Source organism: Nicotiana tabacum, chromosome 23, assembly GCF_000715075.1.
Source record: "Nicotiana tabacum cultivar K326 chromosome 23, ASM71507v2, whole genome shotgun sequence".
Classification (NCBI taxonomy): Eukaryota; Viridiplantae; Streptophyta; class Magnoliopsida; order Solanales; family Solanaceae; genus Nicotiana; species Nicotiana tabacum.
Window position 1 is genome coordinate 97048289 of NC_134102.1, and position 72089 is coordinate 97120377.

Consider the following 72089-nt stretch of genomic DNA (forward strand, 5'->3'; position numbering starts at 1 on the left):
AAAAACCTTGGAGCCAAATTTCTAACATCCAGAATTCTTTTCAAGACCTGAATCTCGCATCTACACATTGTATTAGCCTGAACAAGACGTATCCTGCCATAACCATAATCCTAGATATAATCGCATAACATACTACACAACTCGCATACTCGTAGCACCATTTCTAATCACAATAACTACTCAAAACCAACCAAGTACTAGTATAGAACCCCACATTCAACAGAACCTCATTCCAAAACCTTCGTACACTACCAAAGATGAAAGAAACAATCAAAAACTCATAACCACTCATCAGATTAACTAGCCATGGAGCTCTCTCGCCCCAACCAAAACCACAATCCTCTCCTAAGCCGACTTTCAATATTATCCTCCTGAATATACCATAATCAAGCTTGATAGTACCCATTCTAGGTCTAATGACCTTATTTTATTAAACACAACTATCCCACAGACACACCACATCAATATAACTCAAGCCACAACTGCGCAATCCGTGTACCCAAATATGGGAGATGTCTCAAGGAAGAGAACCGTATTGCAAGTTCAACAAGCACCACCACAACCACAATGTTACAACCAACTCCTCAAATTTCGTGAAGAGGATAATCGTAGGTGCATGTGCACAATTGTAGAGGAAGGAAATTAATAGATCAGATAAATTTTTATAGAAATAGAATTACCACACTCGGCACGAACAACTCAGGTGCCAATAATATGAATCGCCCGACATGGTCACAGGCCTCCAGTCCCAGCATATCATACATGAGCAATTAAACAAGTACACTTGTATATGATAATGAAATAAGATTCTCATGCTCCTGGGCTGGTATAAATAGCACGCCATAGTGTAAGCATGTGTAAAGTCTTCTATCACACCTCAAATCGGTAATTTTTAACGCAGAATTAGTAAATACTCCGTTTATTTAGGGAATCATCTTCTTTGTAACCTCGAGTTTAACCCAGATAGTTCTCAACAAAGGTACGAATAATAAAAACATTATATCTTTACACTTAACAGTCAACTCTAGGCATATTATAGCCTAAGCATTCTTCCGAGTATGAATACTTGCTCTAATGCCCGCACATGGGCTCAAACCTCACATATATGCGCACTCATAGCGCATAACTATCACAAATAATTAACGCAACTAGTGCCTCCATCGAGTTTTAAATAAAATAGTCACCTCAAATAGGTCGCAACCCCGAAACAATATACTTCTGAGAACTCACAGTCTCCAAATTCATCAAACACATGAATCACCATAACTGATTCCAACTCCAACACTAGAATGACTAACACATTTTTCATGCACGATCATCCTACGAGGAATACTTTCATAATTCTTCTGTGCCACATAGCATTAATTTGAATGTCATCAGTCTATCAACCAGGTGAGTACCGTAATACTAACGAAACATTTGTAAGTCTAAACACAATGCGCCTTCTGAAATGCGCACCGTTCTCAGGAATTACCGAGTAGTTATAACATTCATCGAAATATCTGAAACTGACCATGTTGTCCAACATTCGTTACCTTCTCTTCAAGACTGAACTATCACCTTGTACATGTAAATCCTAATCCCGCATAACACATCACATTTATTATACCACCATGTGACAAGCACAAGAATCTCATTATCAACTCTGAGTCACCAGCAAATTACATACCCGGTTAGTTAGAAACCTTCCTCTTGCTTCCTTCCAGGAGGAAATCACAATACACAACACGTTTCCCACACCAGTAGAAAATATCCGGTTCAAACCATGGTAGAAACCATCAAGAACACTTTGAAATCCATCTGCACATAACCAAGCTATTAGAACTAAATTCCTCTAACTCGACCAAACCACGTAAGTCACCAAAACCCAAGAATATTGCCACCAAAACATCTGTAGAGTCTCACCACATCATAATTACCCCTATAAATACCACAACTGAAACACCCACTCTGAAAATACCTTATTTGAGTCTAAGGCTGTTTCATTCACCTTCTTGATACCAAAATATAAAATCCATAATGATATACAAAAATGCCATAACTCTCGACGCCATCCAAATTAAATCTCATATTTTAGCCATAAACAAATCCGCCAAAAATTCTCAATTGTTACATATTAATCTCGAATCCAATAGAACTTTCTCGAGAGTCACCCCCTTGTTCAAATCCATATTACACCGTCCAAATGGGCCAAAAGACACGTGCCCCATTAGCACAACAACACTCAAAGAAGTAACTCTACTTTAATACCACCTATCAAATTCATACTCCGTGCGCACTACATTATTCACAAATAACAACTCACTCATCCCACAATTTTCATATACTCATAAAGCGCAATATAACTCGTATCCAGAAATTTCCTTACTCGAGTCATTCTCGAACTCCACCTCTACAAGTCATCACTGATACTCAAGTATACTTCAGACCAAAACAAAATATTTGACACATAACCATGAATTGAATTGTCAATAGCAGGCTGCCCCACTTGGCTCAAAGCCATAGATTAAAATACTTCATAACTTACAAAACCCATACTTTATTACTGCCTTAATACCGGAGTCAGTTCAACGAAAATTCTTCTCAGGCTCAAGATGCACCAACCATAAAATACCTCAATCATCCGCTAATCTCGCATTCATTCTCTTAACACTCAAGTCAACTTTCTCAACCAGATTCAAATTCAACTCTCAACACATACGCCCCGCTGGCAGAAACGAAACTTTCTATTCACATCATAAGGAACACACCTACATAGATTACTCCGCAGGAGATAACCCACCTGCTTAGTCTCAAATTGGCATCTTGTTATACCCTTTTGCAGCCACAATTAATATGAAATCACTTAATCTTTATGAGTTTGAACTCATCAACACGACATGAAAATCTACTTCGCTCCACAATTAAACAACGTGGCAGATTCCTCAATGCACTTACAACTCAAGATTGTACGTAACATCAAAACATGTATCAAGTACCCAATAGCAGACTCTTGAGTCACAAGTAAACTTTATTCGTCTTATTCAACCCATCTGAACACATCATACTTAACATATAGCCATTCAACTGCTCATCAAGCCAAAAATTCCATTCATATGGACACTACCGGACATATGAGTCCAAATATACAAGTTCACATAACTGAAGCTACCGAGCTTAAGCTGCAGTCTAACCCTGACCTCAAGTCCTTCAGACTGGCCCATCACCAAAACACAGAATACATATCACGAATCTCGTTCATGGAATCACAAGCCGGTGATGCACAACTAATTCCGAGCGCTCACATCCGCACACAAATATGTGGAAGGAATTCAAAGAGTTATGTTTCAAGCTGAATCAATTCCGCATGATAGGATACAAGAAGGGAAATTTTCCTAAGGGTTCGGCAGCCTCTTGAAGACAAATACAGACGTCTCCGTACCGATCCGCAAGACTCTACTAAACTTGCTCATGACTTGTGAGACCTATGTCACCTAAAGCTCTGATACCAACTTGTCAAGACCCAAAATCTCACCCTTTGTGATGGCGCCTATCTCAATACTAGGCAAGTCGACAACCTCAATAAACCACATATCCTTTAAATTTGAAAATATAATGATTAAATTCAACGGAAGAAATCTCACAAGTACAAATATAAACACTCCAAAAATCTGGTGTCACTGAGAACATGAGCATCTAATATGAATGCAAGTCTAGAAAATACGGTCTATAATAGTATGAGACCAAATATAGTAAACAATGAGGTAGGATAGAAGAGACAAGGTCTGTGAAACACGACAGCTACCTCTGAATCTCCGGAAAAACCAACTGCACGAAAGAATCAACACATGCTATGTATGGGAATACCTGGATCTGCACACAAAGTGTATGGTGTAATATGAGTACAACCAATTCAGTAAGTAACAATAATAAATAAAGAACTGAAGATAGTGACGAGCTACACAATTATAGGTCACTTTTAGTAATTCCAACAAAGAATAAACACGCTTTCAAATCCAACAGTTTAAGTTAAATCAATTTTATACAGTTCAAGTTCATGTAATCCGAATATAAAAATTTTCAGAGAATTTCACAATAATGAGAGATAGCAACTAAGTGCAACAACAAATGAAAAGCATGTACAACCTCACAGGGCAACAATTACTCAACTCATCACAACAGCTCAACCACTCGGCTCTCAGCCCTCAACACTCACACTCAATGGGTACCTGCGCTCACTAGGGGTGTACAGACTTCGGAGAGGCTCCTACAGCCCACGCGCTATAATCAGCATGGACAACTCACGTGCTGCACGGACAACTCATGTGATATAATATCCCGCACAGACAACTCACGTGTTGCACGAACAACTCACGTGCTATAGTATCCATACCTCACCGACAGGCCCTCGGCCTCACTCAGTCATCAACCTTTCTAGTCTCTCGGGCTCTCAGAAATCACAAAGATCAGCCCAAACAAAGATAACATAATGTATCAACAAAAATCAAGAAAGATTGAGGTATGATACGCAAGTAAAATCATGACTGAGTACACGACAATAATTAGCAAATAATGCAACAAGTACACGACCTCTGCGGGTCCCAACAGTACTATCACATAGCCTAAGCATGATTTACAGTCAAATTTCTTCAACACATAGAGAGCATATAGCTAACAACAAGTTATTCAACTTTACAGTTTCACAGGACAAACCAAGTCACAATCTCCTCGGCACACACCCACACGCCCGTCACCTAGCATGTGCGTCACCTCCAAAATAATCACATGATATAAAATCCGGGGTTTCATACCCTCGGGACCAGATTTATAACTGTGACTTACCTCAAACCGTAAAATTCTTATTCCGCTAAGACTTTACCTCTTGAATTGGCCTCCAAACACCTCGAATCTAGCCACAAATAATTCGATTCAGTCAAAAAAAATTATTGGAATTAATTCCATAAGAAAATACTAATTTTTCATAAAAATCCAAAATTTAGCTCAAATATCGCTCGTGGGGCCCACGTATCGAAACCCGACAAAAGTTACAAAATTCGAATACCCATTATGATACGAGTTCAACCATACCAATTTTATCAAATTCCGATAACAACTCGACCTCCAAATCTTAAATTTTTGTTTTTGTAAGATTTTGCAAAAAATCTTGATTTCTTCAATTTAAATCCGAAATAAATGATGAATATAACCAAAGAATCAAGAAGTATAATCACTTTCGGATATAGAACATTACCCCAATCCATATGGTGAAACTCGCCTCAAAAATCGCTTCAATCTGAGTTACATAGCTCCAAATATGTTAAACATTGGTTGAAACCTCGAAATATAGCTACTACCCAGGTATTTACTCTTCGCGGTCGCGGAAAATGCTTCGCGATCGTGCAAAACAAGTGCCCAACTCTTCCAGACATCCTCTAGTATAATGGTCATAATGTTTTGTACAAAACTCCAAATTGCAAATGGTTTAACTTTCTGAAAACTAGACATAAAGGGATATAACTTTAATTTGTTACTCATCTCCTAATTCCTTATAGATTGCGAGACATAAGCTTCCAAAGTCAGCCCTGTGCAACAGAGATTTTCAAACTCTTCCCAGACAGCCTATAGTGTATACATATTCTATCATAACCTTTTGTACACAACTCCAAATGACAAATAGTTTATCTTTCTGAAAACTAGACACAAAGAGCTACAACTTCCATTGTTGGATCATCTCCAAATTCCTTATAGATTGCAAGATATAAGCTTCCAAAGTCGGGTCAGTGCAGTAGAGATTTTGTTCTACGCGATCGCGAAAGAGCTTCTGCGATCGCGATTCACAAGGCCCCAAACAATTGTTTGCTCTTCGCTAACGTGACCAAATATTCGCGATCGCGATGCACACCTCTGTAGACAAAAACCATCAATTAAAAATGGCCTAGAAATGGTCTGAAACCACCCCGAAACTCACCCGAGCCCCTCGCGACCTCAACCAAATATACCAACAAGTCCTAAAATATCATACGAACTTAGTCGACGCCTCAAATCACATCAAACAATACTAAAACCACAAATCATGCCCCAATTTGAGCTTAATGAAATAAAGAAATTCTAACTTATACATTCGATGCCGAAACCTACCGAATCAAGTCCGATTGACCTCATATTTTGCACACAAGTCATAATTGACATAGCGAAGCTATTCCAATTTCCATAATCGGAATCCGACCCCGATATCAAAAAGTCAACTCCCCGGCCAAACTTTCCAAAAATTCACCTTTCGCCATTTCAAGCCTAATTCCACTACCGACCTCCAAATAATTTTTTGGATACGTTCCTGAGTCCAAAATCACCATACGGGGCTATCGGAATCATCAAAATTCAGGTCCGAGGTTGTTTACACATAAGTCCACATCTGGTTAACTTTTCTAACTTAAAAGATTCAATTATGAGACTAAGTGTCTCATTTCACTCTGAATTCCCTCCGGACCTGAACCAACTAACCCGGTAAGTCTTAAAATAACTGTAAAGCATAAATTGAGTAGTAAATGAGGGAACAGGATTGTAATGCTCAAAACGATCGGTCGGGTCGTTACATTCACGAATCATGACACCTCTTTCATTGAAATAGCCAAGAGTTACTCATCGGGGAATGAGTCATTGATTTCAAGGCCATCATGCGGCCTCCCCTCCTCCTCCAAACGAGACAAGTGGTCCGCCACTTGGTTTTCACTCTCTTTGCTATCTTGGATGTCAATATCAAACTCTTGCAACAAAAGCACACATCTCATCAACCGAGCTTTGGAATCTTTGTTGCTCATAAGATAACGAAGTGCTGCATGATCTATGTGGACAATGACCTTTTCACCCATCAAGTACGGGCGGAGCTTCTCAATTGCAAACACAATATCAAAGAGCTCTTTCTCCGTAATGGTGTAGTTGACTTGGGCACTATTCATGGTCTTACTAGCATAGTAAACGGGGTGAAAAATCTTGTTGATATATTGCCCCAAAACATCCCCAACAGCTATGTCACTTGCATCACATATGAGTTCAAAAGGGACACTCCAATTTGGAGCGGTGATGATGGGAGTAGTTGTCAACTTGAACTTTAACAATTCAAAAGCTCTCATGCAATCATCATCGAAGTTGAACTTAGCATCCTTATCAATAAGTTTGCACAACGGGTTCACCACCTTAGAGAATTCTTTGATGAAATGCCGGTAAAACCCCATGTGGCCTAAGAAACTCCGCACACCCTTCACCGAAGATGGAGGTAGAAGTTTAGAAATCACCTCTATCTTTTCCTTGTCAACTTCAATTCCATTCTTTAACATTTTGTGGCCAAGGACATTGCCTTCCTAGACCATGAAATGATACTTCTCCCAATTGAGCACCAAACTATTTTCTTCACATCTTGGTAACACTTTATCTAAAAATTTAAGACAATCATCAAGGTTGAGGATGTTTCCCGGAAAGCTAAAGTCTAAATGGAGCGGTCCCTTTGAAATTATGGGTGTGACACTTTTTAGTGCATTGGACTTGAAAAACAAAAACAATAAAGTATTTCGAGTCAATGGTCACCGAGTGAAGCGCTATTTTGGAAAAGTTGGAGATAGCCAAGTCGTGGCGGTCATTCATTTCAATTGATGGTATTCTGCGTCGTGCCGCGACGTTAAGTCAGACGGTTCTTGGGAGGCAACCCATGTTTCTTTTCCTTTTTTGTTTTGTAGTTAGGTGTTATTTTTGTGCTAAATTGATTTGAAGTGTGTTACATAGATGAGTGTACCTTACAGGAATTGTGGACAAATATCATCCTAAGTGTTGCATCACTTGCGGACCGCAGTTGAATTGTGCAAATCGCACATTTATAGTTGATGCAGCAAAAGTGCTTTGTGGCCGCACAATTATCTTGCGGGCCGCACAAATGGAAGGTGGAAAATGCTAAATCTCTAAAGTTGGTCTGTCAGAAAAATGGTCAATCTGCAGTTGCAACAAGGAATCTGCGGACCGTAGACAAGACACCAACTTAAGCTCACCAGGTAACAGAGTGCGGACCGCAACTGAAATTGTGCGCCCGCACTCGCTCCTCCTTCTCTTAGAAAATCACTAGTATAAATAAAGGGCCATGGAAACTGTTACATTTTTCCCTCTATGAGCACAAAATCTTGCACTATATTGAATATTTTTGATGAATCATATGCCCGCATGCCCAACAATTGTGATCACTCATCCCTTGCACTCATTCACATCTGGCATGTTTAAATTCCTTGTTAGAATTTTTCATTTTTTAGTTTAATTTGTACATTATTTTTAGGCCATTTGTCAATAGAATTTAATTGTACATTCATGTGGGGGTAAATCTATAGTGGGTTAACTAAGACATGCTCATTGGGGACTGAGTCAACGTATTTTCATGCCTTTATGGTGTTACCATGTCAAAATTTGCACAAACAATTGCAAAACCTAGATTGAAAGACTGAACCATTCGTAGTGTTTTGAATTCTACGGCCACACCTGAAATTCTGCGGTCCGCAGAAGTTGATTCTGGGTCATCTTTAGTAAAGAATGGGTCTACGACCGCAAGAAAATTGTGCGGACCACAGAATTCCCACTGCGGTCGCAGAACAGCCCTTTCACTGTCATCGGAGAGTCTATATTTTATGACTCAAATGTGAGGCCACAAGTCTAATTGTGCGAACTGCATAAATCACGTTGCGACCGTATATCAGCCAATTCTCTGTCATCAGAGAGTTGGCAGATTTTGGGTTTTTGAGATACGGCCGCAAGTGAAATTGTGCAGACCGCAGATCCTTACCATGCAAACATACTGTGTCTGTGACCCTCACTGTGTTTTCTGGTGTATTCTTGCATATTTCCTATGTATGCCTGAACATTGAATTGCAACTAACAACTGCCTTTGCTTGATATAGACAATGGTTAGATCTAGAGGCAGAGGCGACACTTCCAAAGGGAGAAGTGAACCTTCTCGGTGACGAGGCAAGAGAGCTTTACCTCTTGCCCAACAGCAGGAAATCAGAAAAAAGACAACATCCGGGAGAGGGAGAGGTGCAAATCTCTCTGAGACAAGTTCATGCGCCCCATCTACGGACGTATCAGAGGGAACCTCAGCCTCTCTTTAGGAACAACAGCCAGTACAGTCCATGCCGCCAGGGAGACTTTAACTTAGGGACGGGCCGTCCTGATCCCACATCACTTTCGAAGGATCGGAAAGTGCTAGTCAGGCTTATGAGCCTTCAACAACACTAGTCCATAAGACACATGATACACTCATTCAGGACATACCCGATGATGGTAGAGGGGGAGATTCCACAACTACTGGGGTTGAAAGAACAAAGAAGAAAGAGGTTTGGGAGGACTGATTCGTCAGCCTAGCAACTTTCACTAGTTTTTTTACATGGTGGCCGGCGAGGTCGCTAACACTTGAGCGACAATTCTTACTGACAGATTTAGAGAGGTACAATCCGCCATGCTAAGGCAGTTTAGAAAACGCAAATGGTGGATGTCGTTTACCCAGAATATGGTGGATGCTAAAGAATACCTTATCCGGGAATTCTACGCCAATTTGGCGCATATCAAAAAAGGGACAAATGTGACAAAAGTGTGAAACCTCAAAGTGCGATTTGATCAGCACACACTGAACACACACTTGGGCGTTGATGATGTCGAGCCAAAAGAATACCTGGAAAAGTGTACACTTGGGGATGCAGTTCGTCCTTGGTTAGCATAGATTCTAGTTGCACCAAGTCCACAACCACCATGGATCACCGATAAATAGTAGTCAGAGAACGTTAGATTAATAAAGACTAATATAGTAGCAAATATTGTGCTAAAAGCAAACATATGAGACTATGTGCTTTGCTCGTCCATCGTTTTTTGTTGTGTCTGAAATCGAAAACGACAAGCAAGGAGTATCTGTTCTTGTCAATAATACCTTGCATCAAAGGTTTATAATAACCACTAAAGTATGTGGTGCAGTGGATGAGGTTTCTCCTTCCTTAACTAGAGGTCTCGAGTTCGAGCCCTAGGTATGGAAGAATACTTGGTAGGGAGCGCTATTCCCTGAATGAGGCCTTACCCAGTGCGAATCCAGATATAGTCGGGCTCCAATGCGAGTATCGGACATCCTCGAATAGAACCCTACCCGCGCGCGAATCTATATATAGTCGGGATCTAATGCGAGTACCAGACACCGGATGAGAAACCAAAAAAAAATTATAATATGTTCGTTAGTATGGGAAATCAATGTAATGTGTTAGAAATAATTTTAGTATTAATATAAAGCTTCCTATTTCCTAAAAAAGGGAAAGATATAATTGTTCTATTTTTAATAGTATATGAGCATCTTTAGCACTTTTCCGGTTTTCCCATATATAATCTTAATCAAAGATAGTTTCTTGGGGCACTTAGCTTATTTATTTTGCTATAACTTTTATTTACTAAAAAATTAAAATAAAGATAGAATTGTTATGAAATTAAAGCAATTTAGTAAAACATGAATAAGAAATGTTGTTACGAAATAAAAGTAATTTAGTAAAATATGAACAAGAAATAGAGATAGAGAGAAGAAAGAGATTTTCTTCTTTAATTGTGTGAATTTTTCTATCTATTACAAGGCTTTTATATAGGCATGAAAAGTGAAGAATCACAATTGCAAAATATGTCACTGAACATGTCATAAAGTATTTGAGAGGAATATCATGAAGGAGATTATGGAGTTACAATCATAACTCCATAATTATTAGAGTATTGGGAGTTGTGGAGATAATGGAGAAGAGTAGACATCCACCATAATTTAATTTTCTTATAACACTCCCCCTTGGATGTCCATATATAATGTGCCTCGTTAAAACCTTATTAGGAAAAACCCCAATGGGAAAAAAATCTCAATGAAGGAAAAAGAGTACACATGTTTAGAAATACGCCTTTTGGTTGCCTCGTTAAAAACCTTGCAAGGAAAACCTTGTAGGACAAAAAACTTGTAAGGAAAAAAGAGTACAACACGTATTTACTCCCTCTGATGAGAGAATCAATTCACATCCCTGAGCCTTTGCATCCCAATCTTGTATACTAGTTTCTTAAAGGTTGACGTCGGTAGAGATTTGGTGAACAAAGTAGCCATATTATTACTTGAACGAATTTGTTGCACATTGATATCACCATTCTTTTGAAGATCACGTGTGAAAAAAATAACTTTGGTAAAATGTGCCTTGTCCTATCTCCTTTTATTAATCCTCCCTTCAATTGGGTTATGCATGCTGCATTATCTTCATACAAAATTGTGGGTAATTTGTCACACTTCAAACCACATTTGTCTCGAATAAGATATATTATAGACCTCAACCATATACATTCTCGACTGGCTTCATGAATAGAAATTATCTCAGTATGATTAGATGAAGTAGCCATGATTGATTGCTTAGTCGATCGCCAAGATATGGCAGTGCCTCCACATGTAAACACATAGCCATAAAATAACCCCATATCGGTAGTCCATTTTAGATACCGCAATATGTGTTTGACTCCATTTCAATTTCTCCTTGTAGGAGCAGAGCTATATCTTGCTAAGACATTAACTAAAAAGATTATGTCAGGCCTTGTAGTGTTAGCAAGATACATTAGTGCATCAATTGCACTAAGATATGGTACTTCAGGACCAAGAAGCTCTTCATTATTTTTATAAGGTCAGAATGGATCTTTATTTATATCGAGTGATCTCACAACTATCGGGGTACTCAATGAATGTGCTTTATATATCCATATACAATCTCTTTAAAATATTTTTAGTGTATGCTGATTGATGGACAAAAATTCCATCTATCATATACTCAATTTGTAGATTAAGACAAAATTTTGTCTTTCCAAGATCTTTCATTTTAAATTCTTTCTTTAAACAGTCTATTGCTTTAGGAAGCTCACCAAGAGTTCCAATGATATTTAAATCATCTGCGTACACGGCGATTATAACAAATTCAGATCCTTTTATAAGGACAAATTGAATCATTCTTGTACCATTCTTTCAACAGGTACTTACTCAAGCGATTATATCACATGTACCCTAATTGTTTCAACCCGTATAAGGAATTTTGAAGCTTTATGTAATAAATTTCTTGGAAACCTTAATATGCTTCGGAATAATTTAAATCCTTCAATGATTTTCATTATACGCATATCAAGTTTTTCATGTATTGCCATATTAAAACCTGGAATGACTACATTCATCACAAGAGAACATGTCTCCATATAATCAATGCCATAATATTTACTAATCTTCTTGTATCACAAGTCGTCTTTATGTCTATCTACTTGACCTTTTTCGCACAAGAACACATTTATAACTCCATTGGTTTTATACTTTCAGGTGTTGGGACTATCCGTTTGACTTCACATTTTTCAGGTGAAATCAATCTTGATTGCATGTTTTTTATTTTTTTTATTTTTTGGCCAATCATTTATCTGTCTACATTCCATGACAGATTTGAGCTCAAGATCCTCGTCCATATTAATAATATTGAGCGCTATATTATATTAACAACATCGTCGACGATCATTTTATATCGGTTCCATTATTACTAAAGAAAAACATAACTTATCGAGATCTCATTATTTTCAGGTACCTGAGCCTTTCCCATGAGGTCTTATGAAGTTTATGTGGTGGTGCTCTTCTAGAGCACTTGCCTCCTTAGTATGACCATCTTTATCATTTGCTCCTCTCCTTCTTCAAGGAGTTTTATTTTTGGAACCGATTGGCCTGTTATGCTTCTTGCGTGTCATAGACTTTGTCCCTCATGGACTTTATTCTATTTGGAGTATTAGCAACTGAAATATGACATTTAGCTTTGGGTCAGCAAATGCGTCTGGCAATAATTTACAAATAAATTGCAATTGAACTTCAGGTTCATATTTTCTTGTACGGGAATTTATATGTATTCATAATAATTCATTCCACGTATCATTTTCTCATCTGCTCATTTTCTCCCCCTAATGTTGGGATCACCAACACATTTCCCAACCTTCTTTGGGAACCCATCTTTGTGTATTATGGTGGCATAATTAAATCATATAGCACATCCATATTTTTAGATGGAGATTATTTGGTTCCTGACCCTGAACCGATTGTGATAGGGAGAAATTTTCATAACTTGGCTAGATGCATACAAGTGCTGCTGTATATTAAATAATACATCTCATACCATTTTTGGGGGGAGTTTTTTGTTTTCATAACCAATGGTTTAGCTATAATTGGAGGCATATAATTTCTGCTAAAATAACTTGGATTCATTCCAGAAATCAAGTGATTCAATCCCAACCTTAACTGGTATATCATGAGAATAAGCAGCACAGGAAAATTCTTGAAGAATCCTCTATGTCTTCAATATATGCCAATATAATTCTCAATTAATTTTTTGCATCATAATTAAACCGGGATGGCCAACCGGTCATGCCAACTATAATTTATTTAAGTAAACCTCTGGTTTACTTGTGGCATGTGATTGCATCATCATGCTTATACTTGTGTAGTATAAATAGAAGAAAAATCGGGTAACCTTTCATATTTACCCGGTATGATTATAGTAATATAAAGATATTCAATCTTCTTTTCATTTATAGTCTCAATATGCCAACCACTTTGGCTAATACATTTGAAACTCAAAATGTTTCTTTTGAGACTTACTACAATATCAATGTCATGAACAATTTCATTCACCCGGATAGTAACAAATTAGTTCTTTTGGAGCTCTTAATTGATCTTCTACAATAAGATCTTTTGTCATACCATCCATATGGTGAATGTCTCATTCATGGAGAAAATTATATCATAATAAATTGTCATGGTCAAAATCATCATAAGCAAAATCATTTTTTGCTTAATTTTTGCCTTTAATAACTTTTATAAGGCATGACAATTTCTTTTTTGGCGTATCACATGTACGCGACCAATGCCATATTCATGTAACCACGCAATAATATTTATTATCTTTATTTCACTCAAACCTCCCTTATAGGTGAGTTGTGTGGTATTCATCCAATCATGCATTGCATGTCTTTATTCATTACTTTTATCACATATTGCCACATCCACCTTTAGGAATGAGTTTGAAATCTCAATGCTTATCAAAAGTCACATTCTCTTCAAGGAGTGGATCATAATCAACGGCCTGCTTTATTATTTTTCATACCAATTTGATGGTAGACATTGCCTTCACATTTTGAAGGATATATTTTGAGAACCATCATTGTTCTCTCATTTTATAATTACCATAATGATTTATTATTATTTTTCCATTTGTTACACCAATGTTCATTCGTCAATCATTTGTCTTCATTTAGACTTATTATGCACTACTATCGCATTCACTTCAAGAATGGAACAAATCAAATAGGACAAGCTTCATACTTTTCATGAAAAATATATTATTTTTCTTTAGTCATCATTATATCATCAATATGGTGCATTGAGACTCAAACTCAATGCCTTATCTATATAAAGGCATGTTAGGCCATAATGAGTTGGGACTTTAACTCAACTCTTATCATCATGGTGCATCATGACTCAAACTCAAGTCTTACTCTCATAGTGCGTTGGGACATGAACCTACCGTCTTACCCTCAATTAGTGACATAATATGCCAAAGTTTACTGGAATTCATCCTTGAGCATTCAAAAATATATTAGGTCGTAATTATATGCAAAAGTAAATTAAGTTTTAATAAGACATAAAATATTGCTATTCTTGCTTTTGGTGGTCTGATGCATAAGTGAAGCTTTAAAAGCATTATAAAAATTAGTGGAAAAAATCATTTATCTTTCATAACTTACATGTCGTATAACATTCTAAATTATATGATTCTGCAAAAGGCCTTTAATTAAAAAAATCATTGACAATATTTATGCATGGTTGGCTTTAAAAGTTTACTAGCACCATTTCTAAAAATGAGGATAGGATTGCTTCTAAGTAAAAAGGATTGTGCTTAAAAATAATATAATTAGATTTATAATTTATCACATGTCTATGCAAATATATCATTGTTGCACGGTTCAAAATGTAATCCTTTTGGGGTTAATATTAGTCTTAATTTTCATGAATTTGAAGCAAGAAGATATAACACTCATCATCAAATTGAATAAGATGATACGTCAAACTAAGGTCTAGCAAATATTATCATCAAATGAGACTGGCTTGAGATCAATATGAGGTTAATATGCTATTGCAGTATAAAATTTTACCTTTCTCATCATTATGCATATAAGACTAAATTAATGACACGACAGTGTCATCTTTAGTGCTTACCATAAAATCTTTATCGAGATGTAATGAAAGTTTTCCTTGGCAAAGCAGCAAAAACACTTGTAGTTTTCATGGAAGGTTTTCACTTCTTTTAGGAAGTATTAGAGGAAACAAAATAGCATTCGTGCTGATAATGTGTTATGAAATTAAAGCAATTTAGTAAAATATGAACAACAAATGTTGTTATGAAATAAAAGTAATTTAGTAAAACATGAACAAGAAATAGAGATAGAGAGAAGTAAGAGATTTTCTTCTTTAATTGTGTGTATTTTTCTATCTATTACAAGACTTTTATATATGCATAAAAAATCACTATTGCAAAATATGCCATTAAATATGTCATTAAATATTTGAGAGGAATATCACGAAAGAGGTTAGGGAGTAGCAATCATAAATCCATAATTATTAAAGTATTGGAAGTTAAGTAGATAATGGACCGTAATTTAATTTTCTTTTAACAAGAACTGCTAGTTTTATTTTTCATCATTCTTTTTAAAGAGTACATGAAGATACATTTCTTGATTATTTTACTAGTGTGCAAGTTATACAAGACCAAGGTCATTACAGCGCCGCCGTCTAACCCTCTGTCCAGCGCAAAGGGTCGCGCTGTTATCACCTAAATTAACGGCATTCGCAGCACCACGCAATCGAGCGTTACGTTTTAAGCAAAAAAGATACACAAATAAATACTACTCCTAACAAGTTCCTACATTTTTCAACCTGAATGCTATCTCGTCTTTGCCGCATTCTTCACCCTCCACCACTACTCGCCATGGCGACGCGTGTTCTTCCACGCGCTCTCCATTCCGCACACGCTTCCGCCATGGCTCTCTCCACAAACTCGCATTTCATACTTCCTTTCCCGCCTACGGCAGCTCATATTTCCCTCGCGAAATCTTCGTCAATTTTTGGTCGGAAATTTCATAATGGCTTGAGTTGCACAAGGGATAGGAAATGGAGTGTTGGCGGATGGTACGGTAAAGTGTTTGCTTCGCAGAGAGACTATCGGAAGTTTCGGAAACGGCCGTTGAAGAAGAGAGACAAAGAGAAAGAGTTGGAACTTAGTGTAAAGATTTGTATTGAAGAGCAATTGCCCGATGATCCTGAAATTCTGGTAATACCTCAGTTAATATTTCGCAAATTTGGTAATTTTGATTTGCCTATCATTTTTATTGAGTTTAAGTTCTATATACACTGATCTTGTGGCTTAAATCAGGTCGCTTAAAGCTAATTGTAGATAGCTTTATTAAATTACATTGATTGGTAACCTATAATAAATGGTAATTGACCTGATATAACAGGGTAAATTACACTATTGGTGTAAAAGAATCATTACACAGTGTATAAATCCTTTTTTTTATTATATGTGAAGTTTTGAACTTTAGTGTTCAATTGCAAATATCAATAGGAAGAGCAAATGCAAATCATATGTATGCGCACTTTTTGGCACCTATTGAGCATTTGATGTCCCTCATCCGTGTAAACATGGCATTTCTGTGGATAAGACGAGAATTATGTTCATGAGCAATATTTGAACTTCTTTACTCTTAAGTCTTAACTATATCTTAGTATCATTTTCCTCTGGGAAAAAATATCTACTTATTGTTTAGAATGCCAAGGTCTCAACTGGAGAATAAGTAGGTTTTGCTAATTGAATTACAAGTTTCCCATGATTTCACTTCCAAACTGGGATTAATAAGAAAGAGATTGAGAACTAGTACTTGGAAAAAGACAACACAATGTGAATCCGATAAACGAGTTTCACGGGCCATGAAAGAGATACGATCATGCATACTTCCACAACGGATAATAGGGATTGAAGTTGCAAGAATTTCAGCATCAAATATTCTTCATCAAAAGAAAGAATTTCAGCATCAAATATGCCAAAATCAGTAAAATGGGCAGGAGCATGTATGCATTTTAAGTAAAGTAATCCTCCCCCTTTGAGCTAGTTGAAAATTCCAAGTAAAATTCCATCAAGAAAGTTTATGCACTAATTCTTTGCAGCAACTCTTATTTGTAAATTTGTTTCTCATAAAAAAATGTAAACCCGTTTCGTTCTATTTTATTCATTCCCAGTTTTGCCACTGCAGGATATTGCTGAAATGCTTCGTCTTAATGTTCCAATGGCTATGAAATTAGCATTTGATAATTTGAAAGACTCAGAATATCAAACGAGGGATAGAGTAATTAATGATGTTGGTTGCTTTGAAACTGTTGAATTATCAGTACTGCTTTGCAATGATGAGTTCATCCGCGAGCTTAATAAGGATTGGAGAGATGAGGACCACCCTACTGATGTTCTTTCAATGTCTCAACATATACCTGAACTTGAGCTTCCAATTGTAAGAACTAGCTGCATTATTTGCATGTCACACCTCATTTAAAAAAGCTGACCAGGTCCGTGTTCTACAGTTAATGTTGGGAGACATTGTGATTTCGGTGGAGACAGCAGCACGGCAAGCAGAGGAAAGGGGACAAAATCTACTGGACGAGATACGCATCTTACTGGTAGGTTCACATACTTCTGAAAAACTCTCTGTATGCTGCTGTTAAATCCGAGCTGTCTGACAGTTGATGACTGATTCCTGTCCCTAATTTATGATGCAATATGTGGTCATCTCGGAATATTTTCACTAAAAGAAAGGCTAGTCAGATCTCTTTCATTTTCTTACGATTTGGCTTTTACACTTTTTATTCTTTTCCACTCTTTTGTTGCATTCAAGCATTCAACATTGAAGACATAATACAACAAACAAGATTTGGTTTTACTTTTTTCATTCTTTCTCACTTATCGTGTACCGTCGAAGATGAAGTACTTGTTTAGGCAAAACGATATCTTAATTTGTGAATACTTTGACATTAAACATAACTAAAGAAACGAAGAAACAAATCCATGATTTAATCAGTTAGGTCACGTACGTTTTCGACACCTTAATTAAAACAAACTACAACTTCATGAGAGATGCACCATATTTGGACGGGAAATCTAAACAAAACAAGCCTAAGCTCCAGGAACCTCAAGTTCTCCCTCAATCCAACTTCACCGTTCACACCAATATTTTCTGAATAGCCACTATAGTGCAACACTATTCAACTAGAGTGACTAAATAATCAACCATAAATACTCACATCATTCAAATCTATAGCGATGAACAACACAAATCAATTTTCAAAAATTGACAATTGCTTACAAAACAAGTGGTAGTCTCAACCATCTGAATAATAAATGACAAAATACAATGTTCTCTCCAGAAGATGATTTTAGCATCTCAAGATAAAGAAAGCAACTCCAATGAAATTTTAAATTTCTTGTCAGAAGTCCTCAAACTGCAGAATTGAGCAAACTTTTCCCCAAAGCAGTGAACCAAGAAGCACAAAACAATTTTGGGAGCAAAATGCATCAAGATATAGCCAACATAAGCGATATTAATTTCTTCGAAAAACTTGACCTTCATATTTTTATCAATCTCTACCAACTATCATTATAGACGGGGACAAAAACCAGATTGTTATGATAAATGTAGTTTATTAAAGATACACATAAACTTAATATTCCAATTTCTTTAAATGGAGTACATGAGTCTTAGATTACAGATGTAATGCTTGTAGCTTCATTAAATACACCAGGTGTGTACAAAAAGAGCTAACGCAAAAACTATACTCCAACAATAGTCAAGGTTATAAATCAGAAACAAACCTTACAAAAAAAGCTATAGATGACCTTGACATATTACTATCTAATACTACCTTAAAGTACAACTAGAGCTTCATTAACAATGTCAATGTCACAACAAACTTGAATAGGAAGATTTCATTGTCGTTCTAGCATCTCTTTTTTCATATGTGACACTTTGTAGTTCTATTCCTTTTAGCTGGTTCCTTGACTACAAAGGGAAAAATGCCTATTTTTTCAGAAAATAATTCAACTCCATCTTCATCAAACCTAGGTCGCGCAACATCACTCGTAAACATAACTTTTGTTATGAAGCTCTTACTTTTGCAAGATCTATATGGGTTTGGCTCATGTTCTTCAGGAAGAATGTAGAACTTTGCAGATTTTTCGGTTAGAAAGAACCATTTTTCGTCTATGTAAACATAATTAAACATATCAATAAACATAGGATTTGAATGGAGTGTACCAGACTCAATCATTGATAGGTAGAATTGAACTCTTGCTTTCTTATTTTCCTCTGTCAAATAAGGCTTTATGACATTAGTATGTGACCTTATAGCTCCTTCTTTGATACGCCGAAAAACTATTGATGTTGACATATTTGTAGCACAAGCCAATGATCGAATATTTGTTCGACGGCAAAGAGGGGTTTCCTTGACCAGATTAACATCAATGTGAACTCGTTTCCTCCCAACTCTGCCGTCATAATTAGTAGACACATCTAATGAATTACCATTAGCAACACTTAATTTTGCCTGTTTCCAAATTCGTACCACTGTTCTTTTTGGAGTATTGAACAAAATTTCTGCTTCCTTTAGAGACCCATATTTTAGAGCCCCTCTTTTACTTTCCTTTAAAAGCCATTCTGCAATAGCTTGGCGCTTCTCATTTTTTAGTTGTATCCTTATTTTTTAGTTGTAACCAGAATATGGATAAATATAAAAAAAAACAGAGGAAGCAAAAATGAGTTCATCTCAATATCTATGTATAAATAGCCTTTGACTTAATCTAAAATGAAATTTAGTGGCGCCACAACAAAAATTATACCTACCCTAATATCAGTAATACCAAAAGCTGTTGATTTGAGGAAAAGAAATTTTGAAATATATTTCCATTTCATCAATATAGTTGGTTAAGAATTGAAATTTAAAAATATACACCAAATGTAGAATAAAAAAATCATAGAGATCTTGTTCAAATCTGGGTTGCTTATAAATCCATAAAAATCTTGTTCACTCCGTCCGTAGAGAAAGAGTTTTTCTTTTTGGCTTTGGTCAAAAGGCTTACGGTGAATATCTTGTTGAAATGGGAAAGCCCCAGGATGGGGTAAGTTACTGGGGAAGACACACTAATGTGGAGAGAGAAGATGGGCCATGTCAAGTACTTTATCTGTTTTCCAGTTAGTGGGCCCTTAAGCGTATTATTTGAACTTGGTATACTCCCTCCGTTTCAAAAAGATTGTTTTAGTTTGACTTGACACGAAGTTTAATTTATGGGTGAAGACTTTTGCCAAATCATTTTAATATATACCATGTTCCAATTATACCCTTATGGTTCCACCAACTAGCTTTTGAATGGAAAACAGGTAAAGTACCTGATATGATCCATCTTTTCTCTCCACATTAATGTCCTTTCCCAAGTAACTTACTCCATCCTGGGGCTTTCCCATTTCAACAAAATATTCACCGTAAGCCTTTTGACTTGGTCAAAAGAAAAAACTTTCTTTCAACTCTCTCTACGGACGAAGTGAACAAGATTTCTATGGATTTATTAGCAACCCAGGTTTGAAAAAGATCTGTATGAATTTTTTATATTCTAGATTTGGTGTATATTTTTAACCAACCATATTGATGGGATGAAAATATATTTCAAAATTTCTTTTCCTGAAATTCAGCAGCTTTTGGTTATTACGGATATTAGGGTGGGTAAAATTTTTGTTAGTGGCGCCACTGAATTTCATTTTAGATTAAGTGAAAGGCTTATCTATTTATACATAAATAACTCATTTTTGCTTCCTTTGTTTCTTTTTTATATTTATCCATATTCTAGTTACAACCAAAAAATGAGGAGCGCCAAGCTATTGCAAAATGGTTTTTAAAGGAAAGTAAATGAGGAACTCTTAAATATGGGACTCTAAAGGAAACATAAATTTTGTTCAATACTCCAAAAAGAACCGTGGTACGAATTTGGAAACATGCAAAATTAAGTGTTGCTAATGGTAATTCATTAGATGTGTTTACTAATTATGCCGGCAGAGTTGGGAGGAAACGAGTTCGCATCAATGTTAATCTGGTCCACAGGAAACCCCTTTTTGTTGTTGAACAAATATTCGATCTTTGGCTTGTGCTATAAATATGTCAACATCAACTGTTTTTCAGCGTATTAAGGAAGGAGCTATAAGTTCACATACTAATGCCATAAAGTCTCATTTGACAGAGGAAAATAAGAAAGCAAGAGTTCAATTCTGCCTATCAATGATTGAGTCTGGTACACTCCATTCAAATCCTATGTTTACATAGACGAAAAAGGTTCTTTCTAACCGAAAAATGTGCAAAGTTCTACCCTATTCCCGAGGAACATGAGCCAAACCCATATAGATCTTGCAAAAGTAAGAACTCCGTAACAAAAGTTATGTTTATGAGTGTTGTTGCGCGACCTAGGTTTGATGAAGATGGAGTTGATTATTTTTTGGAAAAATAGGCATTTTTCCCTTTGTAGTCAAGGAATAGCAAAAATAGAGTTGAGAGATTCAAGGTTGAATATCAAACGGCTCCTTCAAATATTGATGAGTTAATAAATGCAGTTGAGAGATCTTTTAATGAGATGAAGGTTGAATCATGTATTTCTAACTCTACAATCTTGCATGATCGAGGTGATGAAAGAAAAGGTGGGAACAACTCCAAAGTGCCACATATGAAAAAAGAGATGCTAAAACGACAGGGAAATCTTCCTATTCAAGTTTGTTGTGACATTGTTAATGAAGCTCTAGCTGTACTTTAAGGTGTATTAGATAGTAATACGTCAAGGTTATCTATATCTTTTTTTGTAAGTTTTGTTTCTGATTTATAACCTTGATTATTGTTGGTGTATAATTTTTGTGTTAGCTCTTTTTGTACACACTTGGTGTATTTAATGAAGCTATAAACATTAGGTCTGTAATCTAAAACTCATGTACTCTTATTTTAAGAAATGGGAATATTAAGTTTATGTATCTTTAATAAATTATCTTAACAATTTGGTTTTTGTCCCCGTTTATAATGACAATTGGTTGAGATTGATAATAGTATGAAGGCCAAGCTTTTCGAAGAAATTAATCTCGCTGATGTTGACTGCATCGTGATGCGTTTTGCTCCCAAATTTTTTTAGTGTTTCTTTGTTCACTGCTTTGGGGAGAAACTTGCTCATTTTTTGCAATTTGAGGACTTCTAGAAATTTAAAATTCTATTGGAGTTACTTTCTTTATCTTGAGATGCTAAAATTATCTTATTGGAGAGAACATTGTATTTTATTATTCTGATGGTTGAGGCTATCATTCGTTTTGTAAGCAGTTGTCAATTTTTGAAAATTGATTTGTGTTGTTCATTGCTATAGGTTTAAGTAAAGTGAGTATTTATGGTTGATTATCTAGTTGAATAGTTTTGCACTATAGTGGCTATTCAGAAAACATTGGTGTGAACAATGACGTTGGATTGAGGGAGAACCTGAGGTTCCTGGAGCTTTAGGCATTTTTTGATTTCCCATCTAAATATGGTGCATATCTCATGAAGTGTTAGATTGTTTGTCGAAGACGTACTTGACCTAACATATTTAATAGCAAGGGTAGTAATCGAACTCAAAAGTAGAAGGATTATCAAATTTAGAAAGGTGCCAATCTTTTTGGAACAGATCCATAAGAAAATAGTGTCAATCTTTTTAAAACAGAGGAGTATATTTAAATGATTTGGCCAAAGTCTTCTCCCAAAAATTAAACTCCGTGCCAAGTCAAACTAAGGCAATCTTTTTTAAACGAAGGGAGTATTGTGTTACAAATGAGACAATCGTTGTTTGTCTCCCCTGCAGGTTCATGGTTTGCTACATCTTTTGGGGTTCGATCATGAGCTTAGTGATGAAGCTGAAGCTGAAATGGAGAAAGAAGAGGAGATCCTTCTAAAAAGTCTTGGGTGGAAGGGAAAAGGATTAATTCAGAGTGCATATGATGCTGAGGATGCTGATAGTCCTCCTTTGGAGAACATTGGTAATGTGCATAAGAATAACAAAAAGATTGTGTCTTTCTTTGTTAAATTACTCTCTTCTAGTTATGTTGTTACTCTCTTTTGTAAGTTTACATTCCTGATTAATTGGATTGAAGAGATCATCTTACATGCCAACTGTGTAAAGATAGGAAGAAAGAAGGGAGTCTTCGATTTTACAGACCAAAGTTTAGCTACATCTTCTGTGATATGGATGGTAAGAAAACAGTTGTGATTCTTAGAATTGGTTCCTTTAATCTGTTTCACCTGTTTATTATCTTGTTGGTTTCTTCCCATTGTTGATGTAAGGTACCCTCCTGAACAGCAAAAGTCAGATTAGTTCAGCAACTGTTGAAGCTCTAAGAGATGCCACTTCTAGGGGTGTAAAAGTGGTGATAGCTACTGGAAAAGTGAGGCCAAGCTTTTTTCTTTTCCCATATCCTACAGTAGTTTTCTGATTTCATTCTGATCTAATAGTATCTCCCTATGCAATATACCATTTTTTTCCTCTGCCTCCAAGTAACTATCATAAGCCTTGTATTTTGTTTGGCAGACCCGTCCTGCTGTCATTACTCTGTTCAAGAGCGTAGGTTTAGCTGGAAAAGACGGCATTGCTTCAGAGGTTTCTCCAGGAGTATTCGTGCAGGTTTAACTTACTCCATCCCTATCCTTAGTCAATAGCATCTTCGATTTTCGAACCATTTAATCTTTCCAATTGGATATGGGTAATAGTCATTCACTTCAAAATTATGCAGAGATTCATTTAAGATAATCATAACGTCTTTTACTTCCTCCAGAAATTAGGGATTTTTATTGATTGTAGTAATCCTTCCTTCTCGTACTTTTGTCCCATTTGCTTTTTCACACAGTTTAAGTGAAATAGAAGGGTTTTACATGTTTTCCAACTTGCCTTTCCACAAAATATAATTAAGGGAACTTAAGTTTTTCCTTGACCCCCAAAAAAGAAGTGAGTTTTCATATGTTGTGAGTAAGGCCTGTATGTTGAAGGTCAGTTCGGGAACAAATATGACCATTTAACTTTTTGCTTATAAGATATCGAATTAGTATCGAAAGTTGGGAGAAAAAAGTACCCTCTTCAGGAAAAAAGGACACATTTCCTTTTATAAGTAAAAAGAACACATTTTATAAAATACCAAAATATAAAGTTGGTCATTGATCTTCATCTTCTCCCAAAATCACCCCAAGCAATATACAAACCCATATTCGATTCATCTCAAAAATCCACCATGAAAACCACTGTAGCGGCACACCCTTGAAAAAATATGGTACTAATTAGATTGTTTGTGGGTATAACACGTATGACCCAAAATGATAAAGACCGCTGCATATTCAAGACCAACTATTAACGAGTGGCATATGTGAGCCATTTTCTTAAGTTCAGCGGCATATTTGAGGCATTAGTTTTGCTAAAAGGAGTAATAGTTTCTTTTGTGGTATAGAATTTTATAGCTTTCACTTTTCTAATTTTTCCCATGGCTATAAGTTTCTTATGTTTTTCAAAATCATACACTTGTCAGGGGTTGCTCGTTTATGGCAGACAAGGCCGGGAAATTTCTCGAAGAAACTTGGATCTGAATGTGTGTAAAGAGGTATGTGCCTTTGCTCGTGGCCATCTTAGTTCCCTTTCATTGGTTTACAGTCTTATTCATCTCGTTCTTTCAAATCAAGATTTTTATACAATGCTATTTCATAGCAAGCAACATGTTATACAACATCTCTCTTGATCCACTACTCACATATCATTAATCAATCTCTTTGAATAAAAATAAATATAATTGCACTGCAAATTGTTGTGATTTACTAGGAGTAAATTCAAGTGGAAGGATGTAAATCATATGTTTCACGTGTCAATTTATTGGTTCTTTTATTTTTTAAAATAAAAATTGACGTAACTTCAATTTGTTCAGCAAATAACAAATGATTTTTAGATGCGTTCAAGGGTTTGTCTAGTGGTCAAAGAAGTGGATGCAAACCTGGAAAACCAAGGTTCAATGCATGAGGCAAAAAACACTATGTGATTTCTTCCCATTTGCCAAAGCCTTGATGGACAAAGTTACTCGGTATTTGCACTGGTGGGAGGTGCACGCGAGCTGGTCTGAACACTACAATTATAAGGAAATGACTCTTAGATTACCTTTCCTAAGTAATTTGGAAATCTACTTATTATGACTGTAAGGCTACCAATACATTGTATGTACAGTGCAGTTAGAATATATGCCGCAATTAAATTTCACCCTTCCACAGTTAAATGCACCCATCATGCATTGGTACCCTTCCACAGTCTATGTAGGACGCGAGCAATCCAACTTAGGCGACCTTTTCTCATTATATCCACCATTCAGGGTACTTGCATCTTTTCTAGGATGTGGTCATTTCTAATCATGTGTAGTATTTTATATGACAGCTCCATCTTAATATCTGCATTTATACGGCATATGTTGTGGATATAAAACCCAGCATCATTCACTGGTTTCACAACCGTTGTGTATAATCCTTATACGTTGGTGGACTTCGTTAGTTCAAGGAGTTCAAGTCCTTAATATTTCGTAAAGTTAATCACTTTCCAGGTGCTGATTTTTGTGAACTAGATTCACGTTGATTATCAAAAATAAAATAAAGATGGTTTATTTTAAGGTCTGAACATTATCTAGGAGAATTTTTTTTAATGAATTTCATTTTTTTCATTGTTTCTCTATGTTATAGATGGAAAGTAACTTCTACATTCTTCTACAATATATATTAGTTAAAGTACAAATTTGCGATTGCGCAATTGTTTTCTGAAAGTTGCAATTTTTTGTTTTAAATGTTAGTTTATAGTGATTTGTGTACGAGTATAAGAACATCCGGGTACTTTCTATTTGTCTTAATTACTTTCTATTTTACTCTTATTTATATATATACTTAACCTATTTTTCACTTTCACTTTTATTTTATTTTGATATGATGATAATATGAGTTGAGCTTAAAGAATGAAGTGAGGATTCATACCGCCGACCCCAACTTGTTTGGGACTGAGACGTAGTTGTTGTTGTTGTTGCATGATTATCATATACTTGGTTGATGCTGGATTTGTTGATTTTCTATATGCATACAAACTGTTAGTGAGAAATGCTCTTTACTGGGATTACGGCATACCAATTGAAAAACAGGTACTCCATCCACAAGGGTATATGTAAACTATGCTCCATAAGGTCTCATGCAGACACCAACACATGCTATTACATTTACTGGTCAATATGAGACCAGATTCTGATCATTCTTCAATTTACAGGCATTTCTGTACTCTCTTGAGCATAAGGTTCCTCTCATTGCATTTAGTGAGGATCGTTGCTTAACATTGTTTCATCACCCTCTTGTGGATTCACTTCATACTATATATAACGAGCCAAAGGTACCATACTTATCAATAGTCTATATCTCGCTAGACATTATATTTTCTTGACATGCCGTGCTGAATGCTTCATATCTAATCTTTTGCAGGCGGAGATTATTCCTTCAGTCGACCAACTATTGGCAGGGACGGACATACAGGTATGTTATTAAAATTAGCTGCTAATTATATGACGTACTTTCCAAGTATGGGTATGGGAAATTAACTGTAGGGTCACACTGTTGCCCTGAACATATACTATTCATCACTGAGGGGGAATTGCAGTTTGCACTTGTACGACACACACAAGCTGAAAGGAAAAAGACATCATTATTCCCTGGAAGAGTCTTTATTTTTCAAACTAGTAGCTGACTTAGGATGCTACACATACTTATGTAGTTGGTTAAATTCGACCATAGGTCTTTTCTAATTTTGGTGGCTTACAGTTTGTGATGAAAATTGCAATATTATGGAGGTGAAGCCTCCCCTCCCCAACTAAAATTTCTGTAGACGTCTTTTTTTCTTTTCTTTTTTTCTTATCGGGTTTGAGTTTCATAATTTACATATTATTGTAATCACAGTAGAAGTATGGGAAGAGGTGATGAGCTAGAACACGAGAGAGTTCCATAAAGCAAAACAAGCGGAGAGAAAAGGAAAGATAAGAAATAAAATTTAATCTAAAGAGATAGATTTCCCTACTATATTGAGGGCCGGCTTGTCGGTGAAGATGCAGATGTCAGTTTGCTAATGTGTCGGTTATTTTGGGTTGTAATATTTTGGCCTTCTCATGCTTATGGCTATTTTGTGTCTTCATGGGCAAGGCGAAAGGGGCCACAGTTGTACCATTGCAAGGTCTTGTTAGTTTTCTCAGGTTTTCTTTTTTCCTTTTTGGGGTGTTGATGGGAGGGTGGGGTCTTCTTTTTTTATTGGTATTGTAGGGGGGGCTTTCGGAAAATACATGATTAACACTCCATTTGTAGAAAGGGAAAAGAACTCCCCCTTTCTTTGGCATGGCACGCAAAGTAAAACAAGGTCCAAGCTAAATGGCAAACAGTTATGACCTTTTTTGTTTTCTTTCTATTGTGTTCTACATCTTTTTTAGCTGATTTAAAAAAAGTGTTTTAAATCTTTTTTCATGTTTTCTTCTGTTTATTCTTAAATTTCACTTTCGCCTTCCTCCCCGTTTCTTTGCTTGTTTAAATGATCTTTTGATTTCTGTAAGAAGGCTATTTGGCTCCCCCCCCCACCCAAACACACACACACACACACACACAAAAAGGAAAAAACCCTTATCAATTTGTGCACCTGTTCTATTGGACTAAGAGCCTCCTGATTATTCCAAGTTAGATTTTTTTTCATTCAGCATCCATGTTCTAGGTTTGGTTGTAAATAATACTTCATTTCCAATTTGCAGAAGGTGATCTTCTTAGATACTGTGGAGGGAGTGAATACTACATTAAGACCGTACTGGGCAGAGGCAATTGGAGATAATGCCTCTGTTGTCCAAGCTTGTCCGGACATGCTTGAAATTGTTCCTCCTGGAACTTCTAAGGGCAGTGGAGTAAAAATACTTCTTGATCATTTGGGTGTAAGTCCTAAGGAGGTGAGTGCTGTTTTAATTTTGTTCCATAATCTCTTCTTTTTCCTAGAAACATTGGAAGTTATTCAGAATTACATTGACAGAGTATTGATAGTTATCTTTCCAAAGTTTAACTTCTTAGCATTTAATCCTGATATACTTTTAAGTTTACCAAAAATTTCCCTAGGAACCTTTATTCAGCATAAATGTTGCGCCACCTACATTTTTATGTTGCTTCTATCGTTTTCTTTCCTGAAACATGCTTCATTCTCTCTGCACATCTGTAGATGTTACGGTAAATGGATTTTTAGCCCGTGATATATGTAATAGTAGAAGACCAGAAAAGTCTACCTCTTGAGCGATATCACCTCAGACACCTTACAATTTCTGAACATTTGGTGTTCCTCTGGTATAGACTTGTTCTTTCACTCGATATGGTGCAAATCTTATGATGCTACAGGGTGTCAGTGCAATAGTTTCGATACGTTACAATTGCCTATATGAAGGAGTGAGCAGGAGATACCTATATTGTACAACCTCTCAAAACTCATGGAGCATTTTTTATTGGAAGATCTGTTTATGTTTTCCCCTAGCCTCTTAAAACAACAATGATTTGGTTGACACTATGGAGCTTTCCTTCTGTTGCTTCTGTCGGGTAAACAATTCCTTGCTCTACAGCCTTGATGGGGCCATGATTTGGGAGACTGATTGATTTTTCCATTGCATATTGTCCCTAACTAGTCTAAGCTGGAGGCAGAAATATGATGAAGCTAGTATCAACTTAGCTATACATAACCATTTTTAGATCTATATGGGCGTGCGCGGTCTAAAATTTTGTACTCTGGTTATAGAGTTTTCTCCAACTCTTCCACTTCTATTTTCAGATAATGGCCATTGGTGATGGGGAGAATGATGTGGAGATGCTTGAGTTGGCTTCTCTTGGTGTTGCTCTCAGCAATGGTTCAGAGAAGGCAAAAGCCGCTGCAGATGTGATTGGTGCCAGTAATGATGATAATGGAGCAGCTGATGCAATCTATCGGTATGCTTTTTGAGGCTGTGTTCAGGAATGGAAGAACCGGAAAAGGGGAAATGGAGAGGTTCAAAAGTTTTAAAGGTTTAGTTTTCTAATTTATTCAATTTCGAGGAAACTTTTCATTAAGCCAGCAATAAGGCTGAAGTGTGGAGCAAATTGCTCCCTTCTTATTTCATTCCATAGGTCCCATATAATGAGTTTAGATCAAGAATTTGCTTATTGTCATTTACCTTTCCTCTTAAGGAATGAGGAAACCACATTTTGTAACTGCAGAGAATATCATTTTTTTCTGAATATAGGGAGTGTCAATGGCATCTTTAACTCATTGCATGTGAGCCTGAGCTCATACATATTACAACCATGATTTAATTCTTAGAACTCTACATGCAAGATATTTATGTAGTGCTCCAAGTCCCCACATATCTGCAGATATTTGATTTGATAAAATACTGGTTCATTTTATCATTTTGCAGACTCGAACAAGTTTGCTCTCCTAAGTCATAACCCTAAGATGTCGTTTGGTAGAATGCATTAGGGAAAATAATGCATGCATTAGCTTTGTGTATTAGTAATACCTTGTGTGGTACACTTTTTCAACCGATGTATAACTAATACAAGCATTAGTTATACACCCTATTTGGTATTATCCTATGTATAGCTAGCTAATGCATAACAAATCATGTTATTAGCAATACTAAGGCTATTAATGCATGCATTAGCATGGTTAAAGATAAAATTATCCTTAAAGTCCCTTAAAGCTAAAGAATATGGAGGGCATTTTTGTAAACAACTAATTTTCTTAAAAATTATGCAATGCATTTTAATTTTTAATACACCACACCAAACAATGGATAAGAAATAATCTTTGCGTAACTAATGCTTGCATTACTAATCCCTGCATTACTAATACACCTTATTCAGCACTATTCTTATTAAACCTGTTTAACGGGTTGGATTGACCCGTTTTCGGCTCGGACCAGACCGGTAGTTAGGGGGCTGGGTTAGGGGGGTTGGTCCGTATAAAAAAACATTCCGGTTAAACGGCTCGGCCCGGTTCAACGGCTATTTTTGAATTAATTTTTAATTATTTTTTGAATTTGACTGTTGGCAACGGTCAGCTTCAAATTTGACCGTTGCCCAACGGAATTATTGCAAGAATAGCTCCTTTTTGGGCAATTTTTTTTAAAAAATAACACTTTTGTAATTACTAATTTAGCTATTTTAAAAACTATAAATACACCCCCTCTTCTTCATTTCTTCACTCATCTCTCATTTCTCAAACTCAAATCTCAATTGTCATTCTTTCATTCTTCACCTAAATTGCAATCAAGTATTTGGCTCTCATATTTTTTGGAATTTAATTTATTGTATTATTTGAAGTTTGAAGTTTGAACAATTGACGTTTCTTCGTGGTAACATTGGAGTTGCGAAAATTATCAAGAGTTCAACTTATTTCGGAATTCAGTGCACTCCCTCCAACTCTTTCTCTTATTTACTATTTTATTTGCATATTTAATTTTTGTTAGTAGTTAAATTTTTACAATATGTTTAATGCTGCAAAAAGAGTTTATAATAAGGTTGCTAATCAGGGAAATAGAAAAAGAGGTACTACTTCAACATCTATTAGTAATTTAAATGACTCTACACATGTTTCTGAAATATCATCTGATAATAATATAAATTATGAACAATTACAGGAAGATTTCGGTATAGAAGATAATGAATTAGAAATTGAAGATGAGAAACCACTTATACCTAGTAGTGTTGGAGTTGGTAGTAGGGGTGGTGGTCGTGGTACTAGTAGTAGACCACATGTGGCCCCGACTACTAATCAGAGGAAAAGAAGTAAAGTTTGGAAATATTTTGACGACATAGAGAATTCTGATAGAGTTAGATGCAAACTTTGTAAAGATGATTTTAAACATAAGACTGGAGGAAGTTTAGGGGAGGCTGGAACACTAAGTAGACATTTGAAAATTACTCATCCTATAGAGTGGGGCTCTGATTTAGATGAAAATTAAGGAACTTTAAACCCTAGTACTAGAGGACTTATGAAATATGATAAAATGAAGGATCGTGAGGAGTTAGCAAAAATGATTGTTTTGGGTTGTCTACCTTTTTCTTTTGCTTCTTCATCATATCTGACTATGTATATTCAAAGGATTTATAATCCTTATTTAAAGATATCCCTAGAAGTATTTGTAGATCTGATATCTTTAGACTTCATGGGCAATATCAGACATACATACGTTATTTGCTTGACCACCTTCCTTATAGAGTTTCTCTAACTTCTGATATTGGCCATGGTGTAAATGGAAATGGTTATTTGAAAATTACATGTCATTGGATAGATAATAATTATTGTATGCAAAAATGCGTTATTGCTTTTAAATATGATAAAGATCAAAGTCATACTGCTATTTTTATAAGTACTACTATTTGCGAAGTTGTTGAATTTTATAATCTTAATAAAAAAGTATTGTGTATGTCTTTTGATAATGCTTCTAACAATAATGCCGCTATTTCAATATTAAGACTGCATTTGAAACCACTACTAGACGAAATTTTTCTTGTTAGGTGTGCATGTCATGTTTATGATTTAATCGTTAAAAGTGGCCTTGATTTATTTTTTTGAAGGCAATGCAAAACCTTTGAAGTTCTAGATTTATATTTAATAATTAAACTTTAAATTTACTCTTTTTTCGTTAATTTAGTTGTTGTTAAATGCAAACTTTAATTTGCAAGTTTGAAATAAAAGTGCAATGTTTTTCAAATTATAAGTGCAATTTTTTTCCATCTTCATTGTATTTATATTATCTTAAATTCTTAATGAAATATTCAAATATAAGAATTTTAAAGTCTTTGCATCCTTTATTCAAATACTCTTTTTATAAGATTATTTTTTGTTTTATATTTTTACTTTAGTTATACAAAATATATTTTAAAAAAATTATACACAAACTCGACCCGGCCCGGAACCGTTCCGGTTCCATTTTTGACCGGATGGGGCCCGAACCCGTTAAGCCCGGTTTGTCGAACCCGGAACCCGGCCTGGATTGGTGATCGGCCGGTCACTTTTTTTCTCGACCTGAACCGGCCCGGTCCACCCGTTTGTCACCTTTAATTCTTATACACCCTACCAAATGACCCCTAAAAGTAAGATGCATTCACATATTACTGCTTGGTGTGTAATTGTTGGTACCACGCGAGGCGAATGGATCATAGGTCAAATGGATTCAACTGAACTCATCTACAATCAAATCTCTCTACGACAACATCACTTGATCCGATATTTTTTGGTTTTGTTAGCGAATGAATGTTATACATCTATAACAACATTTGATGTTTAAATATATTTTGGCTGTTATAAACCAAAATTATCCATTTTTTTTAATGTTACATAAAAAGGTAAGTAAATTATTCAAATTTAAATACTCAAAGATATGTAAATTTTACTAATTAAATATTAAAGAAAGCTAACACAATATAATAATTTCGTAACAAAATGTATGAAGATTTAAACTCTAAAGTATACGTTTTAAAGCTACTAGAAGATCAAATTATTTCAAAGATTGATGGAAAAATTCACCAATTGTAGTTTGTTCCATAGATTCTAGTAACTTACTTGCGATATAACGCTTGAATTAGCGAAGATATCCAAACTTTCAACGAAAGGACATCTAATAGTTTTCCCTTGAAGGCAATCAAAGAGGTTATCAATTGATTTTTCTATCTCGGTCTAAGTAGCAGCAGGTTGAGGTAAAAAAATTTAAACTTATTATTGGTGATCTTATTAGAGATTCTACATGTATATTATAGAGGGGTAATTTTACAAAGAGTGTACTACTATAAAGATGGATGTTACTTTTATAGGTTAAAAAACTGTTATAGAGAGGTAGAATATAACATAAAGAATCGGCTCCGAGAAAAAAATGACTTTTATAGTGAATGACTATTATATAAGGATGTTGTTAAAGAGAGATGTGACTGTATTTCGACCCAACATGGATACACTCTGAAAAATTACTAGAACTTTGGTAAATAGTGGATTCTAATCCATAATTTCAAATGTTTAAAGAACCTTAAATTTTTTTTATTCATTTCTGATTGCTTTTAAAGAGACTAGGTATTTTTCAAGTCACTGCGACTTCATCCACTTGTGTTCATGAAATAACAACTTGTTGTAGATCGGAAAATTTGAGAATGCATGGCAATATTATGAAAAATATATCTTAAAATATTACATAAAATGTCATAAAGGATCTAAAGCGAAGAAAAAAAAGGGGAAATAATCTTTTCTTCAACTGAGATTAATAAATGAGAGGGAACAGATTATATATAAATGAAAAAGGACAGCATAGTCATCTCCCTAAACTACAACAAAATTTACAAAATTTAAGGTTAACACCAAGCAAAATATTATTTCTTATTATTGTACGATTTATTTTTTCTATTTTCCAAAATTTAATTTCTTGATTGTATTGAGTCATGGTCAGTCCTCTCTTCCATGACCACGGTGCTTCTTCACCATAGATTGTTCAGCACTGAAAGCAAAAGAAGCTGCAGTCACTGTGGGAAAAAACAAAAAAGAAGACAAAATAAGTGAAAATTATTGAGAAGAATGAAATGATTTTAATTGAAGATAAAAATAATGTTATACGTCAAAATTTTAGATTACTTACATGCAGATATAATGAATGTTTTACCAGCATAGTTTATATTTCTCTTAGTCCATGGACAGTAGCGAGAAGCAGCAAACTGAAACAGAAATGTATATTTTTAGCCGCTCCTAAAAATAATAGCTATTTTATATACTTTTGGCTGGCAAATACAATAATTTTGTATTTTACCCAAACTGAAACATTATCCCCAGAAAAAAGAGACATTTAGGAAGAAAAAAATACACAAAGTATTTCATTGGAATTATTTATACAAATCTATATACTATATTAAAAGTAAGAAGACTCTTAGCGAAATGTCGTTCTTCTTTTTTACTCTTTAAGAGTTTATTTTATATTGGACAGAGTAGTAATTTTAGTTATTTTCCTAATATGTAGGAAGTCATTTTATTTTTCTAATATTTAGGGACAAGCATTTAATTAATAGCCTAATATTTAGGACTTTGATATGGAAAATCATATAATTATATTTTTGTTGTAAAATATTTTATATAAGAGTCCTTGACGACCTTTTTTTTTGGTTAAAAAGTTTTAGGTTTAGTATTGTTTATTTTCTTTTTCTTTTTCTTTTTCTTTTTTCAGAACTCCTTTTCTTTGTATAATTTATGTCATTTGACTATACAATGAGCTACAATAATTTATTATTTTTCTAATTAGTTGGAAATAATTCATATAATATTTATTATTAATTAAAAAATAAATAAATTGCATTTTATTCTTGAAACAAAATTATTATTTTCTATCAATTTGTTAATCCTCTTTGAGTCTTCTAAAATGAACAAGGGAATAACTTTTCAAAAAATCAAAAAAATTCTTAAGTTTTGAAGGATTATATGTGACTGTTGAAATTGAAAAGAAGCATGATAACTTATGAATTTAAAGCGATTGAATTAAAAATTAAAATAAATTTTTAGTTGAATATATTGACTGATGATTGAGAACTGGTATGAAGATTCATCATTTTTGGAAAAATTAACTTTTATTTTAACACTCAAAGATAATATTTTAATATATTATTTATAAAATATTTTAAAATTCTTTCTTATTGAAATAGTATACACGCGCAAAGCGCGTATCATAAGATTAGTAATAAAAAAAGAATAAAGATCATTTCTTAATACAAAGGAATAAAGGAGTAGTAATATTTTTCGAAAAAAATAGATTACCACAACTAGAGAAGTAATAGCACATGTCATGGAAGCTCCTTTAAATCCATCTTGAATGATGTCTGCATAATCAATCAAGATTAGAAGATTAAAGAAAACAAATGAAAGGATTAGACAAACAATAAGTAGAAATAATACAATATATTTCTTTAAAAAATAGGAAATGAAGGATCTTTATCATTTTAAGAGTAGAAAAAATGAATTAAGAGGAAAGAAAATTACGTTGAACGTCCTGATTTTTTTGTTCTTCGGTAATGGGTGGCATTTTGCTTATTTCTGTCTGCAATTATGATTAACAGAGGAATTTGATGCCTTTTGAATATCAAGAAAGTGATGAAAATTGTTTGTTTAACAAATTCTCCAAAACTTAAGGGAAACTATTAAATTGAGTGGCCAAAATTTTGGTGTTGTTTGCTCTTTATAAGGATTAAGGAGGGATATGGAGTTTTCACCCTTTTGTCACAAATTTTTCATTTTTTTTATCCTTTTTTTTTTTTTGGCACAAGGCCCATGCCATTTCCTGCATCATATATTAAACAAAAATGAATACTTGCTATTGTATGTCACAGCTCATTAATTCTTTGAGAGTCAAGAACAAAAGTTAGGAGACAGAAAAAATTGGGAAGAATACAATAATTTTCAATCATCTTGTGCCCATCAACTTTTATCTCCATTTAGGTAGGGTAGAAAATGAGAAAATATCCTAAATTATTCTTTACTTTTTGGAGAAAGTGATCTCATATGACCAATTACAATTTGAGCAGAAGAAAATAGTTTTAAATATATTTATGTGTCATATAAACTAAAATAACGTCTGCAAAGCGAAGAACCTTACCAGGGCTTGACATGCCGCGAATCCTCTTGAAAGGGAGGGGTGCCTTTGGGAACGCGGACATAGGTGGTGCATGGCTGTCGTCAGCTCGTGCCGTAAGGTGTTGGGTTAAGTCCCGCAACGAGCGCAACCCTCGTGTTTAGTTGCCATCGTTGAGTTTGGAACCCTGAACAGACTGCCGGTGATAAGCCGGAGGAAGGTGAGGATGACGTCAAGTCATCATGCCTCTTATGCCCTGGGCGACACACGTGCTACAATGGGGCATAAATCCTGGGCCAAGTTATTTAGCGCAGCGGGAAGGAGAAGGTAGGAATCCCTTATACGGAACAATAATTTCTTTTTTTCATTTCCACGATAGACTTTTAACTCGTACATTTTATGCTTCCTCATCACCGTTTGGAAGGAGTACTTGCCGATCTGAGAAGTAAAAGCTCTCGTTACTATAATGCCATCGTATCGTGAAAAGTTATGGAAATAGACCGTTCGAATCTCTTTTTCATCTGATACCACAACCGCTAAACGGCCATAAATATCTTCCATATTTTGACATACAACACTAAAATCTGTTTGATCATACTTCAAAAATTACTTATTTTGAGAAGCATTTTATTTAAAATCAAAGAAGTATTTTTGAAACATAGCAGTTTGTGCTGGATCAATTGGTTTGAGAAGTATTTTTTTAAGTATTTTTGATAAATTATTGTGTTTGACATTCTTTCCAAAAGTATTTTTGAGTGTCAAATAATTACGAAAAGAATTATATCAAAGGTCATTATACAATTAATATTATTTAAGTATGGAAATGATTTAAATATGCACGAGAGATTTTAATTATTTTTATTTACTTAAAATATAAAACATAAAAGAAAAATATATATTAAAGTTTTTAATCAATACATATATAGAGAGAAAATTAAACAAAAAAGAAAAAAAAGGAAGAGGAAATTATATTTGCAAAATTGATAGATTAAATTAACGGGGATAGTTTTATAAGTATAAATTTTGGTAAGAATATTTTATCTTAAAAAATTTAATTTTTAATTATCGGAATTGGAAGAAAAAGAAATTTTCTCTACGAACTGAAATTTAATTTCTTAAGGGAGAGAGAATGATTGACAAGTGAGATTTGTTGAATATTTGCTTCAGTTACTAATTGCATTTTTAGCATAATAAATTGCTTAGTTTTAGGATGAATCTAATTTTTTGAAATTTTGTTATGCAGATTTTTGCAGATTATGTTTTAAGTTGGCTATTTAAAGCCCTCTATGTTTAATAAAAAAAATAGAGAGGCAATTTCAACCATTCTTTTAAATTTCTTGCTGCTCCGTCTCTTTTAAAAAAAACCAATAGTGGTAGCCTCATTGGTCTTGCAGGATCTGTGAGTTCTTCTAAAGAACTATTTTCAATTATTTTTAACCAATTCAATTTTTACACTCATTTTTCAAACATAGCAAGTAACAATCTCTCTTTGAATGTCCCATAAATTTTCACCGGTGAAAACTATCATATTTGATTACTGAAAATGAAATTATATCTTGAAGTACAATCTATGGCAACTTGTAATAGAAGATAGGTAAAGGCGAACCTTGAATTTTTAAAACATGGGTGCACTACTAAAGAAAGAAGAAAAAGAAATATTAAGTAAAAATTGATCCATATACCTTTGGGTAAATAACTCAATATTCAACCAAGTGTATCATTCTACCTTTATGGATCATAAGTGCCAACAAATAATATTTGACTAATTCTAGAAAATATTTATACAAAATACTTAGTCTGGCGAAAAAACTATGAGTTCACGTGTCCCATAAACTACCCTATAAATCCACCCCTAGGCATGGAGATCATCATACCGAGACTGCTTCTGGAGTTCCTGGTTCGTTTTGTGAATAGAGGGAAAAAGAAATTTCGAAAATTTTTTTAAAACTCATTTTCAAAAAATCACCAAAATAAAACTATGTACAAACGGGTCCTCAATACAACCCGCATTTCCAAGCCTGAGTACTCACCAGGAAATTATAATATGAGCAGTTAATAGATTTGCTTGCGTTGTGAGAATGACATGGACCAACCACTTCTTACTCCGAATCCTTGATATACAGAGGCAGAAAAGAGAGGAAAACAAGTAAAAAGATTATTGTGGGAAAAAATTACTCATACATGTTGCAAATACAAACTGGCATTTTTGTGATAAGATCAACAAATTCATACAACTTAAGACAATAAGCATATTAGGATCTGAGGAGTAGTGTCTTAAGCAGATTTATCGTAGTGAGTGTTTCTCCTTGCGCATTCCAAGATTGTCTTGTCAGCAGTAATGAAGTATGCAGCAATGGAAGCTGTTCACAGTAAGAAAAGTAATTACTACAAACTAGAGACTAGTTAGGAGAAACAGAAAGAAATGAAGGGAATAGAGAAACTACTACTACTACTACTACTATTGATTTAAATATAGAAGTAGAAGATCACCTAACATGCTATGTCATTGATGACAAGATGAAGCTTTAGCATGATGGGAGAAACACAAACTAGACATACTAGATAAAGAAACCGGACAATGAACTGAAGCATTCAGGAACTTAATAGACTACCGCAGTTTACCAATAATTAACCCAAGGTAACTGAAGACGAAGTGATGAAATACCTCCTGGCATTACATGCATTTGAATACTGATAGACGATAAAAATACCGCAAATTATCACTTAAAACATAGTGCATATTATCCTAAATGAAAGGTCTTTATAGTGCATCATGAGTTGTATAAAGATGAGTTCACAAATGCGGTCTTTCATCAGAAGAATGCATCCATAAGGTGTAATAATTTGTAAAGGACTTAACTTCCTCTGCCTTCGGAAAGAAAAGGTGCTTTTATGCTCAAATCCATTCTTGATGTTGGCAAGATTAACACTCTAATAACTTTTCTATCAAAATCTTATAACCATTTTCACAAGGTTTTATTTATATTTATTCACAAAGGTTTGCCATAAAAGAGTAAATACCATCATACATATAAGGATATCGATTTTTTCCACATTTTACGAGGATGATAGAAATTAGGGCTCTTCTAACAAATAAAGAAAATAATTACTCCTTCACCTTGAAAATAACTTTAAGTTCATAAAACATGATGAAATGGACTGTGTGAAGTTGAAACAAAATTAAAGGGTTTTGGTAATGACCAGAATTAGTTGGTGTGCTTGATTGGACCTTCTAAAAAGTTTAGGGGTTCCAACTATCTTTTGCCTTAAAAAGAAGAGAAAACACAGAGAGTTTAAATAAGTCAAAAGGTAAAATAAATTTCTAGAGTACTTGCAGGATTCCCAAAGAATGTTAAAAATCAAAGGAATACAAATGGAAAAAGAAGAATTGTAACATAGTAACATGCACATATAAAGGTTTTTTTGTCTTCTAAAATAAATTCCAGTAAATAAGTTAAAAGGGTAAAATAAAATTCTTATAGCGAAGATTTCTTTCCCCCTAAAAGACCAAATGTCTTCTGGTGAAAGATCATAGATTGCTTAACCTCAGTGTATGTGGGTGTGTGTCCTTTACTTTTCCTCTTCTTCTGTTAGGTAGCAAAATTGCTTCATAATGAAGTAACTTGGTAATATTAAGTATTAAAATTATTTGGCAACTCGCCCCCCCCCCACCCCCCCCCCCCCAAAAAAAAAAAAAAAAAAAATTAAAGATTAGCAAATAACACTGTTGCACTGAACTGTATAATCTCACATTTGGCAGATGAGAAAAAATATGAAATTAGTTGGAACAAATTATTCGAACCTATTTATTATCATTTAATATCCTGAAAATTTCATGACAACGGGCATCAAACAAAAATACATAATCTTGCTATTTGATTTAACATTTTAAATAGAATAAATGATTTAACTACTTGGAAAGTCCTACTATAGCATGATACTCATGCACAATGCGCACATGCAAATTCCAGTTTGAGGAAAAAAGATCAAACACGAAGAAGAAGATGATGATAGTAATTCACATAAAATGTAGTCAAGTGAGATGGGAGAAATGCAATTGGTAGCTTTTATGTGTCTTCACCTGTATATAAGCCTAATCATAAAATCACAGACCCTCACACAAACAACAGTTTTGGACTTATCAATAAAATATGCGAACATATGCTAAAGTCATACCAGCAGATATGATGAGTGCTTGAGCTGTATAATTGAGATTTGCCTTTGCCCAAGGAATTGTCCGCACAGCAACCAACTGAGAATCAGAGAGCCGATATTTATAAGGTACAGACAATTGAGAGAAGAAAAATAACTCTTTTCCCTTTTAATGAATATATTCGCTGTCACAGCACCAAAGTGTTGGAAAGATAAGCATAGATATCAATAAAAGAAGGGTCTGTTCCACAAAGGTCAGATAAGCTGATAAATGAAAATAATTCGGACAAAAAGAAAAGTTGGTATGGCCATGACGGTCTCCTTTTTCCCCTTTCATGATTTTGGGAGATTCATAGTCGAAATGTTATTTTAATTACACGAGTTGCAGTCAGCACTATCTAGCAACTCTTTTACCAACAATAGTTATCAGAACCAGAGGAGTGCAGATAAATGGAACTCCTGACGAACTGAAACTCCAAAATGAAGTTCGACGACAATATTGTACTTCTATAATAGCAAGAGTATGGTCTAGATCCCAAAATGCTAGGGATATAATCAGATCACTACAAGAACATAAGTTCACGAACCGTAGGAATTGCACTAGCAACGCATGCAATTGCAGCTGCTTTAGTTCCCGCACGTACACCTTCTGCAAGTTCAGTAAAATCAAAATGCACAAACAAATCAGGTATTAGACATATCTGTTCCAGTAAATGGAAATAACCAAAAGTTATAAAGGGGCAAATTTCACATATAACATGTACATTAATTAGCAGAACAAAAGAAGAACGAGAGAACTTTCTTTTTACACTGTCAACATAGCAAAAAAGGACATGACCCTAGATAGGAGGATGTGGAGGTTGGGAATTAGGGTAGAAGGTTAGTAAATAGGCGGGAGTGTCTCCTTTGCATTCCGGGAGCATTAGTATTAGTCTCGTATTTTCGTACCTTCTTATCCATAGATTTCTTTTACTATATGTCGGTTCTTTTGCTTCGATTATTCTATCACCTCGTCACCTCATCACCTTATCTTGATATTGTTACTGCTTATTGTGTCTGCTTCTTTTTCACTTGTACCTTGAGCTGAGGTCTATTGGAAACAACCTCTCTATTTTCACAAGGTAGGAGTAAGGTATGCGTACATTCTACCCTCCCAGACCCCACTTTGTAGGATTACACTGGGTTTGTTGTTTGTTTAACATAGCAGAAAACTAGTTGAAGTAATAATCATATCACAACCAAGTTAAACAAAATATTCAAATTTTCTAATGCACTAAAATATGTATAAGAGGAAGTAACCAAGCATTGCAAATTTTCAATCAATAACAAAATAGAACTCGAGTCAACTTTCTAACAGTTGTTTTCATTTTTATAAGCCTTCATAACAACCTACAAACATGAGAAGTGAAACAATATAAACTAACAGAGCTTGAAATTAGCAAAAATATCATCCAACGCAAAGTTTTTTTATCTTCATGATCATGACGAGTTTTATCAACAGCAAACCAATTTCAAGAACAGAAGAAAATCTAATGCCAGAAACCTGATCACTGTAAGTCAGTAACCAACCAGAAAGCAGAAGCAACTTTATATATATATATATATATATATATGTGTGTGTGTGTGTGTGTGTGTGTGTGTGTGTGTGTGTGTGTGGATGAATAGGTAACAAGCAACTTTATAGTATAAAACTTCAAAAGAAACAGATCAGGTGACGTATTTTGAAGTGATAAAGAATGCACGGTATATCTGTTTACTGTCAACTCCATATGAAATTTTTTCCTCTAACAAAAAAAAAAGGAAAAAAGAAAATAATTTGAGAAAACTTTTGTTATTAGGAAGTAGGAACTAGAATAATCAGATATGGGATGTGTGATGAAGATGATACTTCAATAGAATAATCAGATATGGGATCTATGATGGAGTTTAGTACTTCAATACTTTGTCGGATATTGATTGCTTGAAAATTTCATTTGAATTTAAACGCAAACCAAAAAAGTATGTGTTTGAAGAATATGTAATAGCAAATTCTGCACTGGGTATGTTGTTGTTGTTGTTGTTGTTTATAATAGCAAATACTTAAATGCCCTCTTAGGACTTAACGTTGTTCAATGCATACCATCATCACCATTACAAAGGATTTTGTTTATGAGATAGTACCAAAGAGAAACAACTAACTATGTAGCATCAAGCATGAGAAATCCCACTATAAGAAAACATCACCAGTTCCACGTAGGAGTAAGCCAAAGAAGCACGAGGCAGTAAAAAAAGCCTTAATTTAAGGTCATATTCCCCCTGATCCCACATATGAACTCGTGTAATTCTACCAAAAACTCCTCAGAAATTGGCCGTAAACTACATAAGAACCATTTTTCAGTCTCTAATTTTTTTTCCTGCTAAAGAAAATAAAATATTATTTTGACCTTATGTGAATACTCCTAAACTCAGAAAAGTATTCTAAGTAACGACATGCCAAGTATGCAAAGCAACAAAAAATCCTGAACAATTAAGGCATATCATGTTTTATGCTATTTTCTGTTACAACAAGGCTGATTGATCCTACTTCGCAAAAGCCTCTTCTACCTCTTCCACAAGAAATGACGATGCAAAATGCGCTGAAATCATGAACAGCCAGCTTCGTAGGTTGTTCAAGTGATCAAAAATAATTGGTCAGCCAGGCCATGGAACAAAATAAATGATGATCCAATCATAGGAGGCTTGTGAATTGAATATTTTCAATGCTTTCTAAAGTCGATCTAGAACCCAAACGTCTCGCTACATGAGGTTATAAAAGGTGCTTCTCTACATATAAAACTAGCTAAACAAAGCTGTTTCCAATGGGAAGCTTGTGGCTGGAAAAGAACACCAATTACAAATACGATCATATTTCATTTTAATTTTTTTTTTTGATCAATTAACATTCCTTAACAGCCAAACTAGAGTTGACCCAGAAGAAAGAACCCCATATAATAAAATGAGGTCCATCACAAAAGCTAAGTTTAAGCGCTCAGCAGAATCCTAAGCTAGATTAGGGACCAACACTTTTCTCTAAAATTAAAATTAAGTTCTTTTCTGATAAACTCTAATCATAAAACAAAGGTAAATTTCAATATTTATTTCACCAAATATCTAGAAATGAGAAAAAAGTTGGGAAATTAAGAACCTTGAGTACATTCCCTAGACTTGCGAATTCTGTCCTCCTCAAATGCAGAAGCAATCAACAAAGTCTCCCTTCGCTTTGCCCACGAGTCTCTCATCTCTGATGAAATTCCCATCTCTCTTTTCTTGTTGTTTGATAAATCAAGAAGTTTCTATGTCAGCAAAAACCCCCGATGGATCTTATGCACAACTTTAATTTTCAGATAATTTGACAGAAACTGAGGCGGCGAGTTGAGAGTTGTATTCAGTTGAATTTGGACTGAAGAAAGAAAAAAAAATAAACTATTTTATTTTATTAAAAAAATTCAGCACGGAGAGAGCCCACCGAGTTTGGCTGTTTTCTTGCTATTTTTATTTTCATTTTTGGGTTAGTTATACTGTTAGTTCATATCATTGGTATATAACAATAGTCATCTATAAAAGTCAAATTTTTTCTGAACTAACTTTTATGTTATGTTGTAATATATGTTCTCTATAACAACACTTCGTTATAACATTCAAAATTATTCGGAGAGACTTGACTATAGTAACTAAAAGTTTATCGGCACTCCCTATATAAAGTATGTATATTTTATGTAAAAATAGTAAGTAGCATTTATTTTTAACGGACTAATAAGGAAGTAATATTAGTATATAAAATGGAATAGAGGGGAATATTTTACTACTTGCTAAGTGGGGTGCTGACTGATTTACACATCGGTTTATTTTATTGGTTTACCTCTTAAGGGATCGTGGATAAATTACTGAAATTATAATACAAGAATTGATCATTTTATTTTTTTAGCTACTCCAAAACATCACGGAAAATTTTGGTTTAAAACTCAAAACTCGATGGGTTGTTGAACTTGAATTAATTAATTTCTTCCTTTTTTCCTTTTATCTCCGGATTGATGTGAATAACCCCTCATCTACTTATTACAAGTAGATTTCATGAATACTTTGTCTTGATCACTTATGGCAAGGTTAAAAGATAACTAATGAACAATTTACTAAAGTATGTCTAATGGATTCCACCAGATAACCACTGCTTTAAATTTAAAAAATTAAAATGATGGTGCAATCATTGACTATTCTGGAAAAGGTTAATTGGGAGGGACAATAATGGTAACTGGGCAATGAATAGGTTTATGTTGAAAGTCTTCATTTAATAACCAACTCATTTGCAGATCTTACAGCTATATAATCTGGGTTTTTGCAAATAGAATAATACTACGTTTGCCTAAACTTCTAAAATCGATTTATTTTGAAAAGTGTTTTCTCAAAAGTGATTTTAAAAAAATTTTTAGTGAAAAAAAATTTGTGTTTGACTAATTAATTTAAAAATATTCTTAAACAACAATTAGTATTTGATCAAACTTTTAGAAGTACTTTTACGTGTAGTTTTCCCAAATGCGCTTTTTCAAAAAGGGTTGTTGAGAAAAAATATTTCTCAAGAACTGTTTGTACTTCTACTCAAAAATACTTTTTTTCCTTCTAAAAGCTTGACCAATCACCTTGGCTTTGAAATTAAAAAGTTTATGACAAAAAAAAAAAAAAAATTGATCAAAAAAAAGCACGGCCAAACATGCTATAAGACTCCACTGAGGCCATTTCCATGGATCACCACTATATATATATATGCTAACTCAATTTGATGGTTAATACTTCTTAGGGTTGGAATGCCACCTATATTTCATATGTACATAAAGAAGCACACAGCATAATCCATGATCTAACCACGTATATTAGGAAGATAAAAGAATTTGGGATTTTATATGATGTACCACCACTTTAGTAAACACATCTTTTGTTAAAACACACATGGTACTTGACGATCACAATTACATTTGAGGAGCTAACTTCTATTTTAATATGTCCAAATTATAATTATTTTCAGTAACTTCTGCATATACAATTTTATTTTTATAAAATTAAAGAAAATCGAGATGAAGACAAAAATGAAGGTGCTTCGCCCTCATGTTTACCCGAAAAATGGATAGAGTTAAATTTGTACGTAGTTCTAAGGGTATGTGGTATAACTTGACACAAATCTTAAGAGTAAATAAGAATATGGAATATTGACGGTAAGGATGAAAAATAAGCAAAGTTGAAAAGGGGATGATTTATGGATTAAGTAAGCTGAATCAATCTTATGAAGCTTAAAAAAAGATAATTCTTCAATATGGAAGTGTATGATATCTGAGTTACAATGTATGCCCAAAACTCCATTCTTTTCAGAAATATAGCCATCCCTCTTATAGTGGAGGGATCCTACTTTAGGTACAAAAAATACATAGTACGGAACCCATGATAAATCAGCTTTTCCTTAATTCCCGCTGAGATTCTATCCCTTAGTGCGGTTGTAACGGCTCTTGTCTACGAGCTCGATCTTGATCGGACTCGGTATTGATCAGTATTGGTTGGTTTCCAGTTTTAGAGTTCGATGTGGGTTTGAGCTCGATGTTGACTCGGGACCCAGTATTAGGCTGGTATTGGTTGGCCTTTGGCCCTTAAGCTCGATTCCACTGTTTCTCATCATAGTTCGATTTGGACCCGAGCTCGATAATGACTTCGAGTTCGCTATTTGACCTGTCCCTGAAACTCGAAGCTCGTTTGTACCTTCTTCGGATTCCATTTCATATTATAAAGACTTTCTTTGGTCCATTATGTTCCCATCTCGATCAGTCGTACGAAGGCCGATATCAATTTCGACCGTATACAGATAGTCCCCTCGTTTCTCGGGAAGGATGTGGAGAGAAACGATATGATTTCAAAACGGCTCGATTGGATGTACACTGACGTTTGCATCGAGTCCGACCATGACGTACGTGATAGCTGTCCCGTCGGTTCAGTTTACCAAGGCATTTAATGCATATCAGGCGGTGGTTGGCCACCGCTGATATTGGACCGTCATCGCTCTATCTATAAATAGTCCCTCTTTTTACCATTTATCACTTTTACATCTTCAATCTCCAAATTTTTCAAGTTCTTTCTCGCATCTTCTGAGTTCATCCGTAAATCTGTGATTTTTCTGCAAATATCTTTCTTCTATGATTTTTACTGAAAAATCTTTCTTCAAAATACCACATCTTTGTCATCTCCTTCTATTTTCCATTTCTAAATCAAAAATGGCGAAAACATCTAAAACCGTTCCTCAAAAAGAAAAAGCTTCTTCTTCACAGCCTACCGTCGACAAAACACCGGTGGAGCCACGACCTGAGGAGTGTGTTCCCGGGGCTTGTGTTCTTACCTCCGATTTTAAGGTTGATAAAGGCTCGTCGGTTCCCGGCCGATGCAAGCCAGTATCGAGGTATATGTGTTCGATAACTGAAGGGCATCTCGAACAGATAAGGAAAGATTGCAACTGGGAGAACAAAAAAATGGTAATCCCATCTCCCGGAGAAGATATTACTACTCACGTGAAAGGGGTTTTAGGTGTGTATACTTACCCTTTCACGTTAGGTCCTCTCGACCCTGTTATCATTGACTTTTGCCGTCAATACCAAATAACCCTAGGCCAAATCCATCCTTCTTCTTGGCGGATTGTTATTTTGATCCGTTTCTTTGTGAACAAAATCGAGGGGATGCCTTTCACCCTCGACCACCTTATTCGATTGTACAGCCCCCGCCTCTTTCGAGTCGGGTTAATAAAACTCCAGCGCCAGGCCACCAAGGTCCTGTTCTCGAGTATAGAGACAAGGATCGAGGCTGGATGGGTAGGTTCGTTCGAGTGAAGACTTCGGACCTAATACCGGCCGAGAAGATGCCATTTTCCTAGGAGTGAAACATGAAGCGTAAGTGTAACTCTGCCGTTATCTCCTATTATTTTGTTCCTTCGTTTCTTTCTCACTGATATCCCCTTTTGTGATGCAGCAGTTTCTTGGATGCCCGGTGCAGTTCCTGACCTCAAGAACTGGGTACGGGCCCTGGCTTCGACCTCCTCATACGCCGAGCGCTTATGGCGTAATTTGTCAAAGGGCCGATGGGAGGCCAAAAATCATGGTAAACCTCTTTCTCGTATCTTTGATAGTTCAAACGAAGCGTTTTTCATGTACTTAATAAATTTTCTTGTGTGTAGGCATGGGCAAAGATGTGGCTTTGAGGCCCCCGTCCGGAGAGGAAGAGGCTTCGGCCTTTATTCCAAAACTGGTGAAGGATAATAATAAGAGAAAAAGGATTTCTACTCCCGAAGATCCAAAACCGAAGATGAGGACGGCTCGTAAGCCGAGGAAGAATACCATCCCTTTGACCGAAGAATCAGTTCGTCGTCTAAGGGATGAAGACGAGGAAGAACAAGACGACGGGTCCGTACTGGTGGCCCGAGTGAAGAAAACCATTGATGCCTCGAAGGCAGCTGGATCGATGGTGGTTTGCGTGTCTCCGCCTCGAACTGAGGTGGTATCGGAGAGAGATTCGGGCCGAGTCCCCGAATCGTTAGAGATCGAGGATGCTTCCCACCGAAGTTGACAAACGGTGGATGTATCTGAAGGGGCCGGTCCTGAAGTTTTTCGAACTGAGGAGGACTCCCCAAGCGAGTCACTTGGGGCAATAGCAATCGGAGACTCGCCCACTCTCCCTGCTTTTTCCGAATGGGCGATCGGGAAGCCCAAGCTTTGGGGCCCCTCGAGATAAACCAGTCTCATGAAGGGGAGGACCCCTTCTGTGATTTGTTTACTGGCGTCGAGGATGTTACTGGCCCTAGTGATGTGTCAGGCCTTTTCTGTGAAGTGCAACAAGCTCTGAATCTAGTAAGCTCTAACTCCCTTCGTTGATACCACTTTTATGTTTGCTATTCTTTTCTAACTTCTTTTCTTCTTTCTTCGTAGGCCGCAGAGGTTCATCGAGAATCATGTTCCCGATCTCGAGCTGAGTTGCGTCGGTACGAGGCCGACCTTCGACGAGTCACAGAGGAGAGGAACGCCTACTCTTTGGGCAAAGGGAAGAAGAAATCAAGGACCTCCGAGCTGAATTGGCCAAGGCGCATCAAGACCAGGCTGACCTGACCGAGCAGGTAATGATAATCTTAAAAACCCATGGGCTCGATCCTGGAATGGTGGCTAATATTTTGATCTCACAGCTGCAGCACAAGCTTGAGGTGATCGACAAGCTTCGTGAGGAGGTTGATATGATAAGGGCGGAGACCTTGGGATGGAAAGATGGTATGGATCGTCTTGCCACAGAAAAAGAAACAGCTCGAGCCCAATTATCATCGGCCAAAAACCAACTTCGAGGCATGAAGGAGAAGAGCTTGGTCCAAGCAAGAAAAATAGAGGAGCTTGAGGCTCGGTTGGCCTCCGAACTTGCTAAGGCCAGATCTGATGCTGAAAAAGCAAAGGCCAATGCGGATGCATTCGTGGTCGTCTATCGGGCCGATGCTGAAGCCGCTCAGGTACAAGCAAGAGAGGCAGCCGAGACCACTGAAGCTCGAGCACATTGGGTTGCTGAACTTGCCAAATGCCGATCTCGGAGGGAGACCCTCGAGGAGATCCATTCTCGAGGCTTCGATCTCACCGAAGAGATAAAAAGGGCCAAAGAGCTCGAAGTCGATGCTGAAGCATTGGCTTCCGATGATGACGATGATGATGATGGGAGCAAGAGCGGGTCTGAGAGCGGGGAGGAGCCCGATGGAGAAGAGACCGCCCTCGGAGATAACCAGGAGCCTTAGAGTTTTTTTTTCTTCTGTTTTTTGTGTAGGGTCCTGTTCGGGCGTTGTCATTTTTGTATATATAAAGATCTTTTCCTTTCCTGATTTGTCTCTGTCTTATTTTCTGCCTTGTGAAAGTCTTGTTTCATTAATGCCCTATGAAAGTTTTCATAAGTTCGAGGCTTTAGGCAATTTGATCGAATTCGGATTTTGTAGTCTTTATAACCGAGTAAGTGCTTGCTCGAACTCGAAGTAAGGTAGCCCGTAGGCTTAATAATCGAGTGAGTGATTGCTCGAACTCGGAGTAAGGTAGCCTGTAGGCTTAATAGTCGAGTGAGTCGATTGCTCGAACTCGAAGTAAGGTAGCCCGTAGGCTTACTAGTCGAGTGATTGATTCAAACTCGAAGTAAGGTAGCCCGTAGGCTTAATAGTCGAGTGAATGATTGCTCGAACTCGATCTAATGTAGCCGATAGGCTTACTAGTCAAGTGATTGATTCGAACTCGAAGTAAGGTAGCCCGTAGGCTTTAATACGGAAATTTGATTGAATTCGGACTTTGTAGTCTTTATAACTGAGTGAGTGCTTGCTCGAACTCGAAGTAAGGTAGTCCGTAGGCATAATAGTCGAGTGAGTAATTGCTCCAACTCGAAGTAAGGTAGCCCGTAGGCTTAATAGTCGAGTGATTTGATTGCTCGAACTCGAAGTAATGTAGCCCGTAGGCTTTAATAATCGAGTGAGTGATTACTCGAGCTCGAAGTAATATATCCCGTAGGCTTAATAGTCGAGTGAGTTATTGCTCGAACTAGAAGTAATGTAGCCCGTAGGCTTAATAGTCGAGTGAGTTGATTGCTCGAACTCGAAGTGATGTAGCCCGTAGGCTTAATAGTCGAGTGAGTTGATTGCTCGAACTCGAAGTGATGTAGCCCGTAGGCTTATTAGTCGAGTGATTGATTCGAACTCGAAGTAATGTAGCCCGTAGGCTTAGAAGATAGTCCCCGACTGAGAATGGTTGCTCGAACTCGAGTCGGTGTAGCCCTTGGGCTTCGTAGATAGTCCCTGATTTATGGGGTAATGGTCAGCCCTTAAGCTTGTTTGCATAATAGATCATGAAATAGAGGATGGGTTGTGAGACATGAGATATGGGCAAAGAAGCTTTTTTTTCATGTCATTATACATGTGTTTATATTTTGTACCAGGGATCGAGCAACCTATACGAGCACGATTCGTTTTGACCATTTGGCTCTTACAATTTTTCCTATCGGAACCCTGTTGTTATGAAGCAACTTTCTTGCATTGAACTTCGTTTTGACCATTTGGCTCTTACAATTTTTCCTATCGGAATCCTGTTGTTATGAAGCAACTTTCTTGCATCGAACTTGATATATTTGAGGGTAAGGTAATGCCCCCCCAGTATTCGAGGTTGATTGTAAAGAGGCCTCGGATACTGTTGAATTGTTCTAAGTTAGCACGATCGATAGTTGACTCATTAAAAACCTTGCTGAAAAACCCATTTGGGATAAAACCGGTCTAAGGGAAAAAGGGTGCAACTCGTGCTTTCAGACCTAAGGCTTCGTGTTGAATAATCCATCCTTGTTCCTGATCGAACTCATGCAAGGGTTAGTTTCGAAATATAAACGAACATGGGAGGGTCGTACCTTAGCAGTAGTATCGTTTTAGGTGCGACACATTCCAATTTATTGGTAGTTGTTTGCCGTTTATAATATCGAGCTTGTAGGATCCTTTACCGACGTTTTCGAGTACCCGATACGGTCCTTCCCAGTTTGGACCCAATTTTCCTTCATTTAGATTTCGGGCGCTGAGGGTGACTTTCCTTAGCACTAAGTCCCCGATTTTAAAATGGCGAAGATTGGTTCTTCGATTATAGTATCTTTCGATCCGCTACTTTTGGGCAGCCAATTGGACGAGAGCGGCTTCTCATTTTTCATCCAATAATTCGAGGCTAGTATTCATAGCCTCGTGATTTGACACTTCTATTGTATATCAAAACCTGGCACTGGTTTCCCCGACTTCGACTGGAATCAAGGCTTCGAAACCATATACTAAGGAGAACGTGGTTGCCCATGTACTGGATTTTGATGTTGTTTGATATGCCCAAAGAACTTCGGGTAGAATTTATCTCCATTTTCCCTTAGCGTTGTTCAACCGTTTCTTTTAGTTTTGAATGATAGTCTTGTTCATCGATTCGGCCTATCCGTTCCCACTAGGGTGGTATGGTGTTGATAATATCCTTTTTATTTTGTGATATTTGAGGAATTTCGTTGCTTTGCTGCTGATAAATTATTTCCCGTTGTCACACACTATTTCGGCGGGTATCCCAAATCGACATACGATATGATCCCAGATGAAGTCTATAACCTCTTTCTCTCTTACTTTCTCGAACTCCTGTGCTTCAATCCATTTAGATAAATAGTCAGTCATAAATAAAATGAACTTAGCTTAACCTGGGGCCGATGGCAGAAGGCCGACGATATCCATTCCCCATTTCATGAATGACCATGGGGATAGGACTGAGTGAAGTTGCTCTCCGGGATGATGGATCATCGGTGCAAACCTTTGACATTTATCACACTTTCGAACAAACTCCTTTGCATTTTTGTCTATATCGATCCAATAATATCCCGCTCTGATTGTTTTTCGGACTAATGAATCAGCACCAGAATGATTTCCACAAGTACCTTCGTGAATCTCACGTAGGATGTAGTCGGTGTCTCCTGGTCCTAAGCACACTGCCAATGGTCCATCGAATGTCCTTCGGTATAATGTCCCATCTGCAGTCAATGTGAATCGAGCAGCTTTGGTTCGCAGGGCCCTCGAATATTTAGGGCCCGATGGGAGCTTTCCGTTCTTCAAGTATTCAACATACTTATTCCTCCAATCCCAGGTTAAGTTTGTAGAGTTTATCTCGGCATGACCTTTCTCGATTACGGATCTCGAGAGTTGAACGACAGTCCCCGAGCCGATCTCATCTTCCTCGACCGATGACCCCAAATTTGCAAGTGCATCGGCCTCACTGTTTTGTTTTCGAGGTACATGTTGTAAAGTCCATTTTTTGAAATGGTGCAAAGTTACCTGTAGTTTGTCCAAATACCTTTGCATCCTATCCTCTCGAACTTCGAAGGTTTTATTTACTTGATTTACCACCAGTAAAGAGTCACACTTGGCTTCAATGACTTCTGCTCCCAAGCCTTTAGCTAACTCGAGACCTGCAATCATGGCCTCATACTCGGCCTCGTTGTTAGTCAACCTAGTAGTTTTGATAGATTGCCTAATAGTGCTACCCGTGGGCGGCTTCAAAATGATGCCTAGCCCGGACCCCTTCACGTTCGATACCCCATCTGTGAAAAGGGTCCATACCCCCGATGATGTACCCGATTTCAACAAGAGTTCATTTTCAACTTCGGGTACGAGGGTTGGTGTGAAATCGGCCACGAAGTCCGCTAAAATTTGAGACTTGATGGCCGTCCGGGGTTGATATTCGATATCATACCCACGGCGTTCGACGGCCCATTTGGCCAATCGGCGTGATAATTCGGGCTTGTGCAAAATATTACGAATTGGGTAAGTGGTTGGTACGCCTATGGGGTGACATTGAAAGTATGGTCTTAACTTTCTAGAGGCGCTTATCAGTGCAAATGCCAATTTCTCTAAGTGTGGATATCTAGTTTCTGCTTCCCCTAAGGTTCGACTTATATAATAAACAGAAAATTGCGTACCTTGCTCTTCTCGAACTAGGACAACACTTACCGCTATTTCCGATATCGCCAGGTACAAGTAAAGTTTCTCATCTGCCTTTGAAGTGTGAAGCAGCGGTGGGCTCGATAGGTATCGCTTCAATTCCTCTAATTCCTGTTGGCATTCCGGGGTCCAGGCGAAATCATTCTTCCTTTTGAGTAGAGAGAAAAATCGGTGGCTTCGATCTGACGACTTCGAAATGAATCGGCCTAAGGCAGCTATCCTTCCGGTTAGCCTCTGTACGGCTTTTACATTGTCTACGATGGTGATGTCTTCGATGGCCTTAATTTTATCGGGGTTTATCTCGATCCCCCGATTTTATACCATGAAGCCAAGGAACTTGCTCGAACCGACCCCGAAAGCACATTTCTCGGGGTTGAGCTTCATGTTGTATTTCCTTAAAATCTTGAACGTTTCTTGCAAATGAGCCAAATGGTCCTTTGCGCGCAGGGACTTAACTAGCATGTCATCAATATAAACTTCCATTGATTTACCTATTTGTTCCTCGAACATTTTATTTACTAGGCGTTGGTAAGTAGCTCCTGCATTTTTTAGCCCGAAGGGCATTACATTATAACAATAGGTTCCATACTTGGTGATAAATGAAGTCTTTTCTCGGTCCTCCGAGTTCATTTGGATTTGATTGTACTCGGAATAGGCATCGAGAAAAGTAAGGATCTCGTGGCCGGCCATGGCATCGATCATGCGATCGATGTTAGGTAGTAGAAAAGAATCTTTGGGGCACGCCTTGTTTAAATCTTTATAATCTATATACATTCTAAGTTTGCTTCCTTTTTTAGGAACTACGACTACATTAGCTAGCCATTCGGGATATTTCACCTCCCGAATGGAACCTATTTTGAGAAGTTTAGTTACCTCATCCTTTATGAATGCGTGCTTTATCTCGGACTGGGGTCTCCTCTTTTGCTTCACCGGTTTGAACCCGTTGTCCAGGCTCAGCTGATGCGTCGTTATCTCCGGTGAGATTCCTGTCATGTCTAAATTGGACCAAGCAAAACAATATATGTTATCAATAAGGAATTGAATAAGCCTCTTCCTGAGTTCGGGGGTTAATCCCGTTCCCAGGTATACTTTTCGCTCGGGCCGGTACTTGATCAATATAACCTGTTCCAGCTCTTCGACCGTTGATTTGGTGGCGTCAGAATCTTCGGGAACAATAAAAGTTCGAGGGGTCAGAAAGTCCTAATCTTCTTCTTCTATCTCATGCTTTCCCGATTCGGTCGAGGCTGATGGCTGTGATTGCTATTTGACTTCCTCTTTTTCTTTGATGCTCGACCTCTCCGAGTTTGATAGTGTCGATGTCAGTATTACCTCGTCGACCGCAAATATTTCCTTTACAGCGTGCTGTTCCCCGTATACTATTTTTATACCGTCCGGCGTCGGGAATTTCATCACTTGGTGGAGGGTCGAAGGGACTGCCCTCATATTGTGGATCCAAGGTCTTCCGAGCAGGGCATTGTATCTCATGTCACCCTCGATTACGTGGAATTTGGTGTCTTGAATCGATCCGTCCACGTTCACCAGTAGAATAATTTGCCCTTTAGTTGTTTCACTGGCCATATTGAAGCCTTTTAAAACCCGAGCTGCGGGTACGATTTGATTCTGTAGGCCGAACTGTTCCACGACCCTCGATCGGATGATATTCGCCGAACTACCTGGATCCACTAAAACACGCTTAACTTGAACTTTACTTAATAAGATAGAAATTACCAGAGCATCGTTGTGGGGCTGAGAAATGCCTTCTGCTTCTTCGTTGTTGAATGACAAAGTACCTTTGGGCACATAGTCTCGGGTTCGTTTTTCCCTAGCGGTTGATACCTTAGTGTGTTTGAACATGGGTCCTTGTGGAACGTCGACCCCACCGACGATCATATGAATAACATGTTGGGGTTCCTCCTGTTCACTTTTCCTGTTGGCGTCTCTTTCTCTGAAATGATTCTTGGCTCGATCGCTGAGGAACTCTCGAAGGTGGCCCTCGTTGAATAGACGGGCTTCCTCCTCCCTTAATTGTCTGCAATCGTCGGTCTTGTGACCATGCGTGCCATGATACTTGCACATCAAATTTGGGTTTCTTCGGAAAGGATCTGTCTGTATGGGTCTGCGCCACCTAGTATCTTTGATCCTTCCGATTGCCGATACAATGCCTGATGCATCGATGCTAAAGTTATATTCTGATAATCGAGGTGCCTCTATGGGATCGACATACTTGTCGAAATCACTTTTGCTCATAAGTCCCCGAGAACTCTGTCCTTGATCACTTCTTCGATTGTTTCGGGTGGAATTGCATCCCGAACCATTGTTCCTTCGATCTGTGGTATATGGTTGATATTGGTCTCTGTTCGAACTTCATTCCCTGTCGATGTCCCAATGGTTCTTAACTACCGACCTGTTTGGATGTACTGAACCAGAGGGGGCTCTTAGTTGATCGTCCTCGACCCTAATCTTCGACTGATATCGATTGTGCACATCTGCCCAGTTCACGGCCGGATACTCGATCAAAATTTGTTTCAACCGACGTGATGCTATCGAACTCCGCTCGTTCAACCCTTGTGTGAAAGCTTGAACGGCCCAATCATCTGTGACCGGTGGCAATTCCATGTGTTCTATTTGAAATCGGGACACGAACTCCCTCAGCATTTCATTATCCCTTTGTCTTACTTTAAAAAGTTCCGATTTCCTCGTTGTGACCTTTATGGACCCTGCGTGTGCCTTTACGAAAGAATCTGCTAACATGGCGAATGAGTCGATGGAATTTGGTGGCAAGTTGTGATACTAAATCATTGCTCCCTTCGAAAGGGTCTCTCCGAATTTTTTCAACAGCACAGATTTGATTTCGTTGTCTTCTAAATTGTTACCCTTTATGGCACACGTGTAAGAGGTGACGTGTTCGTTAGGGTCGGTCGTCCTATTATATTTAGGAATCTCGGGCATGCAAAATTTTTTAGGGATCGGTTTTGGAGCTGCACTCGGGGGAAAAGGCTTTTGCACGAATTTTTTGGAATCCAACCCTTTCAACACTGGTGGTGCCCCCGGGATCTGATCGACCCTTGAGTTATATGTTTCCATTTTTTTATCGTTTGCTTCGATCTGTTTTTTGAGTTCCTCGAGTATCTTAGCAATTTCGGGATTAGTCCCTGATTCTTGCTCATTTGACCATACTATAGCTGGTTCCGTTCTGTGGGTGATTTCTCGGGGTGGACTGGGCTCTGGTCTGCTTGGTACCTGGGTTTGACTCTGCAATTGAGCTATCACTACCTGTTGAGCTTGCAACATTTCGAAAATCATACGCAAGCTGATTCCGTTTTCCTCAACGTTATGGGTTTCTCGAGTTGCAGATCGAGTACCACCATGAATGCTATTTTCAGGTTTAGAATGTAGGTTTGCCTCAATGGCCACATGCGAATTAACGTCTAATGGTACTTCGACTCGAGCTCCAACGGCATCGACAAGTGGCATTCTGGCCCTGGGCGTCAAGTTGTTGTTCTCACCTTGAAGGCCAGCTTCGTTGTCGATAGGTAAGGCCATTAAATTGAGAACTCGTTGTTGCTATTCCGAAATCAAAGATACTTCCGAAAACAAGCGTAAAATGGTGTCGTTTTGCAGATTCATATCAAATAATCACTATTATCCTTAGCCCCACGGTGGGCGCCAAATAGTTTACCCGAAAAATGGATATAGTTGAATTTGTACGTAATTCTAAGTGTATGTGATTAAGTAAGCTGAATCAATCTTATGAAGCTTAAAAAAAAGATAATTCTTCAATATGGAAGTGTATGATATCTGAGTTACAATGTATGCCCAAAACTTCATTCTTTTCAGAAATATAGCCATCCCCCTTATAGTGGAGGGATCCTAATTTAGGTATATAAAAAGAATACATAGTGGGGAACCCATGATAAATCAGCTTTTTCTTAATTCCCGCTGAGATTCTTTCCCTTAGTGCGGTTGTAACGGCTCTTGTCTACGAGCTCGATCTTGATCGGACTCGGTATTGGTCAGTATTGGTCGATTTTCAGTTTTAGAGCTCGATGTTGGCTCGGGGCCCAGTATTAGGCCAGTATTGGTTGGCCTTTGGCCCTTAAGCTCGATTCCACCATTTCTCATCATAGTTTGATTTGGACCCGAACTTGATAATGACTTCGAGCTCGGTATTTGACCTGTCCCTGAAACTCGAAGCTCATTTGTACCTTCTTCGGATCCCATTTCGATATTATGAAGACTTTCTTCGGTCCATTATGTTCCCATATCGATCAGTCGTACGAAGGCCGAAATCAATTTCGACCGTATACACCTCATAATTTTGAATCATGTCAAATTCTTTTTCGAAATGGACTATGAGCTTTCATCTTTCATGTGCAAGTTTGTACAAGTCCCTTCTATTAAGCAAAATAGACAATTTGGCTGTTAACTTTGTAGGGTAATATCTCTATTTGAGTTTTACTTATCAAAAAAAAAATCTTTGTTTGGGGTTTCACATTCTTATATCCACAAAAGTCACTTATTTCTCACACATTTTCTCTTATATAAGAAGCGAGAGTTTAGGTCCTTCAGGAGCCTGTATCATCAACAAGCTTAGCTGTCACTTTTAGGGCATTTTTGTCATTTCGGATTTCTCCGATTAAAACATCTCCTATTAAAACACTAGGAGATTCCGATAAGTTTCACCTTTTATGAAAACATATCAGTCCACCTGTTCTTCTTCTGATCTTCTGCTTCTTCTTCATTACAACTGAGCGATTGACAATTTCTGTGGTTAGGTCCTTCTCTCGCAACACCTGTGAACTGCTTACCCTGCACTGTGTATTGTCCTTCCTCTTCTTCTTTTTTTGGGTTATTTATTTGAAAAAGGCCTAAATTTGTATTTCTAATTGCTACTCGCTTCTCTGATAATAAGTTTGGTTGACTTTAGTTGTTATGTGGTTAAGAGTGGTAACTCCAATTGAAAAAGGCCTAAATTTATATTTTTAATTACTACTCGCTTTCTCTTATAATAGTTTGGTTGATTTTCGTTGTTCTGTGGTTAAGATGATACTTGAACAAAACCGTTGATTTCCCTGCTTTTAGTAGTGCGGTTATGTGTTAGAAAAGTGAGGAGTGTAGAACATAGTGAAGAAGCAAAGTGGCAAAATAAGATTAAAAGAATATTGTTTCTACAACATCACAGAGAGGTTGTAGTCTTGATATCTTTGTGATATTTCTTATATGTGTTGCCTTACTGTATTAGTAAATTATTAGAGACGCCTTTGTTTTTCATTTTTCTGGTAGGTGCTTGGCAAAATTCTTCAACGATTCGAGCTTTCATCCGGGAAGAGTTTGACAAAATCTGACAAAACATGTATCCGCTCTTTCTCTGCCCAACAAAATTAGTTAAAAACTTTGTGCCTTACGGCTAAAATGTTAAATGCAGGGACTTAAAAAATAGGAATAGAAGGTGTAGTTCAAAACTCTGTACCTTACCATTCAAATGCTACTTGCACAGATCTAAAGAAATAAATACAAAAGCTGTTAAAAGATTAAGATATCTTTGTGATGATGACGACAACTCGGACGAATTAGTAGCTAGACAACAATTTAAATACTGGACTTAGGTCTCCAACTCCTTATTTGGGACATAAATTGACTGTTGTTGTATTCAGGTCAGGTTATTTCCTATTGTTGTTTGGATAAATATATGTTCAAAGTTTATGTGGTTTCATTTAGATGGATTTTAATTGGAGAAACATAGTTAGTAAGGATTCATAGGCCGACCTGAACTTGTTTCGGACTGAGGCGGTGTAGTTGTTATTGTATGTAGTTTAAATTAAAGTGAATTACTTTATGCGAGTGCAATGATGTTCTATTGCATTTTTTGGTTAATAATGTTAATAGCGTGATGGAATATGTCGAATAATGCAGTGGTTCACCAATCCATGGAGTGTCTGATATGCTTATAGGTGTTTTGGGAGGAGGGCAGCTGGGTCGTATGTTGTGTCAAGAAGCATCCCAAATAGCACTCAAAGTGATTGTCTTGGACCCGATGGAGAATTGCCCGGCTTTCATCTCCTAGGGGTCCTCTAGCATTGCATCTTATTTTAACCGTATTAAAAAACTCTGGGATGAATTAGCATACTCTATTTCATATCCAGACTGCACTTGTGGGTGTAAGGAAGCATTTCAAAAGAATAAAAGAAGAATAGAAGGTTCACCAGTTCCTAATGGGGTTAAATGAGACTTATACTGGAGTTGGAAGAAATATCTTGCTCATGAAGCCCTTGCCTGACATTGATAGTGTATATGCAATGCTTATAGAAAATGAGAGTCAGGTTGAGAGTCAGCCTTCCAATCCAGCTTTTGTTTCAGATTCTGCTTCTTTTGCTACTAGAGTTCAGAAGCCCTTCAGCTCTACTTACAATTTAGAGGCTACTACTCAGAAGCCTTTCAATTCAAGGGTAAATTTTGAATCCACAAAGAGGGGCAACTCCAATTTGGTGTGTAGATACTGTAAGAAGCCAGGACATCTCATTGATAAATGTTACAAACTACATGGTTATCCCTCTAGATTTAGAGCTAAATTCGAGAGGTCTGCAGCTTATGCTTATGTGTCAAACTCAACCAACATGGGGCAGCCTGATATTTCTGGTTCTAAAGGATCTAAAGCAATTCCACTTGACATTGGAGGGAATATTTTGACAAAGGAGCAGTATGATCAGCTGCTAACTCTACTTCAACAATCCAAGTTCTCATCCACTACTGAGGATACTATATATGTTTCAGCTAACTTTGCGGGTTTGATAGCTAATACTGTTGTTGATAATTGTGGTTTTCATACTTTCAATCTGTCTAGAGTAGAAGACAATTTTTGGATTATAGACTCAGGTGCAACTAATCATATGACTCCTCATGCAACATTACTCACTAATATTAAACCTCTGCCCTTACCCTATCTTGTAACACTCCCTAATGGTTATAAGGTTAAAGTAACCTGTACTGGTACTCTTTTCCTTTTTGCCACCATGTTTTTTCCTGATGTCTTACTTGTTCCCTCATTTCACTATAACCTCATTTCTTTGCATCAGTTGCTGGTACAGCTTAAGTGTAATGCTTTCTTTACTCATTATGCTTGTGCTCTACTGCATGACCCTTTTTTGAAAAAGCCACTGGTTCTTGGTAAGTTTCAGAAGGGGCTATACATTCTTCAGCCAGCTGACCTTAGTAATTTTGATTCTTCCACTTCTTTTCTTGTAAATACCATGACCGCCAACGTTAATGAAATGAATAAGAGCAGTTTTAATCATTGTCTTCATGTGTTCGGCCGAATCCGTAAGTTATACTCTCCCTCCGCCCATGCGTATTATGACCTTTAAAATGAATAACTTGAAAATACACCTTAGTAAGATGATATTTTTGTCTTGTAATTCTGTTAAGGATTAGATTAATCTTATATACTGTAATATTTTTGGGTGTTTCACTGTAATCTATATATATATATATATATATATATATATATATATATATATATATATATATATATATATATATATATATATATATTAGTAAGATGATATTTTTGTCTTGTAATTCTGTTAAGGATTAGATTAATCTTATATACTGTAATATTTTTGGGTGTTTCACTGTAATCTATATATATATATATATATATATATATATATATATATATATATAAAATTAACTTTATAAATTAAAATACACATACAAATTAATAAATAAAGGCTAAAATACTAAATAAGAAGAATAAAAGGGGAAAAATCGCGCCTGCGAGAAGACGCCTTGACGGGAACAAGAAGAAGAAAGAAGAAAGAAAAAAAGGAGAAGAAGAAAGGAGAAGAAGAAGAAAGAAGAAAGAAGAAAAAAAGAAGAAACATTACCTGGAGGATTGGAGGTCTCTGGCGACTTGAACCCTAGCAGCACTCAACAACAATTGATTTGGGAAGAAGAGAGAAATGGTCTTCACTTTGGTGGGTCTGTTTTGTATAATAAAGACGCGAGAGTTTAGGTCCTTCAGGAGCCTGTATCATCAACAAGCCGCTGTCACTTTTAGGGTACTTTGGTCATTTCAGATTTCTCCTGTTAAAACATCTCCTATTAAAACACTAGGAGATTTCTGATAAGTTTCACCGTTTATGAAAACATATCAGTCCACCTGTTCTTCTTCTGATCTTCTGCTGCTTCTAAATTTCAACTGAGCGATTGACAATTTCTGTGGTTAGGTCCTTCTCTCGCAACACCTGTGAACTGCTTACCCTGCACTGTGTATTGTCCTTCCTCTTTATTTTATTTTTTGTTGGTTATTTATTTGAAAAAGGCCTAAATTTGTATTTCTAATTTCTACTCGCTTCTCTGATAATAAGTTTGGTTGATTTTAGTTGTTATGTGGTTAAGAGTGGTAACTCCAATTGAAAAAGGCCTAAATTTGTATTTTTAATTGCTAATCGCTTTCTCTGATAATAGTTTGGTTGATTTTCGTTGTTCTGTGGTTAATATGATATTTGAACAAAACCATTGATTTCCCTGCTTTTAGTAGTGCGGTTATATGTTGGAAAAGTGAGGAGCGTAGAACATAGTGAAGAAGCAAAGTGGCAAAATAAGATTAAAAGAATATTGTTTCTACAACATCACAGAGAGGCTATAGTCTTGATATCTTTGTGATATTCCTTATATGTGTTGCCTTACTGTATCAGTAAATTGTTAGAGACGCCTTTGTTTTTCATTTTCTGGTAGGTGCTTGGCAAAATTCTTCAATGATTCGAGCTTTCATCCGGGAAGAGTTTGACAAAATCTGACAAAACATGTATCTGCTCTTTCTCTGCCCAACAAAATTAGTTGAAAACTTTGTGCCTTACGGCTAAAATGTTAAATGCAGGGACTTAAAAAACAGACATAGAAGGCGTAGTTTAAAACTATGTACCTTACCATTCAAATGCTACTTGCATAGATCTAAAGAAATAAATACAAAAGCTGTTAAAAAATTAAGATATCTTTGTGATGCTGACGACAACTCGGGCGAATTAGTAGCTAGACAACAATTTCAATACTGGACTTAGGTCTCCAACTCCTTATTTGGGACATAAATTGACTGTTGTTGTATTCGGATCAGGTTATTTCCTATTGTTGTTTGGATAAATATATGTTCAAAGTTTATGTGGTTTCATTTAGATGGATTTTAATTAGAGAAACATGGTTAGTAAGGATTCATAGGCCGACCTGAACTTGTTTCGGACTGAGGCGGTGTAGTTGTTATTGTATGTAGTTTAAATTAAAGTGAATTACTTTATGCGAGTGCAATGATGTTCTATTGCATTTTTTGGTTAATAATGTTAATAGCGTGATGGAATATGTCGAATAATGCAGTGGTTCACCAATCCATGGAGTGTCTGATATGCTTATAGGTGTTTTGGGAGGAGGGCAGCTGGGTCGTATGTTGTGTCAAGAAGCATCCCAAATAGCACTCAAAGTGATTGTCTTGGACCCGATGGAGAATTGCCCGGCAAGTGCATTAGCACATGATCATGTGGTGAGAAGTTATGATGATAGTGTCACCGTTGAATTTGGAAAAAAGGGTTTTTTTTTGGTCAAATATATGTTTGCTGAGGGTGACGATAACAGTGTCTGTATCCGACAACCAGTTCGGGTTTATGCCGGGTCGTTCGACTACAGAAGCTATACACCTTGTTAGAAGGTTGGTCGAACTATACAGAGAGAGGAAGAAGGATCTGCACATGGTATTTATTGACCTAGAGAAAGCGTATGACAAGGTTCCTAGAGAAATTCTCTGGAGATGCCTGGAGGCAAAAGGTGTGTCGGTTCCGTACATTATGGCGATTAAGGACATGTATTATGGGGCTAAGACTCGGGTTAGGACAGTAGGAGGCGACTCTGAGCATTTTCCGGTTGTAATGGGTTTACACCAAGGTTCTGCGCTCAGTCCGTTCTTATTCGCCCTGGTGATGGACGCGTTAACACACCATATTCAAGGGGATATGCCATGGTGCATGCTATTCGCCGATGACATAGTTCTGATTGATGAGTTGCGAGCCGGTGTTAACGAGAGGCTGGAGGTTTGGAGACAGGCTCTTGAGTATAAGGGTTTCAAGCTGAGCAGGACGAAGACGGAATACCTGGAGTGTAAGTTCAGCGCTGAGCCAGGGGAAGTGGGCGTGGATGTGAGGCTTGATTCGCAGGTCATCCCGAGAAGAGGCAGCTTCAAGTACCTTGGTTCGGTTATCCAAGGGGGAGGGGAGATCGACGAGGATGTCACACACCGTATTGGGGTAGGATAGATGAAGTGGAGGTTAGCATCTGGAGTCCTGTGTGACAAGAGAGTGCCACCGATACTCAAAGGTAAGTTTTATAAAGCGGTGGTTAGACCGGCCATGATGTATGGGGCTAAGTGTTGGCCCGTTAAGAACTCACATATCCAGAAGATGAAAGTAGCAGAAATGAGGATGTTGCGGTGGATGTGCGGGCACACTAGGATAGATAAGATTAGGAATGATGATATTCGGGAGAAGGTGCATGTGGCTCCCATTGATGACAAGATGCGGGAAGCGAGGCTTAGATGGTTCGGACATGTTCAGAGGAGAAGCCTAGATGCTCCGGTACGGAGGTGTGAGCAGCTGGTTGTGGAGGGCACGAGAAGATGTAGAGGGCGGCCTAAGAAGTATTGGGGAGAGGTGATCAGGCAGGATATGGCGAGACTCCAGATTTCCGAGGACATGACACTAGATAGGAAGATGTGGAAGTCGAGTATTCGGGTTGTAGGTTAGGAGGTAGTTGAATCGTGCCTTACTTCGTACCATTGTGGGACTAGCCATGTAGGGTTTTTGTCTAAGATAGCTAGTGGCAATGTTGTGGCTTACTATTTCGCTTTTCAGTGCATGTCCTATTTACTAGCAATCGCTTTTTCTTTGCATCTTTCTTCTAGATTTCATGGTGTTCCTATTGTTCTTATGATTGTTGTGGTGATACTAATATTTACTAATATTGTCTCCCTTTGCTTTGCATCCTTCTTCTGGATTTCATGGTGTTTCTATTTATCCTATGATTGTTGTTGTGATACTAATATTGTCTCTTTTTGCCCTTTTGTCCTTTTTTTTGAGCCGAGGGTCTTTTGGAAATAGCCTCTCTACTCCTTCGGGGTAGGGGTAAGGCCTGCATACACACTACCCTCCCCAGACCCCATTAGTGAGATTTTACTGGGTTGTTGTTGTTGTTGTTGTTTTGACTATTCTGCAAGTTAATTTGAATATTAGGACCCGTTTGGCCATGAGTTTTGCCAAAATAAATTTAGAATTTATTTGGCAAACACATGTTTGGCCATAAATTTTGCCCACATTTTGGCAAATTCCCAAATGCCAAATCCCAAATCCCAAAATCACCTCAATTGCTGATTTTGGGCCAAAACATGACAGTCATTTTTTAAAATTTTTAAATATTACCCCAAACTTTTATAGTTTGTAAAAGAGCCCACATTTATTACGACCAACTAAACCATATCTGCTCACTTGCCTCTCATTAAACTTATTTATGTTCAGGACTATGGTTTGTGATAATGATAATGAATGGTATTTATGAAGGTTCTGTATATACAAAATAGCAAGTTTGTTTGTTTGGCACTATTGGGTATTTGTGATAGTTTTTAGAACTTGTGGGTATAAGTCATGTTTCATGTTTTTTCAAATAAAAAGTGAAATATGTTTTGAAAAATCATGTCCAAACACATTTTCATCTTCAAACCAAACTTCACCCAAATCAGATTTTTCAAAACAAATTTGGGAATCTATGGCCAAACGCTAGCTTAAAGTTACGTGCGGAGTTCTAATGGTTGAGATCGAGCATGTTGATGTGGGTACACTTGAGAAGCTTGAACGTCAAGGTGTGGATTGTGAACCTAAAGCCTATACTATTCGTATAATCCAGGTTAGTCTTTATATCCTATAAATTTGGATGAAACAACAGTTTTTTCTTGCAGTGTTTTTACTTTTTAACTATTCAGTTTTCTTACTCCTAGGATTATCAATCTTTGTTTGGTTCAATTATTGTATTTTGTAACATGATAAATATCTTCAGAAGATCCACTTTTCTCAACATGCAATTACACTTCCTAGATTATGCAGGTGGGCTTATAAAACTGCTGTACTAAATTTTCTTCCCCTTCTAATACAACAACATACCCAGTATTATCCCACATTGTGGGATCTGAGGAGGGTAGTGTGTACGCAGACCATACCCCTTCTAATACATTTTCAATATTTTTCTTACCATTGATGGAAACATATGCTTAAAACAGATTAATAATCTTGAAAGTGCTAAACGAGCAGGGGATCTGTTTGGTTATCCTCTGATGATAAAGAACAGGAGGCTGGCATATGATGGGCGTGGCAATGCTGTAGCTAACAGTGAGGAGGAGCTCTCTTCTGCAATTTATGGTGATACGTCTATAATTATGTAATGATCAAGATGTACAAATTTGACTCTTGTAGGTATTATGTGTTTTTTGGCCAAACATTTGATGTGATTGCTTCATTATTCATATTTTGCAAAAAAATTCACGTGATTGCTTTTGCAGTGTCTACCACAGATATCATGGTGTGCTACAGGTTTGGAAAAGTTTACTTAAGTACATATAGCTGATGCAATCAACTAAAAGTTACAACTTGAGGAACTGACCAATCAAATTAAAGAAAATTGGTTTCATTGGCCTTAGTACTATGAGATCTGACAGAGCAACTCAACTACCGAAATCGAATTTCTGCATCTTTGGATATGATGGAATACATTGTATGTATATTCCGTACATATATGTCAGTAATAAAATTCTGCTCAATGAAACTACTCCTTGTGATTTCTCTATATGCACAAGATTAAATATTTTACATCTTGGTTTTGCTATGACATATTTTACTCTAATTATAAGTAGACCTTCCTTCCTATTAGTTCTGTTTAGTGTTTGATTGTATAAACATTTAGAAAATCATCTTGGGCAATTTCTTAAACATTTGAAATTAGCTGTGGTGATTGGGACCGGGCACAGCCCGGGCTGACCCAACTAGTAAAGGTTAAAACTCCCACATTCCGCTGCAACTCAAAAACCAGTCCGACAATCTGCTAGAAAGAAGCCGCTGAGCACATTGCACATAATTTTTACTACTAACAAATTTATAGCCGAAGTATAAACAACACAACCAAACAATGTCAACCAATAGATCAAAAATCCAAATTTAAGCCATTCCATTATATATAACCAAGTGCTCAATGACAAAAGCTTATCAGTAAAACCAGAGAAAAAAGAAATACAATGATAGAGCAGTTGATGATTACAAACTTCTCCTCAAGTAAACAGCAAGCATGACTTCTTAACAGCCACAATTATGTAGAATACTATTACACTGCAAAAGTTTCAACTCATCACAAGGTGATAAAAGAGACGAAGGGAATTGATATTAATGGCGAAAAAGAGGTCCAGAAATCAACCTACCAATAATATGCCTAGAGACCTTGCTCAACAAGATAGTCACCAAGCCTTTCAACAATCATATTGCACTGGCCAGGAGTCATTGGCTCATCATATATTCCAATGATCAAAGCCTGGTTGGTCTTCTTAATAGTGATACCACCTGGACCCTGAAAATAACCAAGCAGAAAGCCAAGATGACATAACAATGAATCCAGAGCGAATTGCCACAAAGTCTATATATATGGAAGCATACTATATTATTAGTAAACAAAAACTCGCATTGAATAATGAACATTAACAGAAACTGAAGGTCCTCAAGCTGCTCCATTCTCAAAGGAACTCGACAAGTACCCCTTTATTTCATTACTATCACCAAAAGATACCAGGATGATAACTAATTATTTAACATTCAAGGGAAATCTGTAGATAGCTTGTATCAGTTGGGAAAAGGGATAAAGATTTGTTCAACCCAGCAGGTCGTTCAAACATCTCAAGGGGCGCAAGTGAGTTGCAGAGTTTCCATGCCCGCTTTAGATAAGATATGTATGCAAGGAGACTAATGGTAATTCAAGCTTTAAAAAACAAAGATCATGTACCTTCTTCCCTCTGATCACCGCTCCTGGCTCGCCCTGAATCACCATGTATTTTGTTCCCCCGAGATATAAACCAGTTGGAGCAAGTGTTCCAGGTTCCGCAAAGTCGTTCATTATGCCTGTTATTTCTTCTGGCTTGAACTGCCATAATACATAAAATCAATGAGTTAACAAATACTCCAATAATAGACAACTTAAAACCCACAGGCAGTTATGTCCACCCATCCCTTCTTTACTCCTCACCCGTCCAAGGGAATGGTGGTGAGCAGTTCAGAGAAATGAAGAGAAAAGATCGCAAAACGAAAGAGGAGAAAAAAACACCATTTCAATTTTCCACATACAACATCACATTAACCACACTTATAAGATGAAACCGTCACGCACTAGCATAAAACAAGTGGAGAACAGCAATCGCAAAAGCTAAGTTTCTCAACTACTCAGCTAAAGTGGTTTAGCTGTAACCTGAAACTGCAGCACAATCAATCAGAAATTATATCCCCTTCCTCCGATCCCCATTGTTTCCAGCCAAAAAAAATCTCCTAAGAATCTTGGGGTTTAATCGGACTAGACCTCTTAATAAAAGTTTAACTGGAGAGAAATAGTCATTGAGTTATCCCTTTATATTTTTCTTCTTTGGCTTAGCATTCTCTTTCACGTCAACCTTCTTCTTCTTCTTTGGGCCGCTTGCTCCCATCTTTTAGTTTAACCTTTTCAACTAGGTAGGCTCTCACCATTCTCTCTTGTTTTTTGACATGTTCTTCACCAGACTACACTCTCTCTTATCACACTCTCCAAAGAAAATATAAAAACGGGAGACGGGTTCGTTCCGCACTATGTTGGATTGGCACACAATCGTCTTCTCACTGATAGGATCAACTGGAGTGAAGCTAACAGAAGCTTTAACAACTAGAAAGTATAGGGAAAATGTTAAGCTTGAAGCTTTCTTAACCTCACTCCAGGCAATTCCTCTCCATATTGCATGAGGTTTCACATCTCAATTTTCACAGAGAAGGTCCCAACCTCGGAAACTTCCTGAATTTTTTATAACAGTGGTGTTTGGACCAGCTTACCGGACATTGACAATTCCACCGGATACCTCCTACACCCCTCCCCCAACCACTACAGATACCGAGTAACTCTACTCACCAAGGCTTAGGCGGGAAGAAATCATCTTGGTTTTCTTCTAAATGTTTTAAGCACCTAAAGGGCACTAGAAGAGCCAAATAACCTAATATTCCTTCCTAGCACGCTTCCAAAATTCTGTGTGACCTCAATTTTTAAATATTTTTCTGCGTACTTCCACTTCAATAATTTTTCTCTATATTCGTCCTAATTAGAACCACATTCAGTGATCAGTAAATAGATAGAATCAACATAGATACTAAACAAAGGAAACTTATATCCCAAGAGCAAACTAGGCTGAGGTACACAAATATCAGTCAGCTACTCCTCAATCCCAAATTAGCTGAGGTCAGCTATATGAATCCTCTGTATGACTATCCACTCTGCTCCGTTCAGATCCATTTCATTCCAATAATAAATAATCATCTAAACTACTTTGTTTCTCCTTTCTTTGAACCCAACGTCTGTAAGCTACCCCCCCAATAAATAAATAAATAAATAAAGCACCAGAACCTTCTGCAAGGGCATCACGAATTTGTTTTCATTCCAGTCCGCCAAATATGCAATAATTCAACAAATTACCCAAAAATCTACATAAGAAAAATCTGAACCGCTTGAATCTGAGTAAGAGCAGAAAAAGAAAGGAAGCCATGTGAAATCTAACAAAATTGGAAGTGGGCATAGAAAGGAAACCTGAGGGAAATTGGCGGATTGAGCCCAAACGGTGCCGTCTTGACCAATAATAGCAGCAGAAATGAGATGGTTACCTTCAATCTCACACAGCAAGTGGTCATCTACATATGTTTGCCACGACATTTTTTTCTGCTTTTTCAGTGATTCACCTTAAGTTTCTTCTTCTTCAAAAGTTGCTCCGAATCCCAGATCTATGGTTCAGTGAGATATTGCTTGTGTACTTCTACTTGAGAAAAAATAAGTAAAGAATATGGGTTGATAAATGTGATAATGGCTTTTCTAGAAGTTGCGTTGAGGTTAAGCTGAATTTAATTTCTTCTTTAATAGTAATAAATGGTCAATTTCTTATCTTTCTTTCTTTTTTCTTTTGGTGTGGAATAAGACTAGAAGATTCGGACAACTAAAAAAAATCTCCTTTTGACTTGAAGCGGACACTTTATTGACGTATCATGCTAGTATCGCCTTAATTTGGATTAATTTATCAATTTTGTCCTTAAATTAGTACTACTAAGACCCCGTTTGGCCAAACAGCCAAAAACTATTTATTTGTGTTTTTGACCAATTCATTTAAGAAGTACTTTTTATAACATTTGGTAAACAAATTATGTTTGACCGATCTTTCTAAAAAGTATTTTGAGTGTCAAATTGGCCAAACTTTTTAAAAAGTGCTTTTGAGTGTCAAACTACCAAAAAGGATAATACAAAGGTCTTATAATTATTTTAAAGAGAAAAATGAACTTAAATATTTATCGTAAGAGACTTTTATTAATTTTTATTTTATTTAATTAAAATATAAAACATAAAGTAAACATACATATTAAAGATTTAAATCAATATAACATATATAGTTATACCAAAACATATAATATTATCTAGTATAATTACTTATTGTCATCATTCAATATGAATTAGCAGTCTATACCACAAATTACTATATGTTGATAATCCACGATGAAATAAAAGTCACTTACACATGATAATATTTCTGAACAATTTCATCTCTAATTCTATCACACAACGCCTCCATATTAGTAGAAGACTTGCCTTGCATTTCTAAAGGAATGCCAGAAGGCCCATCTCCTTCCTCAATCTCTGCAGAATGTCTTCATTAGCATAATAATTGAATTCCTTATCGGTAGAAAAATATCGTCGGATGAAATTTTGTATAGCTATGGTAGCTTTAACAAGATGATTATGAGTGTCAAACTTGAAAGATGATATTGAGCGTAAAACAAAAATAATTTTAAATATATTAAAAATTATTGTTTTCGTAAAAAAAATAGTTAAGTATGTTTAAATTCAAATTCAAAAAGAGTAACTAATTATTAACAACACATAATGCATAATGTTTTTAAAAAAAATTAAATTCGAAAAGAAACTAATTATTACCTGTCATAACTAACTTTTTCCTTAATTACCAAGTCGCCTATTGTGAGGCTGCCAGCTGGCGTAATGTGGAGGTTTTTTTTTTTTTAATAATATATAGATTATGCGAGGCAATTATAAATTTATTACCTATTTGTAGGTAATTTTCATAAATTAAATTTGATAACTGTTTTAAAGATTCGGGAATTAATAGCTTATAAGAGAAGAAATGATAAATGATTATTTGTAAGAAGAGAATTGATAATCCAAAGAAGGATGTAGATAATTTGCTTTAGTGTGAAAAAAGAAGAAGATAATTTGAAAAGTTATAAGACATTACACAAAGAAAAATAAAAACAAGAAAAGTCAATAAAGAATTTGGAAAGTTACAATATGATTCATGTATATGATATCTTTAAATTTAAAAGAATGGTGAAAACAAGAAAAAAAAATGGAAAAAAAAATTCAATAAAGGATAATTTAGAAAATATAAATTTATAGTGAGGATAGTTTTGTCTTAAATAGATTAATTTTCTGCTTCTGGTTTTTGGAGGAAGCTAGAATTTTCTGGTTCTTCCCAAAAGCAGAAAAAACTGCTTCTGTTGCTGGCCAAAAGTACTTCTCCGTGTTGGCCAAACAATTTAAATTTTTTTAAAAGTACTTTTTCAGGGGGCGAAAAGTACTTTTGGCCTCCCAGAAGCTTGGTCAAATATGCTCTAACTCTATTTCGATGAGACAATGAGTTTAAAAACTAAAAATAAAAAAATATTTTTTATGTGATAAAAACAATTATGTGACGTTTGTACATTAAACATAACCAGGATTTGAAAAAACTAAAAAATAAATCTGAATGACCACTCATGAAATTTTCTCCTCTTTTCTTCTAGAGAAGGACGAAATCTACTTATATAAAATTTATGTGAATTATAAACATTAAATTACATAATTCACATAGGTCACAAGTTCGAACCGTAAAAGAAGCCACCAATACTTGCATTTAGGGTAGGTTGTCTACATCACACCCTTTGGAGTGTTGTCCTTCTCCGGACCCTGCATGAATGGGATATTTTGTGCAGCAGACTACATTTTTTATGTACATTAAATTATAAAGTCAAACATGAAAAGTAAAGGCGGATCCAAAAATTTAATTTTATTGATTTAAGATTTTGATTGAACCACTAAGCGAATCAACCTTATTTGAGTTATGGGCTCATAACCGGAAGGAGGAGGATGACGAAGGCAGGGCCATAGCTCAATTTTTTCAATAATATTAGTGAATTTTATACTAAAATTGAGATCCAGGGTAAATGTTATGAGGCTAATTGAACCCATAGCAAACTGTTAGATCTACACCTTAAAAAGTTGTCACGCCCCGGAGTCCCAGCCTTGGGGTCATGATGGAGTCTAACATCTACTTGCTAGCCAAGCCGACGTGAACAGAAAATTAACTCATTTTAACAATTTTTGACAGGCTATTATCAATTAAAACGGCACAAGTCTGAAGTCTAATATAATAATAATACAGAATCACGAGTCTAAACATAACCCAGAAACTGGTGTCACGAGTACATGAACATCTAGATTGCTACAAACATGGTCTGAATAAAATACACTAATTGGAACTCAGAAAATAGTAAAGATATGAGGGAAAGTGACTTTAGGGCTACGAACACCGTGCAGCTGTACCTCAAGTCTCCGTCGGCACTGGATCCAAGCAAATCTATTGAACGCCACTAGGACCCACTTCGAAATATGTACAAGAAGTGAAAAGTATAGTATGAGTACAACCGACCCATATACTCTGTATGTGTCGAGCCTAACCTCGACGAAGTAGTGACGAGGCTAAGGCATGCCACTTACAATAACCTGTACGCCGTATAATAACACTAACATGGAAGGAAAACATGAAATGAAACTAAGGCAGTTAATTTATGAAAAAGAACTCAATCCTCGCAATCAGAGAACCCAGAATAACCGATCTCATGATTTTCATATAAAAATATTAGAAACCAACACAATAACAACAACGAATACAACGTACATATCCGTTGCAACGCGCAACCCAATCCCACCGTACACACACAATTCTCCCTTATTTCACCATAGCATCATTTATCAATACCAAGAATCACGTATACAATCTGTTACGGCGCACAACCCTGTCACACCCCGACATCGGGGAGCGCAACTGGTGCTCAACAGAGTTACCCCGGTCGAGCAAGCCTACACAGTGTCGTCTACCCAACTCACCCATAAATAAAGAGAAGAATACACTCATTAATTAGTTAGTAAGAAGTCATGTGAA

General features: G+C 36.6%; 3 protein-coding genes and 1 pseudogene across 3 annotated transcripts; 2 read left to right on the forward strand and 2 right to left on the reverse strand.

Moving 5' to 3' along the window:
- The first annotated feature begins 15806 nt into the window (after positions 1 to 15806).
- Positions 15807 to 29519, forward strand: LOC107798500 (endoribonuclease YBEY, chloroplastic). The gene is made up of 12 exons (XM_016621507.2): positions 15807 to 16400; positions 17380 to 17631; positions 17702 to 17797; positions 23022 to 23196; positions 23340 to 23408; positions 23501 to 23601; positions 23745 to 23837; positions 24730 to 24801; positions 26484 to 26603; positions 26693 to 26743; positions 27997 to 28185; positions 29046 to 29519. The coding sequence occupies exons 1-12, from the start codon at positions 16011 to 16013 to the stop codon at positions 29211 to 29213; spliced, it is 1776 nt and encodes a 591-aa protein (XP_016476993.1). The 5' UTR covers positions 15807 to 16010; the 3' UTR covers positions 29214 to 29519.
- A 6333-nt stretch (positions 29520 to 35852) lies between these two features.
- On the forward strand, positions 35853 to 36112 carry LOC142177897 (18S ribosomal RNA; annotated as a pseudogene).
- Positions 36113 to 37983: 1871 nt separating this feature from the next.
- Positions 37984 to 43483, reverse strand: LOC107798503 (early nodulin-93). The gene is made up of 4 exons (XM_016621509.2): positions 43166 to 43483; positions 40590 to 40651; positions 40027 to 40102; positions 37984 to 38210 (listed from the first exon to the last, which is right to left on the reverse strand). Exons 1-4 carry the CDS (start codon positions 43275 to 43277, stop codon positions 38125 to 38127), a joined length of 336 nt encoding a protein of 111 aa, XP_016476995.1. The 5' UTR covers positions 43278 to 43483; the 3' UTR covers positions 37984 to 38124.
- Positions 43484 to 65759: 22276 nt separating this feature from the next.
- Positions 65760 to 68735, reverse strand: LOC107798501 (profilin-2). Its single transcript, XM_016621508.2, has 4 exons — positions 68420 to 68735; positions 66608 to 66745; positions 66033 to 66178; positions 65760 to 65943 (listed from the first exon to the last, which is right to left on the reverse strand). Exons 1-3 carry the CDS (start codon positions 68540 to 68542, stop codon positions 66044 to 66046), a joined length of 396 nt encoding a protein of 131 aa, XP_016476994.1. The 5' UTR covers positions 68543 to 68735; the 3' UTR covers positions 65760 to 65943; positions 66033 to 66043.
- Positions 68736 to 72089: the final 3354 nt, after the last annotated feature.

Coding starts and splice junctions, on each gene's coding strand:
- LOC107798500 (XM_016621507.2), top strand. CDS start 16,011: ATGCTATCTCGTCTTTGCCGCATTCTTCACCCTCCACCACTACTCGCC. Junction 24,802..26,483: donor ATCTGAATGTGTGTAAAGAG/GTATGTGCCTTT, acceptor TTCAATTTACAG/GCATTTCTGTACTCTCTTGA. Junction 28,186..29,045: donor TGGGTGTAAGTCCTAAGGAG/GTGAGTGCTGTT, acceptor TTCTATTTTCAG/ATAATGGCCATTGGTGATGG.
- LOC107798503 (XM_016621509.2), bottom strand. CDS start 43,277: ATGGGAATTTCATCAGAGATGAGAGACTCGTGGGCAAAGCGAAGGGAG. Junction 40,652..43,165: donor GTCTAGGGAATGTACTCAAG/GTTCTTAATTTC, acceptor CTGAACTTGCAG/AAGGTGTACGTGCGGGAACT. Junction 40,103..40,589: donor TTGCTAGTGCAATTCCTACG/GTTCGTGAACTT, acceptor TCTGATTCTCAG/TTGGTTGCTGTGCGGACAAT.
- LOC107798501 (XM_016621508.2), bottom strand. CDS start 68,542: ATGTCGTGGCAAACATATGTAGATGACCACTTGCTGTGTGAGATTGAA. Junction 66,746..68,419: donor AATCCGCCAATTTCCCTCAG/GTTTCCTTTCTA, acceptor GTATTATGGCAG/TTCAAGCCAGAAGAAATAAC. Junction 66,179..66,607: donor CGGTGATCAGAGGGAAGAAG/GTACATGATCTT, acceptor GGTTATTTTCAG/GGTCCAGGTGGTATCACTAT.